Source organism: Bombus huntii, unplaced genomic scaffold (genome assembly GCF_024542735.1).
Source record: "Bombus huntii isolate Logan2020A unplaced genomic scaffold, iyBomHunt1.1 ctg00000080.1, whole genome shotgun sequence".
Lineage (NCBI taxonomy): Eukaryota > Metazoa > Arthropoda > Insecta > Hymenoptera > Apidae > Bombus > Bombus huntii.
Window position 1 is genome coordinate 325,232 of NW_026099336.1, and position 72,089 is coordinate 397,320.

The following is a 72,089-nucleotide window of genomic DNA, read 5'->3' on the forward strand; positions in this document are numbered from 1 at the left end:
TCCTGATTGCTGGGACTAGTTTGGTTGGCTTCTTTATTTTCTTCGTGGCTTTCCATAGGGAGCAGTTGAAGTTCTCGTGTGCAGAGAGTGTCTCTATGAATTTTGTGAATTCGTTATTGTTGTGCTCTTTTATTTTGTTTTTTATTTCCTTTGCAAGTTTGTTTAGGTGTTTTTTGTTTTCTAGTGTTCTATGTTTTTGCAATTTTGCTTTCGCTTTTCTTTTTTCTCTAATGTTTTCAAGTATGTCTGGCGGAATTATTTTTATTTGTCTGGTGGTTGGATCAGGTATAGTGGTTGCCCATGCTGCTTCTTGGATAGTTTCTGTCAATGTTGTTACTGCCTGTTCGATGTGTTCGGGTGTTTTCAATTGGATGTTGCAGTTGGTTTTACTCTCGATTATTTCTTTAAAAGTTTGCCATTTGGAGGTTTTGTTGCATAGTGTCTCTGGATTGCTATAAAGTATTGGCTTGTTTCTGTATGCAATTATTATGGGTGTATGATCGGAGCTAAACTCGAGGCTGGGTGTTATTTTTAGTTTATTTGCGTTTAGTCCCTTTGTAACTGCAAACTCGAGTAGGTCAGATATTTTGCTGAGGTCTGTCGGCCAGTCTGTTTGTCTTCCTGTGGGTAATATATTGAGATTCTTGTTTCTAGTGTATTTTTTCAGGGTTCTACCTCGAGATGTAGTAGTTCTTGATCCCCATAGCGTGTGCTTTACATTGTAGTCTCCCGCTGCGATATACTTGTCATCTAAGTGTTGGAAGTACTCTTCCCACATTTGTGATGTAATTTTGTGTCGTGATGGTACATATATTGCTGGCAAATGGGAGTGGTTGCTGCTAGTTTGTACTGTACCGGTGGTTGCTTGGGTATATTCCTTTCTAAATTGGATGTGTAAGTGATGTTTGATATCGTTTCTTATTATTACCTGAGGGGTGTTCGGTATCATATATGGTGTAGTAAAGTATTTTCATGTAGCTTTTTGGAGTGAAGTGTGTTTCTGAAACAAGTAATATGTCTATATTGTTGTTATATAGGAATGTTTTAATTTCTGGGGCCCATTGTTGTAGGCCGTTTGAGTTCCAGGCTGCTATTTTCAGCGTGCCCGTTTTTATTTTTTGCTTAGCATGTTTGTAAGAAGTTGTAACATGACTGTTATTTGTTGCGTTTGCTGTCTGAGAACTGCGTTTTGTTCGCTTATCATTTTTGTTAGCATTTCGATGTTTTTGATGGATTGTTTGAGCAGTTCCTTGATTTGTGTAGTGTCGTTGCTGTTATTATTCTGATTTTGGTTGTCTAAGGGTGGCGATTGGTTGACTACTTGCGCGTAGCTTCGGCTACCAACGGTGTTGATGTTACTGTGGTTATTGTTCATTACGTGCTGTAGATTTGGTGTTGTTTCAGTTTCTGTGCTATCCTGTTGCGCGTGAATGTTATTGTGTGTTCTGTTTCGAAGCGGCGGAGACAGTTTACATTGCAGTTGTTTTCTAACTACACAGCCTTTGTAACTGGCTGGGTGGTTTCCATTGCAGTTGTAGCATTTTACTTCATTTATTTTTCCTATGTATGGACAGTTTATTGTTAGGTACTTTTGACACACACCGAATTTCTGTTGCAGTAAATTTTTGTGTGTCCATATTGCTGGCACCGTATGCATTGCGGTATGTTTTTTTTATGTCTAGGTGGCTCCACTGTTACTATTGTGCTTAGAACTTTTTTAATTTCAAACATTTCTTTGTTATTATTTTTAGGTTCGAGTTCTATTAGAAATAGCGGTAATGGTTGTTTAGTATCATATCTCGTTATGTTGTTTATTGCTCTTACCTGGTGTCCGATTTTGGCTAGTTCCTCGCATATGTTGTTTGTATTTGTTTTTGGGTGTAATCCTCTGATTACTGCTTTGTAACTTTTATCAGTTTTGAGCTGGTAAATGTGATATACGGCGTTTTTTCTTTTCGTGCTTTTGTCACTTTTCTAAAAGTTTCTGGGGTGTTAGTTTGTACTTTTACCTGGTCTAGTTTTAATTCTTTTATACTGTAATTTTCTTTTCCTGCCGTGTTGTTCAGTAGTTCAATGAGGGGGTCTACTATTTGGGCTTCTATGTAAGTTGATGGTGGTTTGGCGATGTGGGTTATTGGTTTTTCGGCTGAGTGTGTTTTTTTCTCTTCTGGCAGTGCGCTGAAGGAGTTTCGGAGAGTGATTTCTTGTAGCCGTTGTTGCTTTTCTGCTTCTATAGCTTTCCTAATGTTTGTGTTTGGTGTTATTTTACGTTTTTTGTTGTAAATTGCGACCTTCCATCTTTCATCCTGGTGGGTTACTTCGTTGTTGATTTTATTCTCGTCATTATTTTGTAATGTTTCCATTTCTATTTCATTCATAGCTGAGCACTCCTGTTCTTCGTTTAGTGACTGACTTGGATTTGTTATATTTGTAACTTTGTTTATGAAATATGTTTTGCCTTTGCTTGTTATTTTTATTGGCGGTATTTGTTGTTGCATTTTGGATTTTCCACCATTTGGCGTTGGGTGTTGTCGTTCTTCTCTTACTTTTCCTCACTTGCCGCACTTTCACTGAAGCACTGTTTCACACGCCCGTTTAGCTCGGCTGCTCGGGCAGAACTGTGTGTACAAATTGCAGAGGAATTATTAGGTTGTCCGAAAAGTTTCTTTAGTTTTTTAAGGTGATAATATATGAACAACAACTTCTGTTTTATATTATTTTATTGAATTGGGTATGATCCATTTTGTTATATTTCTATTATTATGTTCATGCATAATTCAATAAACTAATATAAAACAAAAAAACATTTGATTGATTCCTTCAAGAATGATATGATAATTTCTTTAATAATGATGCGACAATTTGCTTAAAAATTCTTTAAAATTCAAGATGAAAGTCTTACTTGTTGACGATTACACCGCGATATTGCGTCTGCAAGAACGCCCATCAATATAACGATAAAATGAAATTCTTATACTTCATTATTGTCCTTACTCTCTTGATTTCCCTCTCTCCAGATAACTGCTTCTCTTACGAAAATTAAAGTTGGAATTAAACCTTTTGTTGGATGGACATCAGATATTTAACTGATTGTTACAACGAAATGAAACGTAATTAAGTTAGAAGAATTTTCGACGATTTCTAAGCTATCATGTGAATATCACAAGCAAGTCCATCGGAAATTATTTAAAAAGCAATAAATAAAAAAAGATCTAGTGCGTCGTCTTTTGTGCGTCCATGTACTTTACTTTTTCCTGGTCTCGTTATTCTTTTGCTGCACTTGTGTATATTGGAATTTTGGGAAAATACCTTAATACTTTAATTTAGATTTTACCATAGCCGCAATTAAGCAATTGTCGTTATTGAATCCGATTGTAATTGTTCGAGAGTCGTGATAATGAGCTTGGGCTCGAGGCGACAGTCAATAGCCGAACGTAGCCGCGGTCACGGGATGAACGCTTTGTCTAACAAAGGCATGGAATAATTCTATAGCTCTCTTTAAAAAGGAAATAGTTGTAACACTCGACAGTAAACATTCCAACGGTCTCTGTCCCGTAGCTCGCCACACGCAGACCCTATTCTTCGAGTAAGATGATTGCCAGATGTCGATGCGTCTCCGCAGTACATGTTCAGCTAGCTCGAGGGCCCGTTATAAATCTTAAGGTTTAGTTAACTAAAGTCCTTCAAACAGACAAACAGTCTTTGTCCCAACTACGGGAAGATAGGGGAGACATATTTTTCAACGAGCGCGGTCTCCCACTAGCAACTTTCCCTCGAGGGCGGCTAGCATCTTTTTCTAACCGCCGATATGGAGATTGACCAATTAGCAGCAACGTCAATTTCCCTTACTTTCTGAACGAAGGCTTTTCTCGACGAATCCGATGATCTCGTATCCTTAGACACACCCCATCATAATTTTTCCTCCGTGGCATCGTTGGGACGGAAAGGCATTCTCGTTCGCGATCTCACTGATGAAAGGAGTAACCCTTTACGACCAGTGAATATCACGCATCCGACTTAGATTTTGTGAGTACGTTCATCTATCATCCCGTCGACCGCGGATTCGTTATTGAACCTAGGATCATTGTCATTAGTTTCTCGAGTATCTAACTACCACGGTTACTTGTCCGGTTCTATAATAATCGTATTTGCACTAGTCAATGTCTTCTCTATTGCATAACGACAACGTGTAACCCAAACGAAGATTCGTTTCACGCCCCTAACCCTAATTCTAATGTCCGCTCCGACATATATAATAATTTTAATTAAATTAAAATTATTAATATTAATAAATATAAATATAATAATAATAAAAAAGAAATTTTAAATATAAAATTTATTTCTAATAAATCACAAATATATCTTATAATTTTTCCTATAAATTTTTCTAATAAACCTTTTTCAAAATAAAATTCATAATAAATTATTTTATTTATTAATTGATTAATTATAAACTTATAAAAAAATTCTATTATAAAATATCTTTTAATAAATATTTTTCTTTTTTTAAAAAAATTAACATTCAATATTAATACTGATAATATTAATCCTAATAAAATCATTTTAAATACAAAATATTTATAAATATAAATTAAATATTTAAATGATAAAAAAAAATTAAAAATAAATTTTCTTAAAATTAATATTATTATTAAAATTATTGATATAACTCTAATTATAATACAATCTTCTCTTAAATATATTAAATTTATTATATAATTATTTCTTATTATTATAAATATTGGACGAAAAGAATATGATACAATAAAAATAGTTCCAAAAATTAAATTTACTATACTAAAAGTTCTTTTAATTCTTAAAAAATAATATTCAACAATTAAATCTTTAGAATAAAATCCCACTAAAAATGGAAAACCACATAATATTATTAATGAAAATATTATTAATAATCCTTTTATAGGATATAAAAAAAAATATACCAGAATAAAAACGAAAATTTTGAATACCATTTATATAATGAATCAATCTTCCAACACATATAAATATTATAGATTTAAAAAACGCATGAATAAATAAATGTAAAAATGTCAAATCTGTTATTCCTAAAGAATAAATTCTCATTATAAAACCTAATTGTCTTAATGTTGATAAAGCACTAATTTTTTTAAAATCTATTTCAAAATTAGCTATAATTTCTGAAATTAATATTGTTACTCTTGAAATTATCAAAATAAATCTTTTATATTTTAAATCAATTATTATTTCATAATTAATTTCATACCTATATCATTTATTAATTTACCTACACCAATTAATATTAATTACTTATGAAATTTTGGATCAATACTTGGAATATTTTTAATAATTCAAATTATCTCAGGATTATTTTTATCAATACATTACTGTCCAAATATCAATATTGCATTTAATAGAATTTCAAATATTATAAAAGATATAAACTCAGGATGATTAATTCGATTAATTCATATAAACGGAGCATCATTTTATTTTTTCATTATATATTTACATATTGCACGAAATATATTTTATTATTCATTTAAATTATTTCAAGTTTAATCAATTGGAGTTTCAATTTTATTTTTATCAATAGCAACAGCATTTCTTGGATATGTATTACCATGAGGTCAAATATCTTTTTGAGGAGCAATAGTTATTACTAATTTAATTTCAGCTATCCCATATATTGGACAATTTACAGTTGAATGAATCTGAGGTGGATTTTCAATTAATAATGATACATTAAACCGATTTTATTCATTTCATTTTATTTTACCATTTATTATTTTAATAATAGTATTTATACATTTAATTATCCTTCATGTTACAGGATCATCAAACCCAATACACTCAAAATTAAATATTTATAAAATTAATTTTCATCCATATTTTTCAATTAAAGATTTAATTACAATCATTTTAACATTTATTTTATTTATATTAATTAACTTACAAATACATTACATCTTAGGTGATCCAGATAATTTTAAAATAGCAAATCCAATAATTACACCAATTCATATTAAACCTGAATGATATTTTTTATTTGCATATTCAATTCTACGAACAATTCCAAATAAACTAGGAGGAGTAATTATACTTTTTATATCAATTTTTATTTTATATTTAATTCCATTAATTAATTTAAATAATTTAAAAAATAATAAATTTTATTTTATAAATAAAATTTTTTATTGATGATTTATTAATATTTTTATTATACTTACTTGGTTAGGAAAACAAATATTTGAATACCCATATACTAATTTAAATATATTACTTACATCATTATATTTTATATATTTAATTTTCTCATTTTTTATAAATAATATTTGAGATACATAGAGAAAATTAATTTTAACTTATTAACTACGAAAATAGGAATGGGGAAGTATGAAAGAAAGTAGGAAACTAAGAAGTATGTTTTCATGCGGTCATAAAATTTCCTCGGGTATAAAGCCAGGTATAATTCCTTAGGAAATTTTGAAAACATTTGGGGGAGGGGGTGCAAATCCTTGGAGGCGGAGCAAAAGACACTTTTGCAATGTCCGTCTGTTGCGATTCTGTCCTGCTTCTGTCGTCCTGTTTCTTAAAAACTCTATAATTTTCACTGCTTTAATACTTTTCTTGAACTATCAATATTATATAGCAGTGTACTATATCCAATTAATAATAATAGTAGGATACATTGAATTAATAATAAATTTAAATCAAGAATCTCAATATTAATATCAGCAATTTTTTTAGGATTTTATTTTAATTTTATACAAATTTTTGAATATTATAATTCATTTTTCTGTATTAATGATAGAATTTTTGGATCTATTTTTTTTTTATCTACCGGATTTCATGGTATTCACGTTCTTATTGGAACATTATTTCTATTATATTCTTTAATCCGAATAATAAAAAATCATTTTTCAATAATTCATCGTATTAATTTTGAATTTGCTATTTGATGTTGACATTTTGTTGATCTAATTTGATTATTCATTTATATATTTTATTACATCATCATAAATTAAATTAAATTTTAAATATATAGTATAATAAAATTACATTTAATTTCCAATTAAAAAATTTAATATTAAATTAATATACTTAATTAATATAATTTATTATTTATTAATTTTTATAATTTTAATAATTATTTTTTATTAAATAAATTTTTATCAATATACAAAAAATTTAATATAGAACAAAATTTACCTTATGAATGTGGATTTAATCCAATTACAAAAATAAATATTCCATTTTCATTACCATTTTATTTAATTTCATTAACATTTCTAATTTTTGATGTAGAAATTGTTTTACTAATCCCTTTAATTTCATATATTAAAACATTAAATTTTCTATATTTATTTATTTTAATAATTTTTTTATTTTTTATGCTAATTTTTTCTTTATTAATAGAATGATCATGTAATTATTTAAATTGAATGTTTTAATTATATAAGGATTTATAAAAATAAATCAATCTTTAAGTCGAAATTAAAAGTAAATTTTACTTCTCATATAAATTAAATTTATAAATTAAATAAAATAAATTTTAAATTGAAGCCAAATTAGAGGCATTTTATTGTTAATAAAATAATTGAATTTAACATACCAATTTATTAATACATATATATGTCGGGTTTTCATTAGAATTAGGGTTAGGGGCGTGAAACGAATCTTCGTTTGGGTTACACGTTGTCGTTATGCAATAGAGAAGACATTGACTAGTGCAAATACGATTATTATAGAACCGGACAAGTAACCGTGGTAGTTAGATACTCGAGAAACTAATGACAATGATCCTAGGTTCAATAACGAATCCGCGGTCGACGGGATGATAGATGAACGTACTCACAAAATCTAAGTCGGACGCGTGATATTCACTGGTCGTAAAGGGTTACTCCTTTCATCAGTGAGATCGCGAACGAGAATGCCTTTCCGTCCCAACGATGCCACGGAGGAAAAATTATGATGGGGTGTGTCTAAGGATACGAGATCATCGGATTCGTCGAGAAAAGCCTTCGTTCAGAAAGTAAGGGAAATTGGCGTTGCTGCTAATTGGTCAATCTCCATATCGGTGGTTAGAAAAAGATGCTAGCCGCCCTCGAGGGAAAGTTGCTAGTGGGAGACGCCGCTCGTTGAAAAATATGTCTCCCCTATCTTCCCGTAGTTGGGACAAAGACTGTTTGTCTGTTTGAAGGACTTTAGTTAACTAAACCTTAAGATTTATAACGGGCCCTCGAGCTAGCTGAACATGTACTGCGGAGACGCATCGACATCTGGCAATCATCTTACTCGAAGAATAGGGTCTGCGTGTGGCGAGCTACGGGACAGAGACCGTTGGAATGTTTACTGTCGAGTGTTACAACTATTTCCTTTTTAAAGAGAGCTATAGAATTATTCCATGCCTTTGTTAGACAAAGCGTTCATCCCGTGACCGCGGCTACGTTCGGCTATTGACTGTCGCCTCGGGCCCAAGCTCATTATCACAGCTCTCGAACAATTACAATCGGATTGAATAACTACAATTGTTCAATTACAGCTATAGTAGACTCTAGGTTACAATGTTGCGGGATTATCCAAAATTTCAAAGGCTCCGGTGTTCTTTCATCTCCGACATATAAATAAGCGTAGCGACATAGAAGAGAGAGAGATAATTCCTTAGTTCAGAGTTCCTCAGTTCCCCAGTTCTTGTTAGTCTTGTTAATCGACGTGTTTGCATTTGTCAATTTGTAAATTATTGCAAATCTATCAAATTAAAATCTTGTAATTAATAAGAGTGAAAACGTATTGCGAACGATTCGAGTAACTTCGAGTATTTGAAATTTCAACGACAATTTCCAATTAGAATATGAATAAACATTTTTTGTGAAGAATATTTGTCTAATAATATAATAGGATTAAGCGAACATTTATTTTCACCAACTTTAATCCTCTCCCGTGCCAGTACTCCTGCGCATAGCAGATCACCCGAAACGTGGAGTTTAATTGTCAATCGCATTAAATAACAGACAACACTACAATTTAATCTGAATTCAAAAATTAACGGCAACACAACCAAAACGAACCAAACAAAAACGTAACAATATTGATTTCTGATCCGGAGTCTAATAGTAAATTTGTCTTAGTTTTTAAATCTGGGGAGACTATTCTAGCGGTGGGAGTACTTGGAGTTTCGTTCATTTTTATTGAAACAATCCGGAGAGTCCAAATCTGAGTCCGATCCTTGGTGATTTTCTTTTGTCAATTCTTCTCGTATTTTCTTCTCTTTTTGATCCAGCAGGAAGGTTTTCCCACAGTATTTGGTGGTGGTTCCGTTGGTTTTACAGCCGGCTTTACATTCGCTCTGGTTTTTGTTGTAGATCGTGTAGTTGATTTTACGGGGATCGCTGCTCGTGTTTGTTTTACTGGCGTAGGTGCCGGCTTTCTTGCTACTGCCTGTACTCTCGGGCGATTCGGAATATCGTTCCTTCGTGGCTCGCCCCATTCTCCCGAAGGACGTGCCCGGTTTCCCGATTGTTCCGATGCATAGGGTACGATTATCCTAGCGTCTACTCTGGCTTTGAATGTATAACAATCTTTTATCAAATGCCCAGGTTTTTTTGCAATAATTGCATGTTAGCGCATTTTGTCTCGGAGCGTTTGGGCCATTTTGCGGCGGCGATATAGGTCTTCGATCCTGGCGGTTGTTTCCGATGTTTTTACTATTGCTCGGGGGACGAACGTTGTTACGATTGTAATTGTTCGGAGGTGTCGGACGTTGGTATTGCGTTCTGTCGTTTGCTCGTTTTAATTCTCGCGTTGCTTTAACAGCTTGGCGATACGAGTTCTTCAAAGAATGGTATCCCGCTATTTTTACTCGCAAATATACCTCGTTTGGGAGTCCCTTAACGAAGGCCTCCCTTGTGTCCCAATCTATTGTGTCTTGAACATCCTGAGATATAATACCGTAATCACATCTTTCTCCGTCCATTATTGCTAACCTAAGGTTTCTGACGCGATCTATATAGTCTAGTATGTCTTCCCCCGGTCGTTCCAATATTGTTCCTAATTCTCCCTTATATTCGTTAAGGGATTTCCCTGGGCCGAACATATCCTTTAATTTGTTCCCGAAATCGTCCAAACTGTTTAGCTGACTGTCCTCTACGGCGAGGTACCCGTACCCGCGAAGCTTATTCATTAATAATTTTACCAATTGAGGCTCCTGATGCCGCGGAATCATGTTTCGTGCGCGCTCGTATGCTCTTAAAAATTGAAATACTGAGGGTCGATGTCTGTCGAATATTGGTACTGACTCGATCGCGTCTTTTAACTTAATTGGTTGGGGGCTACCGTCTGTCGGTATTGTCACCTGAGGAATTATCGGCAGTGATACGGGTGTCTCGATTTCCTTTTTTGTTTTGAGTGAACGCATGTCGTCTTGTAATTCATTGGTTTTTGTACTCATGTCGGCTCATTACTCGAAAATTTGCATCACATGCTCTTAGTTTTTCTGACAATGTCAAGAGCATGTCTTCGTTCAATGATTCTAATGGAGTTGCCATATTCTCTATTATATTTTGTCAATAACCGTAAGAACTTTAATCCTCTGTGGAGCGCATCCCACCGCTGCCACGAAAAAAATATTTTAATTGTTATTGTTACGTTTTCAATTGAGTTGTTGTTTTAGTTTTTCTTTTTTTTTTTATTCTTACTTTCTTGGGCCCGTTACTATAGTAATTTACAATTATATGTATATGTATGTATGTATATGTATGTATATGTATAAATATGTATATGTATATGTATTTATCCGTGTAAGTTGTCGATAATGATATTGTAGTCATCTAGGGGGACAACGGGGCAAGTTATCTTTCCAAAAGCCAGAAAACTTTTTTCGGTTTCGGTAAGATCCATGTAAGCGTTTATACACTCAGTACTGGATGTCGCGGGTTGTATCTGTGACATATCTATATCGCACATTCGGCAATGCTTTGCTGTAGTTCGCTCCGGTACTCCACACAGCAAGTGTGTTGGCGTATCTTCGTGTAATTCTTGATCCTCCGGATCCAATCAGTCTTGACAAATAAAAACATATTGGAACTAGTAAGCAGAGCGGATTAGATGGACGCAACAACTGAATAACAATTCCTCGTAAGCATCCGGGTAGTCCGTAGGTAAGATTCCATCCGGAAGGTATAACAATTGGTTCTTCTGATTGTTAAATTCAACGCCCATTCTGTGTAACAGAACAAAGATATTTTATTATTAACATGTCTCGCTTTATTATGAAGTTTTTGTTGATTCATTTTGTCAGTGCGTCACAATGGGATTTTCCTTTCGGGGTATTGCCTTTATCTTTCAGTGTTTCATATATTCCTTCTAATTCGTCAATCATGGACGGGTTGATAGCTGATTACGATCCAGTTTTCCTTTCTCGTGACTGTTCGTTAACAGATTTTAACATTTTTGCTACTGTGTATTGTATTAATTGTCATTTATTATTTCTTCTTAATCCGTTCACCATGAGTAGTTAAGGGTTTAATAATTTATTATAAGGTTTTAATCCATGGTTTGTTTCTCGTGGCTGGTTACAACCCCTCTTCTTCTTGCGCTGAAATACTACTTGCAGTGAATAAAAAATGAACGAAAAAGGATAAACTAAATAAAAGAAAACAAAACAAGATATGCACTGGAACAGTCCGCATGGGAACCTCTGACGAAGATACCTCCGTATGCATCATTAAACGTTAATATTGAAATGACCAAAACCTATGTTCATAACAGTAAATCAAATCAAACACCGGAGGCAACAATCACATGGAAATAGTAATCAAAATCTACGTAATGATAATATACCAAATCAACAATCAAGATGCACAACCCGTCATCCGGAAGCCGACGCTACTCACCGCGTGTCAATGCAAGGGAGAAAGACAACAAACAAAACATATCTTATTAAATAAAATATAAGAATATAGACAAAATCACTCCAATAAAATAACACCCGCTGGGAACACATTTAGGCATATATACACACATGAATAAATAAGGCACTGTTACCAAGTAAAGTCAAAATCTACACACGGAGCATCAGGATACATTTCACGAAACCTATCTAAACACCATGAGAGTACTTCAGGACAAGTACCCCCCCCCCCCCTTGATCTGAGGAATGGTGGCGTAGGAAAGCCTCCAACACTTGATCAGGAATCTCCTCTGAGAAACGAACCTTCGCGCTGGCATCCGTATCAACCACCGCATGGGGGGCGCGGCGGGCCCAGCGCGCTCTGCCAACGCCACACGGAATCCCAGGCGATCACCCATCCAAGTACTATCCGTGCCCGGCGCTGCTTAACTTTCGTGATCTAACGGGAACGAGTGCACTCAGCGCGGCCAGGGCATTGCCTACTTTCACTTGAACTGGAATGCATTTAACTATGTGTACTGCTTCTCCTGCGACCAAAGCCATGTGTCCTGGAGTTTTGGTTATTGCATACGCAAATTCATCAGGTAATATAGTTGCTAGACTGAATGCATTCTCTATTATTTTCTTTTCCGAGATGCATCTTAGTGTCAATATATCCTGATAGAGTGCCGTTATTTGTCTTCTGACAGTTTTTCTACGTAAATGAATTTTGAGTTAACGTATGCGAATATATCCAAATTTTTGATTGCTGTTTTACGTTTGGGTATAAATGTATTTCCTTTAGTCGTTTTTAGGAAAAAGAGCTTGGGGTGTTCTGTGGATAACAGGGTGTATCCGCACAAAGGCTGTTCTCCAGTCTTGGTTAGCACAAAGGTTATTTCTTGAGTCGTAAAGGCAAAACCCGGTAGCGTCGGGTTGCTATTGGTTTTTATTTCTTGAATTTTTGTGGCGATTCCTTCGTACAAGACGTCATATTGCTCGAACTTACATAGGAATAGTGGATGTGGCTGCCAATAGGTGTATCCATCTTCTGAATCCAAACAAGTTCCTTTATTAATAGCGCATTCATTGAACTATTCATTAGACTTATTCATTAGACTAGCACTATTCATTAAACTTATTTAACGAATAGTAAGTTTAATGAATAGTATGATTTACGAATAATAAGTTTAATGAATGCTATTAACAACGTTTTTGTGTTTAAACGAATCCACGGTCAACGGAATAACTCTTTACTAAGCGTAGACTAATCTTAGACGCAAAAATACGATTGTTGAAAATGCTCGATGTGTTACTCTCCAAGACAATCGCACGAATGCCAGCCTCGTGGAGATTTTTCTCGCTGTACGATTGCATTTGCTTTCTATACTAGTTTGGAAGCATCGAGAAAGTTCCAAACACCGTTGCTAGGCAGTTTCTACCTCGAGTTTGATTATTAACACAATGTATGTCCCATTATATCGGGACCTCTGAGGCAACATCACACGTGGCTAGGCCCGCTCCCGAGGCCGCATGCCGCCACTACCACATTTCTCGGAAAACCCATACAACCACTCCAGACCTCCGTTAGGCAAAACGTCCATCCCGTGACCGTGGCTACGTTCGGCGACCAATTGTCACCTCGAACCCAATCTCGCTATCACAAATCTTGAACAATTACAGCTAGGATAAAATCTAGGCTAGAGTAGAGGATGTTCCCAAAATTTCCAAGAAAAGGCTTCGGCTTTCCTTTCATCTTCGATATATATAAAAAAAGATAGGCGAATGAACAATACTTTATTCAAAAGGCAAAGTTACACTTCAATAGCAAAATACAGACTGACTTACTTACTAAAGAACTGGGATCTTTGCCTCCTCACTATGATTCATATATCTCACGGGTGGGAGTTCGGTTACTGTCTATTCTCACCGCTATCGCATGACCAGGTGACTTCGTATAAGTTGATGGAAATTTTATTGTATAAATCCAACAGAGTGTCGGTTCAAAGTGTTACAACAGAATAATGTGTTGAGCGCTAATTTAGGAGGGTTTTTATATGGAGGTTTTAGTCTCTTTGGAGGGGCTGTTTTGTTATTATTTCGATAGCTATGGCATGCAGGATTTTTCGTCTACTTTATTACTGTTTCTGAGCGGGTGGCCTTTCTTGAGCGTGTGACACTTCCACCGGCATGTCGGTTGACGTCCACGGTTCGGCTAGCGAAAAAAGGAATAAATCGTAAAACTAAAGGATCGTTCAAAATTGACACTTTATACGTTCGTTCAAGTTTGTATAACGAGATTGCGATATTAATTACACTATGTTACGTAGATATTAGTCTATATTCACTATTTACTGAAACTGTAGTAAGACTGACTAAACTTCGATTTTGATGTTTTTTGCGTATGTCGTGCAAATCTATATTTTGAAAAATCTTTTCCTATCCATACAAGGAATGAACTTGCTTAATTTCCGAGATATTCGCGAAAAACTGCCGGTATCGCTTGAATGAGTTCTGCCTATAGTTGTGCGTCCGTGCAACCTATGCGTAGGTTGCTACCGGATACAGTATTTTGTTCATAGTATATGTAGGTATGATAGGGGGAGATTGAAAGATTACGGGAGATTAAAAGATTACGGGAGATTGAAAGATTACGGGAGATTGAAAGATTACGGGAGATTGAAATATTATTTAACTGCCAGGTAAAGAGAGACGTCCGCTTGAACTCGCTGACTAAGCCCTCTTGTCTTCATGTAGGCATTCTCTGCAAACACACACATACATTCCTTTATGCAAAAACTGCCTAGGTCGAGTTCACCGTCAAGCCACAAAAACGCGTGTGCTCGGCAGAAACAGAATAAGCCGATGAACCACCAATCAACGAAATAAACTTGATCATTACAATAGACAATATAGAGGAAATTTATGTCGATTTTTCCCTAACAATAAATAATGTCAATGTTTGCGTACATTTATTGTACAATTATATTATTTATATAAATGTTCTTATGCTGTACAATTACATATATGTCGAGTCAAAGTCCGAATCTGGGCCCGAGTCGTCCTCTTGGCGGAGGCTTGGGACAGGTAAGGATTCCTCACTGAAGCTATTCATTTTTTTACACTGAAGTTATTTTTATTGACACACACAAAAATGTTACAGAGTTGACACAGCTCACAATGATCACACACTCGCGACATCCGTGACGTCGTTCGTGGAAAAATAGGTCTCTCCTGTCTTCCTGTAACTGGGACAAAGACTGTTTATCTGTTGAAGGATTTTAGGTAACTAGATATTAGTGTTTATAACGGTCCTCGGGCTAGCCGATCACGTACTGCGGAGACGCGTCGGCATCTGGTAAACATCCTGCCCGGAGAATAGGATCTGCGTGTGGCGAGCTACGGGACAGAAACCGTTGGAATGTTTACTGCCACGTGCCGCTACAAATCTTTCTTTTAAGGAGAGCTATAGGGTTACCCAATGCCTTTGTTAGACAAAGCGTTCATCCCTTGACCGCGGCTACGTTCGGCGACTAATTGTCGCCTTGAGCCCAAGCTCATCATCACAAATCTCGAACAATTACAATCGGACTGGGTGACTACAATTGTTTAATTACAGCTATGCTAGATTCTAGATTACGGTGTTAAGGAATTTTTCCGAAATACCAAGGGGAAGGCTCCGATGACCTTTCATCTCCGACATATACTTTAGCCTGCCACGTGATTCTAACAACCTCGATTGAATTTATGTGCAAGTGCAAGTGCATTTTACGCAGTTTATCAATAGTTAGCGACTATCTCCACTCGAATAACTCTACCAGTGCTATACAACTCTCAGGGTGCATGCCGTGATCGCCCACTCCTTATAATAATATCAAACAATCCCATTATTTACATCTACAAATTTAAAGCCGTCGCAACAGAATACCCATCCACTAGGTAAACAAAACAAAATAATACACCCGCCAAGCACGAACGCTCTGTAGATTATCATCTGTTCCATTCGTGCTTTATAGACTAAACACTCATTCGTTAGATATTTAATTATTAAATTCAAATTATAAACTGAATTTCAGCCACTGTCTAATAAATACTGCTCGCAAACCATCTATCATTTCTTAAATCAAATATAAGAATTGTTTATTTTATAAATTATGTTGTGTGTCTAAACACAGCCCACTTAAACATTGTATCGACCGCGTGACATTGATTGTCAACAAGTCCTATAAACTAAGATCTTTCAAATTTCTTTTGTTTTTGATAGACACAACCGCTAGCCGATGAGTTATTCCGGTATATTTGGCTTGTTCTTTGTTATTATACAATTACTGCCATTTTTTACGACTGACCTCCTTTCTCGTAGTGACGCGACACTATGCTATATTTAATCAAAACTCATAATTTTAGCGATAAAATACTTCCTATCAATACAATATTATTTAATACAATAATATAAAATTTAAATATCCTGGTTTAGGGCTGTTAAAGGATATAGGTTTGGGTTTATTAATTAATCGATTCACGCAGATTCGATTTTCTCCAATATATTTGATCGCCTCGTACAACACGTCTTAACACACAGAATACACTCGGTCAATTAACACGTGGTCGACTTCTAAGACAAAAGAGCGTCGTTAGAAGTCGTACCAACTTAGCTTGTAGTAACTAGCGATCATGCCAACCTAACATTTTTCAACACTCCCCTTTGATCGTAGTTCCTACAAGCCCCATAACTTTGGTGAAATACTGAGTCTTAACCCTATTTAAGCCTTTGGTAAGGATGTCAGCGTCATTCTCAGGACTAGGTATATACGTATAATCTAATATCCCCTATATATAATACGTATAATCTAATATAAAAGTAACGCACTTGGACGTGCTTAGAACCTTTGACCATGAAATAGCTCCGATATTATCACAGAAGATCTTGCAAGGGCGAGGGCAATATGACAATTGGCCCAACTCCCTTAACAGTAAGGAAATCCACACTGTTTCCCTTGCTGCTTCCTGCATCGTCACGAACTCCGCTTCGCACGTCGATTGAGCTATAATCGGTTGTTTTTTGGATAGTCAGGATATCGCATCACCAGCGAGTATGAACACATACCCGCTCCTGGATTTCCTGTCTACCGTACAACCCGCAAAATCCGAGTCGCAAAACACCTTCAGAGGTTGCCCGGTCCTTTGGTATACTAACTTCAAGTCTTTGGTCTTTAGTAAATATCTGAATACCCGCTTCGCTGCTTTCCAATCGGATACAGTTGATTCGCGCATCTTTGGCTTAGTTTCCCTATTGCACACGCAACATCAGGACGACTTACAGTAGCTACATACATTATGTGCCCCACAGCTTGTTCATATAATTTACTGTCGAGAGGCTCATCACGTTCAATATCAAAACCAGTCTCACATTCTCTAGCTAGCGGTGTCGACACTCCCACCACCCCAACCTCACGAGTAATGTCAAACAGATCCAGCATTTGACCTATCCGTACAGATTGATCGAATACTACAGTGGTGCTGTTTGGCATGCTCAGGCGGATGGATAGAAATTGAGTGTCTACACCTAGCATTCTTACGTCTAATTTGTCCTTAATCCTAGTTTTGAATATTTCAATCCACTCCTTCGTCCCAAACACAAGAATGTCATCCACATACACAGCTACAATCAAATCTTTGGACGCATTCACATACACACATGGATCGCTCACACATGGGTTCAGACTCATACCCTTTAAAATACTATTGATGTGCCTAAACCACATTCTCCCAGCTTGTTTCAGTCCATACAGGCTCTTTTTAAGTTTACACACAAATTGAGTTCTGTCCTTCCCTGGCTTGGGAAATTCTGGTTGCTCCATGTATATATCCTCATCCAGAGAACTGTTGAGATACGCACATTCCACATCGATGTGCTCATAAACCCACCCATTCTCCGCAGATAGAGCAAGCAGAATTCTTAGAGTTCTGCGTTTCACTATTGGACTGAAGGTTTCTGAGTAATCTACTCCAGATCTCTGCCAGAATCCCCGAGCTACCAGTCTAGCCTTATACCTATCAGGGTCTCTCTTTATCACAAGCACCCACTTACAGTCTATAACGTTTTTATTTAAGTGTCTTTGCACAATGTCCCACACATCTTTTTTTTTTAGATTGTCTAATTCTTCCCTTATTGCGTCAGACCGCTTTTGAGCAGCTGGCCCCCTCAGGGCTTCGTACACATTCACAGGTACACACATGTTTTGAGTTTTACAAACGGTCGCAGTATGAGCACAATTATCACATGTTTTCGGTTTGTGCCGTCTTGCCGACCTCCTGGGCACAATCGGTACACTCACAGCCTCCACTGGATTATTCTCACTCGTTAAATTATCCATAAAGTAGTCAGTCTCCCCTTCGTCGTTTTCGCCATCACTCTGTGTTTCGACGTCAGTCTGGCCAACTCCCCTTCCAAGTTCAAAGGCTTCTACATCCCATATCCATTCCGAGGACTTATCCTTTATATGGTTCGTTTCCGCCTTAGCGCTCTTGTAGGGGAACGTGTTCTCCTCGAACCTGACATGACAGGATATTATCACCTTCTTGGTCTTCGGCAGGTAAACTCTATAACCTTTGACCTGTTTGTCATATCCTACAAATATTCCCTCATCCACCCTGCTCTCGAATTTTCCTCCGCTTGGACTTTTCAGATACCAGACTCTGCATCCAAGCACACTCAGTCTGTTAATCTCCCCTTGGAGGTCACATCCCTTACCCTTCCATAATTCCAGTGGGATCTTGTCTCCGATAGCAGTGAATGGAAATAGGTTCCTTATGTGACATGCCGTGTTCACAGCCTCCCCGCACAGATAGTCAGGGAGTCCTGATTGGATGAGTAAACATCTAGACATTTCGACCTATTTGCTCGTTCGGAAACCCCATTTTGTTCAGGGTTTCTAGGAACGGTCTTTCTGTGTAAGATGCCTTTCTCCTTCAGATATTTCTCAAAGTTTTCCCCCGTGTACTCAACCCCGTTATCAGTTTGGAGGGCACTTATTTTGGATTGGTGCAAAGCCTCCACTTCCACCTGGTACTCGTTGAAACATTTGAGTACTTCATTCTTCCTACTGATGATTCTGACGTGCATGAAACGAGAAAAGTCATCAATAAGGGTCTCAAAATAATTACCTCCGCCCAGCCACTTGCATTGAGTTCTGCCACTAATATCGCTGTGAGCAATCTCTAAAGGGCGTTGACACATGTGGTGAGCTGTCCTCGGAAATGGTACTTTGGTCATCTTTCCTTTCACGCAGACTCTGCATGGTTCCTCAGGTTTCCTCGAGTCCTCTTTCACACTACTTACAGGGATTTTCCTCATCGCATTCCCATGTAGATGACCTAATCTCTCATGCCATGATACGATACTTTTGTATGCCTTGGCTTCAATGACCTCAATGTCGTCGTCATCTTTCCCAGGTCTTTCCTGATCATTCTCCACGGAAACGTTTGCTACATGCCTTTCAAATGGTATTGTCTCTAGGTAATACACATTGTCTCCTGCCTTTGAATTGAATATTACATCCCTATCATCATGTGTACCGATGGCCTCATCCCTCGTACATACTGCCAATTGCCTGATTGAGATTAGATTCACATTTAATTCAGGTACCCACAGGACGTTCGACAAGTATAGGTTCCACCCGCCACAGGCCTTAGTCATCTTCACGACGATCGTTCCTTTTCCCTTGACTTCCAGGTACACCTTACCAATCCTGATCTGTCCAGTTGCAGGCACGAAATCCACGAACCGATGCCTGTCCGGAGTCATATGATTTGAGGCCCCCGAGTCAAGGTAGCTGATCCTGTCCCTTTCCATGTGGCTGATAGATGATAGAGTTAGCGTGGAGATAAGTCCCTTGGACTTCGGTTTGTCTTCTGATTCTCTCTCCCTTTTGTCTCCTTGGTTTTGGTCCTCCTTATCTCCCTTTCCCTCTTGGCAGTGGTACGACATATGGCCTCATTTTCCACATTTGTAGCACTTCTTATCCTTTTGGTCTTTTTGCATTGGTTTCGCGCCATCTTTGCTTTGTTGAGGCTTGGACCTCCATTGTTTCCAGGTCGCCATTGCGTTGTTCTTCTCGGATGAATCCATGGCTGCTTCGATCTGTTTTTCTTCAAGTAGAAGATCGGACTTCACGATCCTCATGGTTAGACTCTTATCGATTCTTATTGTTCTAATATACATTGCACAATTTGGATCCGCCACGAGGCCGGCCAAAACGAAACATGCCATCATATGGTCTTCAATTTTTAATCCTACGTTGGAGAGCTTGTCGCATAGGTCGTATATCCTTCCGCAGTATGTGGAGATATCCATGTTGGGGGTCTTCTCTATAGTTCCCAGTTCCCGTATGCATAAAACAGTGTCCATCGACGTAGACCTCCGGTGGACGTCCTCTAGCACCTTCCAGGAATCCCTTGCTGTTTTCAAAGTCCTAATTTCCCCAAGATATTCGGGGCGAATATGCCGGGAAGGTACGCACGTGCCATGTTGTCCATCCTCATGCACTCTGGGTTCAACCTTTCTGCTGCCGTAAATCCTGGCTCTATTGCTTTCCAGCAACCCAGGAAAATTAACGAGGCTTCCGTCATTGTCTTCTAATATTCGTAATTCCCCTTTCTTAGGGCCGGCTTCATATCGCTGTCCACATCACCTATTCTCTCCTGGTCGACCATGGCGTGGTCTCTTCTTGGATTATCTCAGAAAACACAAAAACTCAAAAGTAATGCCTTTTATTACCGCAGTTTACTGCCCTGGGCCCATAACCTGTTAAAGGATATAGGTTTGGGTTTATTAATTAATCGATTCACGCAGATTCGACTTTCTCCAATATATTTTGTAATAATATATCGCCTCGTAAGACACGTCTTAACACACAGAATACACTCGGTCAATTAACACGTGGTCGATTTCTAAGAGAAAAGAGCGTCGTTAGAAGTCGTACCAACTTAGCTTGTAGTAACTAGCGATCATGCCAACCTAACATTTCTCTACAAGGACGACATATCCAGTGAATTAACGGCGCCTGAACAATTGCATCTCCTTAAAATTAACGGGTAAATCTATAACATAAGTAACAAAATTATTATCTAATTTCAATCTAGTACCCAAAAACTGTTCAACATAAATTCACTATGCTCAAAGTGCATTCCCTTACAAATGATATCGATGTTTATGATATTTATTTGCTATATTATTGTTGATATTATTTGTTATAGGGCCAGACCACCGACCTGGGCCAGGACTATCCTGATTCGCCTTCAACATGGCCACAACCAACATAATATTAACTACGATAAAAAACCAAAATTAATAATTTGACTCTAACTATCGCCGCTATAATACGACTGACCTGTATACATATTAAATAATTTATAATAAATAACTTGTTTATAAATACACCTTGTCATATTTATCTACACTATCCTTTATCTTACGACCTACACCCACCTTGACCTACACATTATCGGTATTCCTTTATATTGTTCACAAACCGTTATAGCGCAATATTTCCAAATTCTATCATGTTTAATTCGGAAATATTATAATGGAACTTTCGGGCAGCCGACTATATCAGCCCAACTGTCTCGGGGTTCAAAGTAATTTCCTGTGCTCCCAGGTTTTTTCTTGTAACGCGGCTTGGCAAGTAGATAGTTGTCACTGTACGACACTATATAAAATAAATTAGAACCTACTCTAATGTAGCTACAGCTACAAACTCACATCGAAATACTCGAGGAGCGGCCAAATAGATAGAAATAAACTGAAAATACGGGTAAATGCAACCTCACTATATTCACATTAAGGAAAGGTACCACATCTCTTATTATTCTCAACTACCACATCATACAGCAAATCAAAACAGTTAGATAATCAAGTCTTTGCCCGGACCATCTACATCCAGACAAATTTGTTTGGAAACAACACATAAATAAAGAAATCGAGCAAATCAGACTCAAAAGGAAGAAAATGTACTGACTCATTGTAGACATTCTACCAGTGAACAATTACCAAAAAATAAACTATCGCTACATAAAACAAGTTTACTATGAATGTTCGTAAAAACCAGAAATTCGTTCGAAGAATAGAAAAGCACTGATCTGGTATATGGTCAGTTATGACCATAGAATAGGTGCTAATGGGTCGATGTAGATTAGCGGTGAATTCGCATATAGTACAGATATACACATTTATATTATACAGAGTGTTTTTTCAAATTATTCTTTCGGATAACCATTCCGATGAAAACAGTTCTTCTTGTACAAAAGCAACAAAGCTTTTTCGTAAGGTGAAAATGCGTCGTTCAAAAGACAATTTTTTTCAAACGATGAAATTAAATGCAAATTTATCTTCATGCTTCATGGTGAATTTCACATTGTTAGATTTGTAACCAATCAGGCCAAAGAAAATGCTGATGCTCTGATTGTAAACACAGTCAATCGATTTTCTAATGAAAATAAATCCGTTATCATTGTCGAATAAGATATTAATTTGTTAATGTCATTATGACGATCGATCAGTTCGTCGAAAACGACAGGACCGAGGAAAAACTGAAGCAAGAAAGAGAAAAGGATAATCCGAACTTATTTAGTGATTAAGCTCAATTAAGCGGTTCAATGTAACAGAATCCTTTATTTTGTTCTTTATTTTTCAAAATACTTCTAATTTCACAAATAAATTTGAAAGACGTATAAAATAATTATATTTAAAATAATATAAATTGATAGTCTCGTGATTATCGCATTCTCAATTTAGTTTTCGATATATTTATCCGCGAATCGACGAACTTTAGTGCAAATAAAATTATTATCATGTAACTACTGTGGGGGAAAGGGGCCGCACCTTCGACAAGCTTGAGAAGTGTTTATCCAGCGAATACCACACGCATGTAAATACACCGTAAATAAGCCGCAATAATTACAAAAGATGAGGTTAGAAAGGAGTTAAGAGTGAAAAATTTGAGTGCACTCGTAGGTTACACGCGAAATGATTAGCATAAAATAATAATTGTTCTATTTCGAAAAATAATATCAATTATCAATTCGTTCAGTATTTGTATAATTAACTTGTTTTTATTTCAAGCAAGCTATTAAAAAGACTAACCCTAACGCAATACATTGATGACATTTACATTTAATTGGTTTACAATAGACATTTCTTACAACCTATACAGTTATGCACGGGACATTGAGTTAGCCCAATTCTCGTTTATATATACTATAAACAGAAGATAAGAGATAGATTTGTAGTGGACTTGGGCAACCAATACTGACCCATACGCTGCCTCAGCACACAACTATAGGCTGACTACACTATAGTACTATCGACAGTTATTTGCGAATATCTCGGATACTAATATATTCAATATAATAATATATTCGGATAATATATTCAAAACCCATCGAAATCGAAGAGGAAGTAATTTTTTTCCACAAGTCCACTCATTATCATATGTTTATCGATGGTTTAATTCAGTACCTATATATATTCCTCTATACATATGATAATAATAAATCTCTGAGATAGAAATACTCGTAGAGTTGCAAGCATTATAGATGTCCGACGTCCAATTAAAAAAAGTTTCACGCATCTCAATAAAAAATCAATAGATAACAACGTACTGCTCCCAATCTACATAGTCCAAGTATTCTCTCATAGCAATATTAGTAACTTACCAAAAATTAGCCGTCTGAATTACTTTAGGGTAAAATGGGGAAAAACCAGAAAAAATTACATGACGCAATGCCACAAATGCCAACTGTTATGTCATATCTCACAAAACTGTAACCTTAATTATCGGTGCGTAAAATATATTGAGTCGCATTGACCAGGCAAGTGCAAAATAAAAAAAGAAGACGCGGAAACAAAGACAAAATCAAACCTGCGACCCCTCCTATCCAACATAAGCTAAGTATTCGAAATAGTCATAAACAACCCCCTAGTCTCCTTCCGCACAAAAAACAACGTAATCCAACACAATCAAATCGGCTTCCGACACAAACATTCCACACTGTACGCAATAAATAAACTAACGTCAGACATCTGGTGGGCTCCCAATGCAAAGCAACGAGTAGCCGCCTGCCTTGAAAAAGCATTCGATATAGTAAAAATTTTCGGCCTTATATACAAAATATGTATTTCTTTGGGCAATAAACGTTATAATTAAAATTAAAAAAGCACTCGTTTTCGTTTGATCACGAAAGTTAAGCAACGCTAGGCACGAATGGTACTTAGATGGTTCACCGTTTGGGAACTCCGTGTGGTATTGGTTTGTTCATTTTTACAATTTTTCTTTTGCTTTCCTTAATAATCTATTTTTAATAATCTATAATATAAGCATCGAAAAAAAAATATTTTAGTACTACGCGACTATTGCCATACATTGTATCATTCTCATTTTTACATACATCTGTTTTTTTAATATTCTTTTTTTCTTGAATATTAAGAGCAATTAACAAAACTACTTACTTCAGCCAACTCTCATACCACGTTGAGTGCACTCGTTCTCGTCCGATCTCACATCATCGTCATTAGCATCTCGAGTATCTAATTACTACGGCTACTTGTCAAATTCTGTAATAATCATATTTGCACTAGTAAATATCTTCTCTATTACATAACAACAATGATTAATCCAAATGAAGATTCGTTACACTCACCTAACCCTAATCATAATGTGAATCCGACATATATATGCTCGAAATAATATATATATTAAATATAGATACAAGCATGCAAATAAATTAAAATAAACGTTCCAGCAAGTGTTTTAAGGAGACTGTGATTTGCCAAAGTTGATCTATCTTCGAATAAAAGGAGTTAGCATGATTTAGCTCACGATTAAAGCAATATGTGTTGACCGGTGTAGAATAAATTGTTGGTTCTAAGACATCTTAAAGGGACATTAAGAGAAAATTGCTGGTTGACATTAGAAGAAGAAATAATACCGTCTACTATTTTATTTACAAATAAGATGTCAAACATTATTTTCTTAATTTTATATAAAATATAAAAAAAGGATTTATATGTTTATGATACCAAACATACTTTTACATGAATATAACGAAAACTAAGACCGAGCATTCGTATCTATAAGAAAATGTTGTTCAGAATCATGATCTCACGATATATTTCAAGGGCATCGAAATCGATGAGCAAGTAGCTCTTCGACAGGTTCACCTGCTCTAATAATGACATTTCATTAAATTTTTAAGACGTCGTATTAAGAAAACGAAAATTTGTTATGCCTATGAAGCGGAGATACACGTTCGCATAACACCGAAGTTATCTTTTTCAAAAAGCACTTTTTAGTTATGACTGATCAGAGAATATTTTCAATCGGAGAAAGGTTCATGCAAATTGAGCATTGAGCATGAGTCTGTACCATTCAGATTTCTATATAACATAACAATACTAAAAAATATGAAAGCAGAAGAACCGATTAAACACCGTATGAATTTGGACATTATTTTAGAAAATGAAAATCATCGAAATGTAGATAGAAGCGATATGCTTAATGAAATAAAAATATTTTGTGACATATACAGTAAAAATTTGTTGTATATAACAGCAATGCAATGTTCGAATATGATACATAAAATTAAGGATTTATTTTCCAATTTTATGTTACTTTAAGAATATTACTAATTATTCCAATCGCTTCTGCAGGGCGTGCTTTCTCTAGATTAAAATTAATTAAAAATTATATACATACTACTATGTCTCAGGGAAGACTATCTAATTGATTATTTAATTTGAATAAGTTATGTGAAAATTGAAATTACGAAGATATAATTATTGATTTTGCACGAAACAAAGCGAGAATAATAAACTTTATGAAATAATTGTACCTCACTAAGTTTCAAAATAATAAACATTTCAGATACGGGTATTTTTGTTAATATGTACTCAATCATCGAGTCATTATTTTGTTATTATTATTACTAAAAACTTTATAATTAGAATAGGAATAAATTTTCGTCAAAGAAAGTTATGAGCTACAGAGGTACATGTCTTTTCTGTTTCTAATTTGTAATGCTATACATGTGTATAATAATATTATTTTGTCAGAGCGAGACTTTTAAATATAATGTATGTAAATATGTAATTTTAAAAATAAGATTTTGTTTACAAAAACTGTTTGTTATAGGACTAGAAACATTCTCGAGGACGTAAGGTTCTAAACAAACGTTCTCCTTTCTTATTGAATGTCAGAGATAGGGATACCTGACACGAAATATCAAGGTCTAATATCGACAGTCAATAAGGAATAACGAATAAAATTTTATTAGCTATTAGATTTTCATACCTTATTCATTTTTCTTCCTTTAGGAAAGACATTTCTTCTTCCGTTTTTATTCAAAATTATTATTTGCAATTGATTTTAGAGAAAAACTTTCCATTAGTCTATTTGCAATAAAAAGATCCTTCCCTTATGAATCTTATGAATCGATTTGCAACTGACAACTAAATTGTAATGAAAGAACATAATGAACGATAAATCCAAATTCGTAATCTAGAATATTGTATTACTGTTACGTGTTTTGAATGTAGGTACACACACATGTAATATATTTTGGATATGCACACATTTATATATTTTATTTTATATACATTTACATATTTTAACATACTATTTACACATAAAATTTCGCATTATAATAATCGTTATATATAGTAATCGATATTAAAATAATTATTAAATATTTGTTTAATTAATCCTAAAATAGAAGTAGAATTATGAAAATGTTAACAAAAGAATTACGTTTAGATTTCATAAGCATATCGCAAAGTGACCGATTTAACCAGCGATCGTACAGAGGTCCCACATGTAGTCCTGAAGTATAACCAATCAGCAAACAACGCTACCTCGTCGTCGACATTATATCATGCTAGCGCATCATCATAGAGTTCAGTACTGTTTAATCTGTTGAGATAAATGTCATGTTGGTATGATCACTAGTTCCTACATGCGAAGTTGGTACGACTTCTAACGACGCCCTTTTGTTTTGGCTTCTGCCACGTGTTAATTATCTGAGAGTATCCGGTGTGTTCATATGGCTGTACATGGTGGTGAAATACAGAATATAAAAACTGAATCTGTGTGAATCAATTAAATATCGAACTCCAAAACCTATTTAATAACAGGGGTAGTGCAGTAACCGAAATGGAAATTATTCTACATGCAAAAGTAAGTCGTAATAACAAATACAGTTTTCTTCTTTTATATTTTTTGTATTTTTACTGCATTTTTGATTTTCATATACATAACCGTCTTTCATTAAAAGAAGAATTTAATTTCTGAAGGATTTTTCATACAAATTTGAATAATAACTGCTATTTTTGTTGTCTTATTTCAACCTTTGTCCTTGTTTGGGCTACTGTATCGCTTATTTCTTTTTAATGTTTGCATTGTTCATAGGCTGTACTAATTTTGTGTAAGTAATTTAGAAATATATGAGGTCTTGCAAATCAAATAATTTGATGTAGGAAATTCTTGATTTTCATAAAATAGTTCTGAACTGCTATGACTGCGTGGAAACGAAGAAGTTCGGAAATGAAATATAGAGTAAGTAAACTTCTTCGCAATCGTATGTTGAGAGAATACGGTACATGTTTCATTTCTCCTTTCGTATGATCTTCTTGTAGACTAATCATGTTTCTTCTAATAATCTTTTATTTCACGTATCTGATTGGCCACAATTTTTTAAGAATAAATTTTTATAAATTTCTTTTTTGTTAAAGTTATTTTTTCTTTTTTAATTTATCTTTTATTACAGACTGTCACATTTCAATAAGAAAAGTTCTATTTATTTAATATTATTTATGTTTATTTCTACATAGAATTATTTATGGCATATTTATACTTAGGCTAAGTCTTTAAATTTGTTGGTTACTGCAAAACAAACATAACAAAGTATTTAAGTTGTTCTTAGATTATTATAATTTGTGAATTTGTCTGAATTGCTATTCTTCTATGATAAAATGATCTTAGCTTAATGCTGCTTTTGCTTTTTAATAAAATTTGTCAGTCCTTGTAACTATTTTTCTTTGTCAGAAAAAAAATCACCATCCTATTGTTGTTTTTTAATGAATTTTGTTGTAAATTCTTAATATTATCCAATATATTTTTCTTACACATATTATACATTTTGTTTTCATCTGTTTTGTATTTTATGCTATTTTCTGCATTCACTGATCGTTCCTGTCTCCCAGCTACTCTAACTTTGATTATCCTTTTAGTTATTAATAGCAGTTTCATATGCAAGAAACTTTAATTATTTTTTTCTATATTTTTAGCATATTTATATACTTCACTATAAGTAGATTATTCTATTCTTTCTTTCTTTTATCCAGCAAGTATTTGTGTTATTTCTTCTATTATTGTTCAGTTTAAATTTATTATTATTTCTGTACCATCGGCTTCATAACTCTATTTGAGTTTATTATGTGTGTATTACTTTTTGCAATGTTTTCATGTCTAATTATGAGTTCTCCCATGTTTGCCAGTTTTAACATGTAGTTTATGCCTCATTTTATTATTTTGTGTTCCAAGACTATTCCTATTGCTTTTAATCACATAATCTGGCATTACATGGTATTTCAGTATGTATAATATTCTTTTTAGGAAATGTGTTTGTGTTTTATCTATTCTTGTTGAGTAGTGGAGAACCCATATTCTTATACCATATACCTACACTGTGTATGGTTGACTTTGTCTTTATGTCAGATTACCATTAAAGCATTAATTTCTGTCCATAACATGAATGTTTTCGCTATAATATAAGTTGGGTTATATATATTTTTCCACTCGTACAAAATACCAAAAGTTGCCTTTGCCAAATCAATTTATATATTGATCACTACTTGTGAAACAATTGATCACTAAACTCAAAACTATTATTTTTCGTTCTCATATTCATTTTCATATTCATGAAATAACATTAGAGGATACAAACAATGACCAGAAAAGAGTGATGCCCTCAAACAAAGTTTAATCTATTTATGTTCAATTTCATTTTGGGTTCTTCTACTTTATCTCTTATTTACAACCTTTTTATAATAATAGTTTTTCCTCTCTTTTCTTCTTTTAATTTGTCTGACTCTTCTATTACCTCACTTTTTTTTGTTAGTTTGCTTCTTTCTTTTGCCCATTTTGCTTTGTTCATCTGCTCATTTTCTTTTCTTTTCTCCTACCTTTTTCTATATTCTGGTATCTTTCTATTATAATATAAAATCTCTCTTAATTAATGATAAATTTTTCTTACCTTCTTTAATTTGTCTTTCATATTCTTTGTTCCCTTCAACATTATATGTACTTTCTGTAGGATTTAAGGTTTGATTTAAAATCATTTCTTCATTTCCTTTTTTGTATAACTTATTTTCCTTGCTCCTACTTGTTATTTGTTTTTTGTCTTCTACTGCTATTTTACACTTTGTAATTTATTTTAGTGACCTTTCTCTTGTGTTTCTTTCTTATTGTTATGGTTACCGCTGCCCTCTCGAGCTTCTTTTATTTTGCTATAGTTTCCTAACGTCTGTCTTACTTTTTCTTGATTTTTTACTAAATTCACTGTCAGAATTTGTATTTTCTTGTTTTCCTTTTATTACACTCTATATTGTTTCCTTAATGTCAATGGCATGAATTTTGCAATTTGGCCAATTGTGGAAATTTACAACTAAACATGAAAAGCAATTAAATAACTCCGGAAATCAATGTATCTGAAATTTTCTTTCAAACCTTACTTTTCATACCATATTCAAGTGTAATTGTGAAATCAATTTTAATTTTTATATCCTTATTTTGCATTATACATCATATATATATATATAATTCTTTGTATCATAATAATATAAAGAAATGACATTTTGATAAATAAACTAAGGAAAATGACTACTATTTTTGATATTTATATATGAATATATATTATTTTGTCATGAAATTCAATGCACACCTCAATTTAAACAAAAAAAGAAAAGGATGTAGAATTTGTTACAAAAGCGGAAATTTTTCACATTTATGCTCCAGGCATGAAACCCATGATATTTTCTCTTCACTTTTTAATTATATTTCCAATTATTTCGATTTTTCTAAATGCCCTTTCACGCATTTTTGCACACGCTATCTTTCCCTTGTTACTATTTCTGTTAGAATGTTAAATTATCTGTTAAAATATTACATTGCCTGTTAAAATTTAAAAAATTGAAAAAAAGTCTGTTAAAATTCATTTTTTAGGAAATTTGAAGAGTTCTCGTTGCCAGAAATTTAAGGTGAATGGATTTTGTGATATTCAGGCAAACTGACTCCCGAGTAAGATAAAACTTCATAAATTCTTTCCTATGGTGCTTTGGTAAGTTCGTTTCTTTATTCGCTTTTAATTATGGAATGCATTATACCATTTAAAGAAGGTGATAAACTCCATGTATGCGTTATGTTTTCTATGCGTTATTTAAAATTACAAATGAAAAGAATACGTTTCATTTTTGTTTTGTTATATACATATTTGTATTAATGGGATCATAATTCTTGGGATCATACGATACCAATATTCTGTTTTGAGTGAACCCAAAAAGAAAACAGTTTACCTCACGACGTTTATGAGGTTGAAATTCTGAAGGTAGGTCTCTTTTATCTTTTCTTGTGGTTCTTACAGCTGAGACCTTTGGATTTTAACTCGTAAACAAGTTCGCTTAATGTGCGATTTATAAATATTTACATAGAACTGTCCAGTCAATAAAGTTGTTTTCTTCCTGAAAGGATAAACTGGCACGGTCGAATTACGATTAAATTCTTAGCTCGCGTGCTAACGTCGAAATATCTGCACACGCGAGGTTTTTGAATAATTTCTATCGAATTCATTTTCTTTGAAGATTCTCCACCGGTACAACATTTTGGGACCAACATTTATATTTGATAAAATATTACCAACGCTACCGTATAACATGGCTAAGCGCAAAGCAAAGATAACTTTTATATTATCATTGTTTGAATTGTATGTATTGGGAGAAAGATTATTTATTTCCATTATTACCTTCTTCCCTAACCAATGCCTCATTTTCTTTCATAAATACAAATTTAATAGATCGGCAATAAAATATTGACGAGGGTTCAGATTTTGACCACAGCACTTAATTATATTCATCTAAAAAGCAAATACAAACAAAAGCAATTACAAACAAAAGTTCTGTTTCAGATGAACTTTGTGTAAAGTGACTTGGAATCCAGCTTTAACTGGTTTAAAACATGCATGGATTATACTCTTCGCTATTCCTAGGACATTTACAAATTATTGTGTTTGTCCTTCTCAAGTTAGAAATTCCACTTTTTGTGAAAACGCTATTGTAATTATCCGAAAACAGTTTATTTAACATTATTTGGCGTCCTTTAGCCTTGTGCCTATTCGTTTCTATACATGACCAACATATTCTTTCTTTTAAACAACAATGTCTTCGTATGGATTAATGTCTTTATGTGTTTCGCTATCTCCATCTCCAATACATGTACTATACTTGGCATGATGTTTCTTTCCTGATCTCATAAACATTTCTGTGATGACATAAGTTTCCACTTTATCAGCACTGATATGGTTTATAGTGCAATTATCTTTGTCACCTTCATACTAATCATTGTACTGTTCTGTGCCCGTTTTATTCTCCCATGCAACGCTGCAAGATTGGGAAACCTAGATTTTACAATTATATCAAGCACATTCTTACTGTGTTTCCCGAGGAGTGTAGCAAACCCGAACGAAAAATTCAATTCTCTCATTTTCCTGGCGTTCTCTCTTCCGAAACGCTAACTTTTATTCTGTCTTTTTCGGTAGCTCTCGAAATTGGACGATTAGATACCCGTAAGACAACAGAATTTAAATTTTCCGGACAGCCATAGTATCTATTGATAGCCGATCCCTGAAAAATATCCATTAGCCCACAAAATAAATTTATCTTTTCCATTCCGTTCTCTAAAAGTCGCCAACACAATCCTGCGATTTATTTCAGATGACTTTTGGTATGGATTGGCATTGCCAATTAGTGGAGATGAGTTGAAAAATTTCATCCAGTACTCACACTTACTTGCAATTTTGGAACCTAAGCCGCGGTTTCTGGTTCTAGAAGATTGAATTTTCTTTTGCAATTCTTGCAAATAACACTAGTCGCTATCATCGAAAATACAGCAACAAAGTTCAAGATATATTAACTAAGATCACTTGCAAACACTTCATTGTTATCTCTATTTTACAATTTTTTAGTTGATACGCTTGTTATTCGGTTCAGCAACGTGTATCATTCGAGTTAACAGTTGATGTACACGCAGAACGCCATATTAGACCTGATGCAATTTTCGTGAACCCATCTGCTGCTATATACGTACTGCAGCTAGTTCTCATTACGAACGCTATCGCTATAAGGTTCATTTCATATCAAGCATTCTGTGCAAAGCAACAGTAATGTGTAATGTTGCCAATATTGAATCGCTTCTTTAAGAGGAAGGCATTCGAGATAGATTGCTTTCATCTTTGATTCTGTTTGGTTTCAGTTTTCTTGAGAAGTACGCAACCGGGTGCAACATACCGTTATCTTGGGGTTGTTTTAAAACGGCTCCTAAACCATCACCATTTGCATCTGTATAAATGAATATTTCTTTGTTTTGCTCATATGTTGCTAGGGCCGGACTTGAACAGACATATTCCTTGATCCTCTGAAATGATTTCTCACATTCTTCATTGCAGATGAATTTGACATTTTTCCTTAATAAGTTATGAAGTGGTTCCAGGAGTTTGCAGGCATCTTCCATAAATTTATAATAAAAATTAATTTTCCCCATTAATTGTCTTACATTCTTTTTTGTTCTTTGGGCGTTCCAGTTCGCCCAAGTCAAGAAATGTTTTTTCGGCTTTCAGCCCTTTTTTTCTCTTTTCCAAATCGCTTTCTTCCTTCCTTTAAATTTTTTAATCCTTTTTTCTCTTTTTCTCTTTTTCTAGCTATCTGCACGATAGGCTAATCATGTCCACACATAGTTTGTTTCTACAATGTTTAATATAAAGAGAATGTCCCGCGAATGTGTACGAGAACATATGCCCAGCGAAGTGCACTGGTACCGATTCTCTAAACTGATAGATTCAAACGGACTTGAAGTGACTTGACGACTAGGCAGATAGAAAGGAGCACGGTGTTATCGTTCGACGCTCTCTTAAAGTAGGCCGCGGGACGACCATGCAATTTCAAAAACTCGTCGTTCTGTCGATCACCCAATGCAATCCATGTCTTCATGACTTCAGCAGTGAGTGTTGGAGTAAGACGCCTTATCAGTGCATCGGTTGGCAAAACAGTTAAAAGACGCTTTATGAGAGATCCAAACATTCTGTTGATGGTGTGCATGAATATATAGGCTCCAAGACAGACGACAACGATACGAACTACAATAAGCTAAGTCTATGAAGGGAAGCTAAACGCCACGATTAAATTTTACAGATAACTCACACTTCATGGACATAACCGGAATAAGTTGCGATACGACGTAAGAGATCATATAATTAATCTAATGAGCAGTGCTAGTTAGTTAAACCATCAGTCCTCAACATTTATGCAAATTTCATGTACCCATGTTCTCGTTCGACCTGGCTTTTACATTGTTCCGAGATGATTGTTACAGTGTTCCCTCTTTTCTTTGTTTTTTTCTTTACTCTTTCCTTTGCTTGGCAGATAGATTTGATTATTATTTGATTATATAAATATAAATGCTGAAGGCTTTGCATCCTTAGACATCACTGATAGCGTTCCTACGTCCTTAGAAGTGAATAGTAGCGTTTCTACCTCTTATGATAATAGGGCTTACTACACAATGTTGATCGCCTGTTGGTCTGTTGGATCCTCTTGTATTATTCTTTTATTTTATTATTGCTTAGTTCGTGCCTTTCGGCTTTGAATGAACTTTCGGTTTTACATCTCTTACATCTCTTTTCCACTCTATTCTATTGCACTACCTTGCTAATTTTACCTCTAAAAACTAAAAGTAGAAACTACAAATTAGCAACTAACGACTAAAAAACTATTGCAACTTTGGTCTTTAGCCTCCTTGCTGTGCATCCTTTCTGTCGTTTGCCCTTCTCTTCTCTATTATTGCCTTCAGTTCTGTTAAACCTTCTCCAGTCTCATTTAGCGTTTTTCCTATGTCCTTTGGTCCTCCCGTTATTTCACATTCTTCTATTACATGCCTCAGGTCTTCTTTCCTTCTACATAGTCTGCATCTTTATCTCCCTCTTCTTTCTAGTATTCCCTTGCTTTGATCTCGTTTCCGCATCTGAATCTTGCCAGTATTTTTCTGTCCTTCCACTTCATCCTCCCTTCTAAGTCTTTCCCTAACCCTTTCTGTAGTGTATATTATACTTGGATTCCTTTATCCTTTTCTCCCTCTCTTCTGCTTCTTCCTTTCTTCTTTCTTCTATAATTTGGTCTGCTGTCATCTTTTCTTATTCCTCTCCTGTTTCTATCTGTATCCTTCCCATTCTCACATCTTCTAGTCCCTTCTTTCTCTTTCTTGTTCTTTTCCCTTCATGGCCATGAGGTGGGATGTCGTGATAGGTGCGGAAGAAATACTCAGATGTATTCAACAATCAATATTTATTAACAGTAATATTTTTCATATATTCGTCGAAACATTCATACCAAGCTCTTGAACTTTCACGCAATCCATATAACGCTTTTGATAATTTACATACTTTCCCGCTTTTATCGTCGTAACCTATAGGTTGTTTTACAAATACTTCCGATTTTATAGTTCCGTTTAAGAAAGCTGTTTCTACATCCATTTGCATAATCGTCAAACCATATTGACAACAATAAGATAGTAATAACTTCAACGTTTGCATTTTTGCTACTGGAGAGTATAAATCTTCCAGTACTTCTTTTTGTTGGAAGCCTCGAACAACTAGTCGCGCTTTCTTACGATTATCAGATTTATTCGTATATATCCATTTCAAGTCTAATACTTTTTTGTCTTTTGGTTTTTCTACTAATTGCCAGGTCTTATTTTTCATTAAACTATTCATTTCTCGATCCATTGCTTTTTTACATGAACCGCTGTCATCTCCACTTAAAGCTTCTTCATAGGTTTCATAGGACTGTGTGCACTAACTATATTCACATAAATGAAATATGAGCTCGTTTGACCATATCTTTGAGGTTTCTTTCTTTCCCGTCCTGACCTTCTCAAATTACTTTCTGTGTCCTCAAGTTTTTCTTCTGATTCGTTACTTAAATTTCTCTCCTTTTTTATTGCAACCTGCTCGACCTTTTCGTTTACATCCGAATGTTCGTCAAAAACCTTTTCTGTCTCATTGCCTGGTCCATCTTCTCCTCGAAATCCTACTAAATTATCATCTTCACTTATAAATTCTACGTGTCTTGCAATTACAATTTTATTATTAACTAGTATCCTATATCCATTGTTTTCATAACCTACAAGTATCCCAGTGTCTGCTTTTTTGTCCCATTTCGAATTTCTTTTAACTTCGGGTATTCTTACGAAAACTCTACTTCCGTACAATCTTAAATTATTTATATTCGGTTTTCTTTTTAAAAATATTTCAAATGGTGTTTTATTTTCATATGTGTTTGTAACGGTTCTATTTTTTAAGTACGCCGCGGCTCTAACTATTTCCGGCCAATATTTAATATTCAGCTTTGAATCATGTAATAAGCATCTAGCGGAATTCATGATTGTTCTATTGTAGCGCTCAGCTGTTCCATTTAACTCGTGAACATAAGGTGGGCATGGTTCTACGACAATTCCCTTTTCCCTAGTTAGATTGTACATGCTTTTGTTCATATATTCTTTTCCATTATCGTATCTTAATCTCTTTATCTTTTTACCAGTAAGATTTTCGACTTTGTTTATGTAATCAAGGAAGCAATTGTAAACTTCACCTTTTGATTTCAAAGTATAAATCAATGCACACTTACTGTAGTCATCTATAAATGTCAAGAAATATTTGGATCCATCAAACCCGGTATTATTACGAGGTCCATTTAAATCGGTATGTACTAATTCTAAAATCTCGCGTGCTCTTCTACGGTTATTTTGGAAGGGTACATTTCTACATTTTTAGCATGAGATTCTTGCCTTTCAATGTAACTACTTATCTTATATAAACCATGATCTTTGAATGCTATCCCTATCAACTTTCTGTATTTGTTATATATCTTTAAAGTATTTCCTGCTGAGACTATCTTATTTTCATTCGTTACTCTCGCATAGCTAATTAAGTTATTATCCATTTCTTTCACGTAAAATACATTAGACATTGTAATTTTAATCCTCCTTTTGTTTACTTCAAAGTAAGTTAAAATTTTTCCGACTTTTGTTTCTTTTAGAATTCTACCGTCTCCTAACTTCACATTTATCGGGTTTTTTAAATTTTCGTACTCAACAAAATAAGAGTCATTATTTATAATGTGATCTGAACATCCACTATCCAATATCCAATCTATTTTTCGCGTATCGCTAGTACATACCATAATTTCATTTTTATTATTTTCGCGCTCTACTCTCGTTAGGAAAGATCCAATTTCTTTGTCGTCGTAGCCCTCGTTGTGTGAATAATTTGCGTCGTGTTGACTTGCCTCGTAGTAGCGTTGTTGCCGGCCTCTGCTTTGTCCTCGTTGGCCAAATCCTCGTTGGCCGTATCCTCGTCTTCTTTGGCCAAAACTTCGTCCGCCGCGACCCCTATTCTACTGCGGCTGATACGCACCTCCTTGCTGTTGTGTTCTTCCATTGTTTGCGCCATTGTTTCCGCCTCTATACGTGTTTGTGCAATTTTTTGCCATGTGACCGTACTTTCCACAGCCATAGCACTTTATGTCCTTTTTTTCGGCTGTAAATACATTTGACTTTGTTCTATCACTTTCTTTCTTGCTACGCGTTTCCCACATTATAATTTTATTTTTCAAAAATTCACAAGTCCGATCACTTTCTTTCACTGAGTCGATTAAGTCACCAACATAGCTCAATGATTCTGCTAGTGCTTTCAGCATGTAGTCGAGTTTTTCACGTTCGTTTGCATTTGCACCGGCACTCTTCAATTCATTGATAGTTTTTTCAAATTCCGTGAAAAATGAATTTGATTCTTCAAAGTCTTTCAACCTCATCATGCCTAGTCTACTTCTTATACAAATTTGCACTGCTGTTGATTCCTTCATATACATCTCATCAAACTTTTGCATTATTTTTAAAGCAGTGTCTTGATCACCAACAAATTCTAATTGCTCATTCGTTATACTACTATAGATGTAGTTCATCGCCCATTGATTCTTTTCATCCCACTTATCTTGCGCATCCGTGTCCATTTTCTCTCGTGTAGCCGGTTCATAACATTTTTTACACTTTAGATACATTAATATTCTTTTCTTCCACATTCTGTAATCGCGTCCATCGAATATTTGAACCTTAATTTCGTCGTCCCTTGGCATCTTGATTCGTTTTCTATATTCACACCTTTTTTTTTTCAAAAAATAATTCTCTTTATTATCCAAAATCTTTTTATTTGTTCTACTAATAGCCTTTTTATCTCTTCAGAACTTATTTCCAATTTTTTATTCCTTTTTATAAATCGACTTTTATACATTCACTCCCGGTTACACGTGGTTCCATAACCTTAAATCTCGGCAACCACGATCTTCTACCATGTTGAGAATTGTGGATCTTTGAAGCCGAAATAATGTTATAGGAACATTAAATGTATATTGACAGTTATTACTAAAATAATGATATATTTATTACATGAACGATTCTATATATATTTATCGATACACACTTGCACGCGTCTCAGAACCTTCTACACCCGACTCTTCATCGACGACTCTTAACCGACTGACTGTTTACATTCCTTTGTTTCGAGACGCTGCGCACACACACATACTTCCACACACTGATATATACATATAAGTATTTCTACTACTTAACTCAGTCCAGCACAGAAAATTACACATATCTCAACAGCCTTATATTTTGATCTATATCCCGTCTTAGCCGCCCATCGAGGATTGATGAGAAAATGCGGCCTAGAATTGGGCCGATCGTAATTGGTCGCCAGTTCTCGACCATATTTCCATCTTTATTAGCCTTTGGTATTAAGGCTGTCCTATTTTCCTTCCACGCGGTCGGAAAATAGGAACTATACCATAATATATTTGTCGGAGATGAAAGAACACCGGAGCCTTTGGAATTTTGGATAATCCCACAACATTGTAACCTAGAGTCTACTATAGCTGTAATTGAACAATTGTAGTTATTCAATCCGATTGTAATTGTTCGAGAGTTGTGATAATGAGCTTGGGCTCGAGGCGACAGTCAGTCGCCGAACGTAGCCGCGGTCACAGGATGAACGCTTTGTCTAACAAAGGCATGGAATAATTCTATAGCTCTCCTTAAGAAGGAAATAGTTGTAACACTCGACAGTAAACGTTCCAACGGTCCCTGCCCCGTAGCTCGCCACACGCAGACCCTGTTCTTCAAGTAAGATGATCGAGTAAGATCGATCGTATATATATATGTAACTATGCACTAAATTTGAAACGTATGCGATGTATTGAAAGTTTTAAAAGTTTCTTTCAAGTTTCAGATATTTAATCTAAATTAGAGATATATTAGTAAAACATGAAATGAAATATATATATTTACATTATAATTTTTAAACATATTCGTATTTTTAAACATCATTAAGTAAATTTCTAAATAATTAAGAATATACTGCTTCTTATTAAATAGGTACGAAATGTTTTTATTAGCGAGAAGCTATTAAAAGTGATGGTTGACAAATTGTATCGATATACCACAAGTTGACGAAGTATACCAGTAATAATTTAACAAAGCAAATTCTTCACTGCGATCTTCGAGAGAAATTCCTTGGAATTGGAATTGTTGTAACGAACGCAGCTGCATTTATAACATGCGACATAAGTAAACTCTTTTATATACTAAGCTATTTGATTAATGCTAAGTATGTAAGAAATCTAAAAAGCTTTTAAAATCGTATATTTATCATTGTACTATTGATTTTCCTACCATTTCGAAATGTACAACTTTGAGAGTAATTACTATATCTTCGTTCTTAAATAATGGAGCAGCTAGCGAAAAAAATGAAGGAAAGGCGGAGAAACGATGCAGAATATTCATAACGTGCATGTGATTCATCTGCATGTTTCAGTTTTGTTGTATATTTCACAATCGAACATTTTCTTTTCTCTTCTATCGTACTCTTGTATCTTGTGACGTGACTGTTTCTCGTGGGAGATAAGAGCAAGACGAAATGCGGTTTCTAGCATTTCGCAAACAAAAAAGGACGAAACTGTTCGCTTTTCTTCTGTTTTCTTGTTTTTAAATAGAGATGAAAGATAAAAAGACATATCTACAGAATTTATTCTATTTCCATTACACTATTTTCATCTGAATCAATTGGCTTGCTGAATAAATTCTTCTTGTTTACAGGCATAGCTAATAGAGATTTGGATAGTCTAATATGGCTTATTTTCATTCTTTTTCTTAGCTCTAATACTTTCTTTAAATCTTTCTCGCCAAACCTTATAAATTTAAAATTATTCGCACACTGTAATTCATTATTCCAATTCAATAACATTTCACACTGAGTTGCATTTAAAATATCAGAAATTTCTGAAAAATAAAGGAGGGTTTGTACATCAGGATATATTGAAAATAAATTTGGCTGTAATTCTTTACCTATTCCACGTGTATGATATTCTCCTAGTTCTTTCTACTCTAATTATATGTTCCCTCCTAGCATCTCTGTCATGCTGTAGCATGTTGCTACCTATAGACCTTTTAATAGTAATTTCTTCCATTTCTTCATCATTTCTTGCTACATACCTTTGGATCAAATATAGAACTATAACTAATCACATCTTTAATGTACAATCTCTGTATCATCATGTGTATACATTTTTGTTTTACCTCCGTTTCTAACAAACTTGCAGTTATCTCTGGAGTATAGGGTCACACGCCTGGAATCATATTGTTTCTGATCCACGATATTTTCTCTCCTATTGAATTCTGTTTTATCAAGCAGGACATTTCTGCCTTCTGTCTATTTGATATTCTGAAACAAAACACATTGTCCATTTCCTTCTTTATTACACAAAAGTATTATATAATCATATAAAATAAATGAAATGTACATAACAAAATCACATAATTTAATAGTAATTGTATTTACTTTTTGGCTTTTTTCGTAATAGCGATAGACTTTCTGCTATTTGGGTGTATCATTTTCTTTGGCTTCAGGAATTCTTTTCTCATTGCAGTGGCCTATAAAAGACAACAAAATAAATTAGTTAAAATATTACCATGGCTATGAATTATTTCGATTATCCTAATCATCAAAACTCCAACTCAGGCTATCCGTTTACTCAATGTATAATCATGCACAGGCGAATCGTCGACAGTATCACACGCTTAGAAGCACTAATAGAGTAGACAAAACATCCTACATGCCACAGCTATCGAAACAATAACCAGATAGCAACGGATAGGCGCCTCTGATATACACCCGACGATAACCGCTTCAGAGGGACTAAAACCTCAGTACAAGAAGTCTCCCAAATCAGCGTTCTATACCTCTTTGTTATAACACCCTGAACCGTCACTCTGTTGGATTCATACAATAAATTTTACCACTATATCTAAAGTTTAATTCTTTAACTTATTTGTGAAACGTTCGAACTGCGACTCGAGGAGATCACCGGTGATTTGTCAATTTCGTGATTTGTTGTGTCTCGTATATGATAACAGCAACGACGGCGACGCCTATCGATAGTAAAAGTAATATCGAAGTATACCTTCCTACCATGACATTTCCGGGCTAACAAACTTCAAAATTGGTTTCTTTTGTTTCAAGATATTTTTAGCTATTTTTTTTTTTAATCTTATAATGATAACCTATTTTAAAATGTGCAATGTTTGATAAATGTACATTAGTAAAATTTCATACGAAGAAAGTTTTTGGGAATCCGTATTATATTCAGCGAGCAGAAAACGAAGACTTGACGGAAGTTGACAACAATGGAGATAAAAGTCTTTATCGTAATATTGTTTTTATTGATTTTAACGTCAGATGGAACGGGTTTCGACAGAAAACGATCCACCAAATTTCAAAGAGGTAACGAGCAAACTTCAAGTAAAAACGAGCAGAAGTCAACACCCGATTATTATTATTACTGCGACTCAACAGAGTTTGGAGTAGTATTATACAAAAGATTCCGTATTTGCGTTCTTGTTCGCCGTGCGACATGATAGAAATTGATTTCTCTTCCGCTTGTATCAGATGCGGGATGTTGGTTGTTCCTTTTTCACCGGTCTCGATTATCCTATTTCTCTTTATTCGCCTATTTTTTAAACACAAATATAGATTTTTTACGATTATTTATATTGTTCATGACATCATTTGACGAATTCTTCGAGAACTTCGCAAGGGAACCAAGACATAAATGATATTTAAAATGTTTATAGCAGTTCTGAAGTAAAGAGAAGCGATATTAGTTTGAAATGATGGATCATTTCAATGACTTTATTATTTATTGCCTTAATAGCTATCTACATATTATTTTAGTTGCGTTTTTCTTTTGGATCGGAAATGACTATCCTGTGTTTCGTCAATAATTTGTCTTGCTTCTCTTGGTGCATTTCTAAAAGTAGTATTGACATAAATGAATTTTTTACTGCAAGAGTTAACATCACTTTTTTTGACTTCTCTTTTAGGTTACAAGAGTACAAAGCTATATATAGGCCAAAACATGTATGTATCTTGCGATAAAAGATAAATTTTTATTCAAAACCTACGAGACTGCACGCAGATATTTCAAATTGCAGCGAATATTATCACGAATACTTCGCGTTAAACATGTTATATCTTTTAACATTTTCAGAGACGCGTAAACATCTGCAAGCTATTTATCACTTTATTCGATTGCATATTGTAGCGGCATATGAGTCATAGGACGATGCGAATCGAGAGTAACTCATGTTGTTGTTTTGCCTCGGGGCATTGATACCGTCTCGAGGTACGAAACTTGATAATAAACAAACTCCGGACAGAACAATATCGCCGCTACGCGCAACCGTCAACCGAAGTCGAATTTAAATTCGTTAGAGGGAGATCGTTAGAAGAGTACTGCCGATAGTTTTAAATACATTTGACTACACCAAATATCAACTCGTCTCATCACTATATACACCAACGCGTTTAATCAACCTCCACATAATCGAGAAATGATTTCAAATTTGACCCACGTTTCTATCGACTTCGCTTTCTTCTTTATTTTGGAAGAAATGCACATTCACTATTTATCAGCTAAGCGAACTCGAAACGAATGAAAATTCCCAACCACCACGTAGACCAAAGCCTATCAGCCTTTTCCGAACCTGTAGGTTACAACGAGATTCTTAATTAATTAATTCGTTTCTTACAGGCTACAGAGTCTGAGAATAAAGAATTTTTTTGACCGTTTTGTTACGACCTATGTTAAAACCACATCATAGGAATAAGATAATAATACAGATCGTAATCATTATATATCGGTACATACTATCAATTTGATTGTGCAATTAAATAACATAATATCAAAAGTAATCAAATGTTGGGATACTTTTGCGCGATAGTGTATATGTGTAAAATAATATGATTCTATAAATTCATTCACAATAAATCAAAAACAATGTTGTGTTGCTTATTCTAGTAAACAATCCAACCATTTAACTGTAAGATATTTGGAAAGTTCATGCAACAAGCATACAATATGCCACCCGGAAGGTACCAACTACGTTCCTCTATGAAATTAGTACAAATGTTTCAAGACTTATATATTATTAACATTTCACGCAACGTTTTTATAAGATACGTTAATCCGTAGAAATGACCCGTCGCAGTAAATTTATACATAGATCAGAGTTAGAAAATACAAAAGAACGATATTTTCTCTGAGTATACGAAGTTAAAATGGTGTTGGACGCAAATTAATTGGTTGGAAAGAGGCGCCTTGAAGCGTACTAAAAGAGGTAGCTTACCTCGTTGAAATACCATGGAACGAAACCCTGTTGGGCAATGGGCATTCTGCTGTAGCCTGGAATTCCTTTTGCTCCCGTATTCTTCTTCTGTTTTCCGTGGTTTTTGTTACAACACTCGCGACGTTTTCATTCAAACGAACACACAACGCATAAACGGAGAAAAACAAACGTTGAAGGTTGCGTCGCGTCACGCGAATCACTGACGCTACACTTATACGTTGGAAACAGGAACGAAACCGACGCAGGTGCAACACGGGGCCCGTGAAATGTAAACTATCGAACTACGTATAATAGCACACGAAAGTATTTCTATTGTTTGTATATATATATATGTGTGTGTGTTTGTATATTTGTGTGTATATATATATATATATATATATATATATATATATATATTTGTGTGTGTGTATATGTGTGTGTGTGTGTGTGTGTGTGTGTGTGTGTGTGTGTGTGTGTGTGTGTGTGTGTGTGTTCATATATATATTATAAATTGGTTATATATGTCGGGTCACGATTCGAATTTTGGGCGCGCGACGACTCTTCGTGTGGACTAGCCATCGTTTCACAAAGCCGAGATTTTATTTACACGTATATACAGGTCTATCACTAAGCTTAACAAATAATAAGTACAACTAATAATAAGTCTAACAAACACTAAGCCTAATGAATAATACGATCTACGAATAATTAAATTAAATAATACTATTAGCAATGTTTGAGTTCAAACGAATCCACGGTCACCGGGATAACTCCTTACTAAGCGAAACTAACTTAGACGCAAATGCGATCGTCGAAAATGCTCGATGTATCACTGCGCCAAATACGATAAGGATAGGTTCGACAAAAACAAAGCTAAAATAGTTAGGTTCAACCTTGGCGATTTCGTGTTACGTAAAAACGAGGAAAGAAACCAGACGAAGTTAGATCCGAAATTCAGGGGTCCATTCGTAATAGCCGAGATTTTGGAAGGAGATAGATATACCCTAAAAACCTTAGACGGCAAACGATCATATAAGGACAGACACGACAGACTGAGAAAAATGCCAGAAGGTTGCGTCCCTGCTGAGTTAGACGTCTGCGGTGATGACAACGGCGGTGATAATAACGATGCAAGTACACTGACCTCAGAGGATCATTAACACTGCGTTGTGGTCATAGTAATACACCGAGTGGTTTTATGTGCTTTTGTTGTAACCCGTTGAGTGGGTTGATGTGTTTTTGTTGTAACCCGTTGAGTGGGTTGATGTGTTTTTGTTGTAACCCGTTGAGTGGGTTGATGTGTTTTTGTTGTAACCCGTTGAGTGGGTTGATGTGCTTTTTGTTGTAACCCGTTGAGTGGGGTTACGTGCTTTTGTTGTAATCCGTTGAGTGGGGTTACGTGCTTTTGTTGTAACCCGTTGAGTGGGCTTACGTGCTTTCTGGGTGTAATGCACCCAACGTGGCAATATGATCCAACAAACTGAGGTTCACCGGTGTACGAAATCGAAAATGATCTGTTGTGTCATTACGGTCTGGCTGGCGACTCACAGAACGCACCTAACACTTTGAATACAAATTATAACATTACAAATTCCTATTCTCTTTTATTTTTCTGTTGTCAAACCTCCGAACGAAACTTTGTTATTGCACTGGACCCTTGACTTACTTGGACATTTAGTTAAATCGCAAATAATGTCAGTTGTATCGAATCTAATGTAAGAAATACGATATTTTAGTTACACACGAGGACGTGTGATAGTCAGGATGGCCGTGTCAGAGATGAAAGAACACCGGAGCCTTTGGAATTTTGGATAATCCCGCAACATTGTAACCTAGAGTCTACTATAGCTGTAATTGAACAATTGTAGTTATTCAACCCGATTGTAATTATTCGAGAATTGTGATAATGAGCTTGGGTTCGAGGCGACAGTCAGTCGCCGAACGTAGCCGCGGTCACGGGATGAACGCTTTGCCTAACAAAGGTATGAAGTAATTCTATAGCTCTCCTTAAAAGAAATATTTGTGGCGACACGCGACAGTAAACATTCCAACGGTTTCTGTCCCGTGGCTCGCCACGTGCAGACCCTATTCTTCGAGTAAGATGATTGCCAGATGTCGATGCGTCTCCGCAGTACATGTTCGGCTAGCCCGAGGGCCCGTTATAAATCTTAAGGTTTAGTTAACTAAAGTCCTTCAAACAGACAAACAGTCTTTGTCCCAACTACGGGAAGATAGGGGAGACATATTTTTCAACGAGCGGCGTCTCCCACTAGCAACTTTCCCTCGAGGGCGGCTAGCATCCTTTTCTAACCACCGATATGGAGATTAACCAATTAGCAGCAACACTTTCTGAACGAAGGCTTTTCTCGACGAATCCGATGATCTCGTATCCTTAGACACACCCCGTTATAGTTTTCCTGTGTGGCATCATCGGGACGGGAAAGGCTTTCTCGCTCGCGATCTCATCGATCCAAGAGTAACGCCTTCGCGATATATATATATATATATATATATATATATATATATATATATATATATATATGTCGGGTTTACATTAGAATTAGGGTTAGGGGCGTGAAACGAATCTTCGTTTGGGTTACACGTTGTCGTTATGCAATAGAGAAGACATTGACTAGTGCAAATACGATTATTATAGAACCGGACAAGTAACCGCGGTAGTTAGGTGCTCGAGATACTAATGACAATGATCCTAGGTTCAATAACGAATCCGCGGTCAACGGGATGACAACAGAACGTACTCACAAAGTCTAAGTCTGAGAGAATAATCACTGATCGCGAAGGCGTTACTCTTGGATCGATGAGATCGCGGGCGAGAATGCCTTTTCCGTCCCGATGATGCCACACAGGAAAACTATAACGGGGTGTGTCTAAGGATACGAGATCATCGGATTCGTCGAGAAAAGCCTTCGTTCAGAAAGTGTTGCTGCTAATTGGTTAATCTCCATATCGGTGGTTAGAAAAGGATGCTAGCCGCCCTCGAGGGAAAGTTGCTAGTGGGAGACGCCGCTCGTTGAAAAATATGTCTCCCCTATCTTCCCGTAGTTGGGACAAAGACTGTTTGTCTGTTTGAAGGACTTTAGTTAACTAAACCTTAAGATTTATAACGGGCCCTCGGGCTAGCCGAACATGTACTGCGGAGACGCATCGACATCTGGCAATCATCTTACTCGAAGAATAGGGTCTGCACGTGGCGAGCCACGGGACAGAAACCGTTGGAATGTTTACTGTCGCGTGTCGCCACAAATATTTCTTTTAAGGAGAGCTATAGAATTACTTCATACCTTTGTTAGGCAAAGCGTTCATCCCGTGACCGCGGCTACGTTCGGCGACTGACTGTCGCCTCGAGCCCAAGCTCATTATCACAATTCTCGAATAATTACAATCGGGTTGAATAACTACAATTGTTCAATTACAGCTATAGTAGACTCTAGGTTACAATGTTGCGGGGTTATCCAAAATTCCAAAGGCTCCGGTGTTCTTTCATCTCCGACACGGCCATCCTGACTATCACACGTCCTCGTGTGTAACTAAAATATCGTATTTCTTACATTAGATTCGATACAACTGACATTATTTGCGATTTAGCTAAATGTCCAAGTAAGTCAAGGGTCCAGTGCAATAACAAAGTTTCGTTCGGAGGTTTGACAACGGAAAAATAAAAGAGAATAGGAATTTGTAATGTTATAATTTGTATTCAAAGTGTTAGGTGCGTTCTGTGAGTCGCCAGTCAGACCGTAATGACACAACAGATCATTTTCGATTTCGTACACCGGTGAACCTCAGTTTGTTGGATCATATTGCCACGTTGGGTGCATTACACCCAGAAAGCACGTAAGCCCACTCAACGGGTTACAACAAAAGCACGTAACCCCACTCAACGGGTTACAACAAAAAGTACATCAACCCACTCAACGGGTTACAACAAAAACACATCAACCCTCTCAACGGGTTACAACAAAAACACATCAACCCTCTCAACGGGTTACAACAAAAACACATCAACCCTCTCAACGGGTTACAACAAAAACGCATCAACCCTCTCAACGGGTTACAACAAAAACACATCAACCCTCTCAACGGGTTACAACAAAAACACATCAACCCTCTCAACGGGTTACAACAAAAACACATCAACCCTCTCAACGGGTTACAACAAAAACACATCAACCCTCTCAACGGGTTACAACAAAAGCACATAAAACCACTCGGTGTACTACTATGACCACAACGCAGTGTTAATGATCCTCTGAGGTCAGTGTACTTGCATCGTTATTATCACCGCCGTTGTCATCACCGCAGACGTCTAACTCAGCAGGGACGCAACCTTCTGGCATTTTTCTCAGTCTGTCGTGTCTGTCCTTATATGATCGTTTGCCGTCTAAGGTTTTTAGGGTATATCTATCTCCTTCCAAAATCTCGGCTATTACGAATGGACCCCTGAATTTCGGATCTAACTTCGTCTGGTTTCTTTCCTCGTTTTTACGTAACACGAAATCGCCAAGGTTGAACCTAACTATTTTAGCTTTGTTTTTGTCGAACCTATCCTTATCGTATTTGGCGCTTGCTTCTATATTCTTTATCGCCTGCTGTCTTACATGGGAGATATTTACCTCTCTTTCTTCGATACTGTCGGGTAGGGATAAGCCGTAGGGTCTCGCTGTTTTACCGATTAGTAGTTCCAACGGGCTTGACTTAGTCACGCGGTTGGTGGTACAATTTAAGGCCAGTTGTGTTTCCCCGATCGCGTCTTGCCAGGACCGCCCGGTGGTTTCTATTGTTGTGAACATGTTTTTTAGCGTACTCATAATACGCTCTACCTGCCCGTTGGCCCTACTAGCTCCGGTCGCAATTAAATGGAGTTTAATGTATTTATCTTGACAAAAGTCTGGAAATTCTTTGCCCGTAAAACATCTTCCCTGATCCGCTATTATCCGGCAGGGACTGTCGAATAAAAATATAGTACTTAAGTGCTTTAACGGTACTAAGGAAATCTACTTTACAAGTATGATGCAGATATGCGAATTTAGTGAAGACGTCGACCAAAACAATGACATACTCTTTCGAACCACTTTTACCGCTTAGTTTGCCCGTTATGTCCACGTGAACTGTATGCCAAAGTATGCTGGTCTTAGGTATAGGATGTAATTCAGCTTGTATTTTACCTGAACTGGCCTTCGAAACTTGACAAGCGTGACAGTTCTCTACGAATTGGCGAACATACTCCGCCATTCCTTCGAACCAGTAACACTCGCACAGTTTCTCAAGCGTTTTATCCCAACCTAAGTGCATAATTGACTGTTGCACATGGTTAATAACAGATCATCTAAAACCTCTGGGGACAATGGACAAGCAGAGAGTTCTGCCTTTTCTCTGTATTTTACGATGAAGGGTACCGAACCGTAACTCATACGTATTCGCGACGTCTTCCGCGAGCTCTTCGTTCTGTAATTTATTGACGATCCTAGAAATTTGGGAGTCGCGACGTTATTCCACTAATAGCTAGTCTTCGGAGATTTCGGTCAGATTGATTTCCTTCTCTATGACTTCGTTGATCGTAAGGTGATCCAAGTCTACGGGATTTCGCGAGACAAAATTTACGTGGGCTATTCGTTTACCTTCCCGGTACAGAATGTCAAAAGTAAAAGTTTGTAAGTAAGCCCACCACCTGTAAACCCTGTCATTTAAATTTACCTTACCACTGGATGCCTTCAAAGGATTACAATCGGAGACGACAAGAAATTCTCGTCCGTGGAGATAATGACGGAAATGCTTGACGGCGTTCACAACTGCTAACGTTTCTAGTTCGTAAGAATGATACCTAGATTCCGCAGGGTTACTTCTTATACTGTAATATTCTATTACTCTATTTTTACCTTCAATTTTTGTGCATTAAAATAACCTCATATCCATCCGAACTAGCGTCGATACGAAGTTCTATCGGGTAGTTCGGGTCAAATACCATTAATACCGGCGCGTAGGTCAGGGCGGAAATTACCTTTTGCCTTATTTTTCCATACCTATCTGTCCAAGTCATGTTTTTATTATCGGAAGTAAGCGCATACAAGGGTTTCATTACCCGTGAAAATTTAGGGACGAATTTTCGGAAATAAAAGGCTAAACCTATGAACTGCCTAAGCTGTGTGACGGTCGTTGACGCAGGTAAAGAACTCAAGGCGTGCATTATACCCGGGTTGGGACAAACTTCTAGGTCGTAAATTACATATTCCAAATAGAGTACCGATGCCTTTAGAAAAGAACATTTTGCAAAGTTAAAGGAGAGTCCGACTTTTACAAGGGTATCTAGTACGGTGTGCAATCCTGTTAGGGCTTGATCTATCGCGTCGGCAATAATTAGGACATCGTCCAAATAGGCGACAACGTACGAATGGCACGTCGGCTGTTATACGTGTTTTCAAAGGAATCTCAAGAATGATCTCTCGTTTTGTTTGTTCGCAACATCGAAGTCAGCAGCCGCTGCTGAATACAATGAAGGAAAGTGTAGTACAGATCACTTCGACCAAATGATTTCTTATGTCACCATAATTAAAAAGGGTCAAATGCTACAGAAGACTTGGCATGCCACTACTCCTGAGGATTTCCGTAGTAAACGCTTTGATGGTTTACACAAAATGGTAGCAAGGAAGAACATAAATATTAGAATATTTAGACAAGTATGAGTTGCAAAATTATTAGGGTTGTCCGAAAATATAAGAATCCCCATTTTCGACGGAGTCAGCATAGTATCGCCGTCCCGAAAATGACTTCCGGAAGAAACATTAAACGCGCACGCACTTATGTTATGCAAATAAAGGACATCGAATGGATCGAACAAAGGCACAAAAGAATTCGAAGAAAACAACAACTTATTATCCAAATTGATCATCGAGGGTAATCAAGGCTGTATACTTCCTAGAATTAGGATGAATAGGGGTTTGGAGAAACCCACCGGCCATGTCCAGAATAATAAAATATCTCGCTTTTGCAATCTCGCGACTTGATCCGCCATGAGGGGTAAACGATACCGATCCGCGACCGTGTATTTATTTAGTTCTCGAAAATCTACCTATCATCTATCTGAACCATTGTTCGTCTTCACGAGTAACGCAGGGCTCGCGAACGGTGAATTACTAGGCTTTATGATTTTTGGCTGTAATTAAATCGCTTGTTCTCTCACGTACTATTCCGCGCTCGCGAAGTTTATTAGGACTCCTTGTACGGCGATGTCAGGATCAATTAATTGTACTTCTAACTGGTCTGTATTTTTTTTGTACGAGTACGTAGGGAACCCGTAACGGATGAATCTCTGAATTTTCGAAAAGAAAGATTAATCTACCCTTATCACTACCACGTACCTCATTGTCAACTTCATTAACATCGATCTCGTTTTCGGCGGTTTTATTACAGGCATTAATTATTTTTGTTTTACACATAGCGAGGCTATTTTGTGTAATATTACGTCAAAATCTTGGCTTAAAATTTAACGAGTAATCGCGATATCGTATTGTTAAATAACTATCAGCGAGGACATGAAAAATTTATCTCTAACCACTAACACCTGCAACGGACAAGATTTGAGCGATACGTTTAGTACCAATATCTCTTGTTCCTCGCATTACTACTATATCAATCGTTCTTTTGCCAGAAATTCTCAAGACTACGGATTCTTTGATTAGCGAACACTCGGCTCCGAAATCGGGGTAAAATGGAAACGACTCACCCGGATGGCTTGATCTACCAGTTAGCGCCTCCACTACGTAGAAGTCAATTCGACACTCGGTATTGAAATTATATTCAGGGCACTGCTTTGTAAAGGATCTTCCTCCATAATCAGATTGGAAGCTGCGCACCAGGCAGCGGAGTCGAAAACTTGATAGATTCCACACTCGATTTTTTGTACTAGCAACGGAATTAACTCGCGCACGATGGTCGTAAGCTCTTGCACTGTTATAACCGGCACTGATCCCACTTCTGATGTCGGGTTTACATTAGAATTAGGGTTAGGGGCGTGAAACGAATCTTCGTTTGGGTTACACGTTGTCGTTATGCAATAGAGAAGACATTGACTAGTGCAAATACGATTATTATAGAACCGGACAAGTAACCGCGGTAGTTAGGTGCTCGAGATACTAATGACAATGATCCTAGGTTCAATAACGAATCCGCGGTCAACGGGATGACAACAGAACGTACTCACAAAGTCTAAGTCTGAGAGAATAATCACTGATCGCGAAGGCGTTACTCTTGGATCGATGAGATCGCGGGCGAGAATGCCTTTTCCGTCCCGATGATGCCACACAGGAAAACTATAACGGGGTGTGTCTAAGGATACGAGATCATCGGATTCGTCGAGAAAAGCCTTCGTTCAGAAAGTGTTGCTGCTAATTGGTTAATCTCCATATCGGTGGTTAGAAAAGGATGCTAGCCGCCCTCGAGGGAAAGTTGCTAGTGGGAGACGCCGCTCGTTGAAAAATATGTCTCCCCTATCTTCCCGTAGTTGGGACAAAGACTGTTTGTCTGTTTGAAGGACTTTAGTTAACTAAACCTTAAGATTTATAACGGGCCCTCGGGCTAGCCGAACATGTACTGCGGAGACGCATCGACATCTGGCAATCATCTTACTCGAAGAATAGGGTCTGCACGTGGCGAGCCACGGGACAGAAACCGTTGGAATGTTTACTGTCGCGTGTCGCCACAAATATTTCTTTTAAGGAGAGCTATAGAATTACTTCATACCTTTGTTAGGCAAAGCGTTCATCCCGTGACCGCGGCTACGTTCGGCGACTGACTGTCGCCTCGAGCCCAAGCTCATTATCACAATTCTCGAATAATTACAATCGGGTTGAATAACTACAATTGTTCAATTACAGCTATAGTAGACTCTAGGTTACAATGTTGCGGGGTTATCCAAAATTCCAAAGGCTCCGGTGTTCTTTCATCTCCGACTTATATATGTATAAGATTTATAAAATGAATGCTCGGTAAAATGTCTGTGATAAATAATAGCAATTAAAATGGAAAAATTTTTAATTGCATTGCTTCGACTATACATATACATATACTTAATGTGACTTACTTTGTATGAGAAAAATTCTGTTTGCCAATTCGATATCGAGAGCTGATAATGCTAACATACGATGAAACGATAACAGAAGAATCCGAATATTCAGAACTTTTCACGATATATGTTAAATAATATTATGAAATAAATTAAATAATTACCCCGCATTGCTTCCAGCGTACGTGTTCACGATTCTCGGCGAAACCGAATATGGCAGCAGGAAATCAACCAATCACAACTTCGGAAGAAAGTAAAGCGCGGGAAGAAATCGCGGCATCCAGCTTCCTGCGAATCTATTCTCGATCTCGATGTAAGCAGTAATCTTTCGATAATCGTTTTGCAAAATGGCGTGTCTTAAACGAAGTGTATAGTAAAATTCGTATTTGAGAGACGCATAAATAAACGATATCAGGCTATTTCCCGCGAGAAATTCACGTTCGGTTGCAACATAACATGTCACGTATGTATTTTCGTCGAAAACTGATTTCGAGGGACGTGTATATGTGCGTATCAAGTTACTTGGCGAAAGTTCAACGACAGACTGTGACTTTAAAACAGTATGTATGCCTATGTTTGTTGTCCGAGAATTGGAAGAATCTGTCATGTTTTGTTTACGTCGGCTGTAATGGAGTGGTGTTTTTGTCTTGTGGTAACTGAATGTCTCAAACAACAAACTCGAGATTTCAATCGATCTTCGAAAAGAAGTCATACCCATTGGCCTTGGGTGAGTTGTGATTTCATTAACTTTTTAATTCATAATTGATAACATAAGGTTATTGTAAGACCGATGAAAATATGGATAGCAACCAATTGCAATTGAATATCTGGCCTGTCTTGCACTATTGAAATTTTGCAAGTCACTAAAGTTACCAGCATTAATATGTTCCCTTGCACAAGTTTGACGATAAAACAAATGAAATTTTACTATTTGCAAGTTATTTGATTATTGTATTTAACGAAAAATTATAAAATCATAAAATAGAATTCTATATAACCTGTAAATCGTAACTTGTCAATCTACTAGTACATATATTATAAATTGGTAAACTTTTGTGTGTGGGGGAGGGGGTGCTAGATGTAACACTGATACGACATTTTGAAAAAATATTTAATTATAATCATGAAAGGCGTTATTGAAATATTGAGTTTTTATTAATGTTCCTTGCAACTTCGAGTTTGCGTACTATATTTAAAATGTACATAAGATATAAAGTATATTGACAAGTAACAGTCACAAAATTGTTTCAAATGAGGATAATCATCCTAATATCAACTTATCAATTGTGATCTGATAAACAAGAATTCAAAATACAGTTAAACTGTGTTCTACATACAATAATCTTTTTCGGAGGAGATTTAAATATATGAACATATTGTGATATTTTGTCCATAATAACATGAATAATATAAAGTTTCGTATTACATATACTCTATTTTTTAATATATTCTGCATATCTCATTTTATGACAACAGACAAGCAAACTATATTCCCATTATAAGCTTCGCTCTAATTTCGCATCGTTTCACCTGAATATATCGTGAAATTTCATCCCGTCAAAATTTTGCGTCAATCTTTTTTATCTTAAAGGATTAAAGACAGTTGCAAAACGCCACGGTGTTTCGGGGTTTGTTTAAATTTCCGCCAAATGAAAAAGAAGTTTCGCGAAAAATGGTAGTTACTAACGGCACGTCTGGTTACAATTTTCGTTTACAATTCTTTTGGCGAGTAAATATGACGTACTGGGTCGATACTAAGTAGTCGGTTGTCCCTGAAATTTGAACTGTTGAGAACGAGGTAATAACAGGGCGACTGGTTTGTTGCTGTGTAACGTATACACGTTTCTGAATAGTTTTCTACTTTAAATGAAATTAACTGCTACCCGACGGAGTTTCGACGTAGCGATAAACACGCCACTGAAAAAAGCGACGAATGGGAATGGAAAATACGTAAAGATTTTTTTGACAAAATAAAGAATCATTTTGTCAGATTTCAAGAAGAGTTTGGGTAAATTCAATTTATGCTCTTTGCTACTTGACTTATGTTTATAACACTAAAAGTTATCTTTACAAGCAGCGAAGTGATTTAGTTTCATCCGTAGTTCGGTTGCTTCCAATTTTTTCATTTTCACATTGTGTAAATTTCGACCAATTGCGGGGAGACGTAATCGCGAGGAGAGACGTCAACGGGGGTCGTAAATCCCCGTTACGATTATAACAATCGACACCACGAATTGATCGATCCCCTGATTTCCGTTGAGATAATAGGGGTGATTGAGTTTGTATAACACTGTGATTCACAGAATTATAAATTATATATTTCCAACACTTAGATTACACTGACGTAGAGAAATAAATAGTTAACAACTTGTCGCATGAAGATGCGATAGATATGTACGCTAGAGCAGGGCTCTTATAATGGAAATTAATGTATTAATGGACTTAGCACTATAATATATTTAGGAGAGAAGATGTGTGTTCGACAACACCGAGAACCGACAAAAGATTTGCGTGAAGTATGCGACTCTCGCGCTATGTGTAGACTGCCGCGTTAGGCGTTAGTTTTTAGACTGTCTGTCGCTCTTTTTCTAATACGGAAGAAAAGTTCGGTGTGGGTGTGCCCCTGTGCCTAAAGAACGCGGATTCGTTGTTCCCACTTTCGTTAGAAAAAGTGAGGGCCACGAAGCGCGGTGTCGATTGGTCATGACCTGCACTACTGCTCGAAGGGATGAGTATCGAGTCTCCTACCATCGTGGTGGATAGATGACTGTGTGCGTGAGAAAAACCTAGCTTGTTTTATTACAGGGCTATTCGGATTTTCCTAATGGGTGCATACCCGCTTTCTCCGTGTTTTAAGTGCGACTAATAAACCCAAGGACCTCTCTAAAAACCGACTGTGTTTCGAGAATATTTTTAAGCTTTAGAAATTCTTCAAGACAAACGGATTGAAGACACATGGCGAAACAATACAGGGAAGTGAAAGTTATGGTGGGTCCTTAGGTTTATTGAGGGTCGAAGTGACGTTACGCAGGTCGGTTGTTGTCCGGTCGCGCGGGCTGGCGTGCAGATGTTTTAGGCGGCGTAACACATTGCGTATTACAATATTGATGTTAAAATATTATTATAGAAAAACATGTTAGCAACTTAATTTTCTATTTGTTCGTTTCTCTGTTTTCCTTATTCTGTTTTTGGATTTGTGGTGGATGATTTAAATAATGACGTGACGAGTTGATACTTGATATTGTCAAATATATTTAAAATTATTCTAAATACAGAATTAATCGCACGGGAGACAAAGATTTTGTAACGAATCCTAGCGGCTGCCATTTGTCGTTCACGCGCTGTTGCCGATACCGAATGCGCTAATGTCACGTAAAATAACAAAATAAAAAAAGAAATTTGAGGTGTAAATAAAAAAAAGAAACTTTATTTTTTTTCTAACAACAATTCACTTTACAATCCACTTCCAAACTCTAGGCGTGACTTTCCAAGACTGAAGCTCTTATGATTTGACTTTCGATCGAATCCGATTACTTTCTTTTGTCATCCCTCAACATCCCCACCATGCATTTGCATTTGCTAGGCGTCCGCGACCGTTGCCACGTGCTCTTTCTTCTAGAACCTTCGGCGGAAGGACCGTTGGGATGTTGATGGTTCATTAGACACTTCAGCGATATTGCCGCCGATTGTCGCCGAGTGCCGCCACATCTTTATCTCCATCGTCAGTCCATCGGATTTGAAGTATGCCGGTCGTGACACTAACATTGTGGCGTCAGAGACGATGCGTTTTGACTCGCGAAAGGCGTTTTCGGTTTGCTTCGACCACTCGATTCGCCGCGAACAGCTCGTACGTATCTTTGTTCGCGGATCCGCGTAGTTTGTTGCACGAGTATACGTTTATATTGACACCGGTGTTCACAAGAAAAGAGATCCTTGGTGCCCTGTCCGTCACGAAAATGCGATGGGATACTAAAGCCATCGCCACATGCCGCGTTTACGGACGGCTGGTCTCGTTTCACTGGGTCCAGTTGCAAGGGGCCCGGCACTTCCTTGCGCGGTCTCGAAAGGTCTCGTGGTAATAGCAGAGACCAGACTTCTGCGGTCTGTCCTTCGAACTTGATATCAATCTTGCCTTCCGTATGTAGAATAACGATGTGAGGTGGATAGTGGGTGAAGGTGCCCACAAGAAATACTCTTGATGTTCAACAAAAAAGTTAATTAAATTATTAACAATCAACAGTCAACAATTTATGATCAACAATTAACGACTAACGATTAACTGTCAACAACAATTAACGATTAACGATGAACGATCAAAAACAATTAACGATTAACGATGAACAACGATTAACGATTAACTATCAAGAGTCAATAATCACGTATCTCTAATTGTGTTTGCTTCGCTATGACGCTTAACCTTTCGCACTCCGCAGCTCGGGGCAGAATGAATCTTTGATTCGAAACCAAATGGATTCTTTTCTTTGTTGCCCCTCGATATCTCCACTACGCACGCGTTTATTAGATGTCCGCAACGGTTGCCGCGTATGCATTCTTCCGAATATTCGGCGAAAGAACTGTAGGGATATCAATGGTACATTAGGCGTGTCGGCCTTACGCTTTGAAGGTATAGCGCTTTGTGTCGCGAAGCCGTTGGAAAGTTCCATGGTCGAGTGCCACCACAGATGCATGACGATTAGATACAAACGCTTCAAGTATTACAATTAATAGCTGATACAATTGCAACAAAACAGATGTCCTTTATGCAAGACTACTGAAATTACACAGCTACAATAAAATAAGGAATACGTCTGTACTATGGGAAACATAAATAAATATACACATAGTAGCTTATACAACATGTATGTGGAGGACGATTAAACGCGTTGTTGATTAATGACCAGACGAGTTGATACTTAGTGTAGTCAAATGTATTTAAAATTATTTGCAGTACAGAATTAGTCGTCGTTCGCTTAGTGTTGCTCGATATGTGTATACAAGGTAATGCTTACGTTCGTTCGATATTAATTCGCTATAAGAATGTTCGATACTAACTGTCTTAACGATCGTGTTCTTTTATTTATACTCGGGGGAGTATCGAAAACTTTAAATTCAACCTCGGTTGACGATTGCACGTAGCGGCAACATTGTTTTGCCCGGAATTTGTTTATCGTTACGCTTTGCTTGTCACGTAAAAGTAATGGGAAAATAATAATAAAAAAATGTTGGGTTCTTGAACCAGAGTTCGAGATACCTCTATTCTATAATAGGATTACAAGTGTGCGATTAAACTGTTACCGAAAGACTAAAGCCTCGATCAAGAACCAGCCCTTCTAGATGTTCGTTTATCTTATGCCTACGTGCCGAATTCATAATCCTTTATTTTGGGAGTCGGTGTCGTGTGCAAGGCGGTTCAGGTTTCCTGAGTCGGTTGGAGATATTTGTTGACGTTACATTCCCCCAGTGTTAGAGTGCGGCTGGTCCTCCAGACTCTTATTTTCGGTGTAGTGCCTCCTTTTGTATGCCCTTTTGGAATCTTACATGCCTTGCTTCGAGGATGACTGAATTGGTGTCTTCAGGTAATTCTCGTAATGGTTGTATTTCAGGTGTGGAATATGTGTTTAAAGGTGCGCTCTATTGGTCTAGAGATATTGCTTATACCTGTGTCTTTTTTTTTCTTTGGTTTTACAACATAATACGCGAATACATAATTTGGAAGGTAGGCATTTCCTTATAATATCGAATAATCCTATTTTGTTAAATATACATATGTTCCTAGTAATGCTAGATCAATATAACTAATAATTTATAAGACACTTAGTTCCTATTTCTTAAGACTTCTAATTCTATGTTCATAATTAAGAGAGTTTACTTCGTTGGAAATTTGATTGAGGTGCATTCTATACGATTATACATTATTAATGATTTTTGGAGCGTTTTCAATTTTTGTTAGGATTTCTTCTAGACTGTCAGTTAAGGGTAAAGCTATAGTTTTGAAATTTGTTTTGTAAGTTATATTGGTTTTTAAGTTATTGTTTTCATCAAAAAATTTATCTATATTTTTATTCATTAATTCTAAATTATCGTTATCCAGAATTACAAATAGACTTCTAGAAATGGATCCAACAAAATTCAATGAGCCTCTTCGGTAACAAGTGTGTGTCATAAATTTAATATGCATGATTACATTGTCTAAATTTCTTTTGCGAGCGCGTGTAATCATTTCATTGGAATACGGGCATTCACTTTTAAAATGTTCTGTTAACATTAGTCTAAATCTTTTAATTTCGCTGAGTTTTGCATATATATCCTTAATGTCTAAACCTATAATTACGTTTACGGATTCGCTATATAAGTATGCATGAGCTAATTTTTCTTGATATATAGAACTACCATTAAGGGGTATAACGTTTAGCTTAGCTAACTATGAAGAAGGTGAAGATCGTCCTGGAAAGTAAGGTTTAATACGGTTACCATGTATTTTCCTAATCGAGTGATTTACTATTATTTCATAATAAGGGGTTTTTCACTTTTTCAATGGTGTATGGCCCTGGCCATTCAGTATCTATCTTGTGTTCTTTATGATCGTTATGAATTAATACTAAATGTCCTTCTTTAAAAATAGATTGAGGTTTGGCAATTTTAGAGAAGTTTCTAATAAATTTTCTATAGTATCCAGCTAGCCCAAGGAATGATTTTACATCTGTAGGATTTTTTGGTAGTTTGAAATTCTTTACTGCTTCTATCTTTTTAGGGTTAGGTTTTACTCCATCTGCTGTCACTACATGTCCTAGATATTCTAATTCGGGCTTTAAGATTTCACATTTATCTGGTTGTATTCTTAGACCTACTTTCCCGAGTCTTTGGAATATAATGACTAAGTTTTTAGTATGTTCTTCTATCGATTGCCCGAATATAATGATATCATCGAGATAAACGAAACAATGATTATTAATCAAACCTCTTAACGTGGTATCCATCATTCTTTGAAAGGTAGCAGGTGCGTTCTTGAGCCCGAATGGCATTCTATTATAGTGGAAGTGTTCTTGTGGTGTGCTAAATGTAGTGTATTTCTTTGAATTTTCGTCCATGGGTATTTGATGGAACCCTGAGGATAAGTCTAAAGAGGAGAAATATTTCTTATTTCCTAGCTGTGATAGTATATCGTCAATGTCAGGTAGTGGATACGCGTCTTGGTCTGTTAGTTCGTTTAACTTCCTAAAGTCAATCACTACTCGCCACTTTTGTTTCCCTGATGCGTCGATTTTCTTTGGAACGACCCAGACAGGAGAGTTATAGGGAGAGTCGGAGGGTTCTATAATCTCTTTGTTTAACATTTCAGTCATCTGTTTATTTATTTCGGTTTTATGATGTTCGGGAGGACGGTAGGATTTTACGTTGATGATCTTGTTAGGTAGATGATACATTTACACTGTACACGTGAATGTGTGTGTAAGCGTCAGAGGGCGTCCAGGTCTCAGTAGAGACAAAAGACGATTGGAGGCTGTTAGGAGAATCTAGAGGAGGTGGTTGACAACAAGCGTGCGTGCAAGAAGGTTATCGAAGTCTTCAGAGTGTAATATATATATGTATAGCTGTTGTGTGCGAAATAAAGTAAACTATTTGTATTTTCGAATCCTCTCTATACCTTAACATGGTAGCAGAGCGTGGTTACTAGTTTTGCAAGCTATTTAGTGCGTGGTTTTTAGTCTTGCGAGTTTAGTAAGGGAAGAAACGTTCAAAGAATATAAAATAAAAGAAAAAATACTTCAAGCACGTAGGAACGCTTGAGTAAAGAATAGGAAATCAATTAAAATGGAGAGATCGGAAATTATGCTATCGATATTCGATGGTGAGGGTTACGGTATGTGGAAGAAAAGAATAACAATGTTTCTGAGATATAAAGAATGTGATATTGTTATAACTAGAGTGAAGACTGAAACAGACAATCCAGACTGGGATAAAAAGGATCTGAAGGCGATAAATATAATTTACAGTGCCTTCTCAAATAGACAATTAGAATATATTAGGGAAGAAAAAACAGCGTATGAAATAATGAAAAAGTTCGACGAAGTGTACTTGAAAGAATCGACGGCACTAGATCGTGTGCAGAAGGAGATTGGAGAAGATAAGTCTTGATAAATACAGTGATTCAGCATCGTTTTTTAGCGATCTTGAAAAATTAATAAATGAATTAAAAGGTGCAGGCGCAAAAGTGAGTGAGAGGGAAAAGCTGAATTACATGATAAATACGTGTTACGTCGCGTAACTCTACCTAGCCCAGGCCACACACCGCGGGCAAGATGGCAACCAGATGTCTTCGGATACTCACTGCGTACCCTCAATAGTCTCAAGTATCTTCCATAAATCTTAGGAATTTCCTAGTCGAGGTCCTTCAAACTGAACAAACGTCTGTTTCCAAAGCATTTCTAAAGACCTTTGTCTACTACGGCTTGACAAGGGAAAGTTGGTTTTTCTCACGTATGATGCAACTTTCCTCCCACGAACCACTTTCTCTCGAGGGCGGTTAAGACCCTTCGTTTAACCAATTAACAACGAAGACTATTTCCCTCACTCCCTTAGTCAAAATCGTCACCAACAAATCCGATGGTCCCGTGCGCTAGACACACCCATCCTTAGCTTTCTTCCGCCACAGCATCGTCTCCGAACATCACTGACTTTACATCCTTCGAACAGTCAACATCCTTCGACCGGGTTTACACCCGAAGATCAGTCAGTCTCAATCAAGCATCTCGTCAAGCGGTCAGCAATTCGAATACAATGAGTCGACAAATCCATCAGTATACGCGATAATCCGTCTAGAGACTCAGGTCGCACTCATTCGTAGTCATCTCATAACAAATATTCATTTTGTGTTACACCGAAGTTGTTGGTTTGTGAAAATATATAATAACCTGTTAGCAACAGCGTTATCCTTCATTTAACTACCCTTATTATCCTAAACGAAATAAGGGATCGAGCGATTCGCGGCGTCGATTAGCAAATCGTAACGGGAATTTACGACTCCCGTTGACGCGCTTCTTCGAGATCGCGTCTCCCAGCGAACGTGCGAAAACAATACGTTACCCGAAGAGTATAGCTACATAGCGGATATAATAGATGCAGTGAAAGAAGAGAAACAAACGGTAGCGTGCGTGAAGAATAAAATAGAAATAGCGGAAAAGAAAGATAAGTCTAATCGAGGAGAAATGAAAACTAATGCCTTTGCTGCAAAAAAGGAAGGATGCTTCAAATGTGGAAGAGTGGGATATTTTGCATGAGAGTGTCAAAATGGCGTCCAAGCGGGAAGCAGTAACAGTTATCGGCGTGGGTCAACACGTGGTCGCAGCAGAGGAAGAGGAAACAAAGGCAATACGAACAGGGGGCGTGGAAACTTCCATCATCAATCAGCAGCCGGCACGAGCGAATATGGCAACTCAGGAGCAGGCATATGGATGGCAACAGCGCACGCAGCACACAGCAGCGAGATGAACGAGATAAGTGGTAACGAAATAACATACTTATTTGTTAGGGAAGTGATACATTTACACTGTACATGAGAGTGTGTGTGTAAGGGTTAGAGGGCGTCAAGGTCTTAGTGGAGACAAAAGACTGTTGCCAGATGTTAGAAGAATCTAGGATAGTCGGTTGGCGACCAGCGTGCGTGCAAGACGTTCTTCAGAGAGTAATATAGATGTATAACTGTTGTGTGGGAAATATAGTCAATTATTTGTATTCCCAAATCCTCGAATTTCCTTAACATGGTAGCAGAGCGTGGTTACTAGTTTTGCAAGATATTTAGTGCGTGGTTACGATCTTGCGAGTGAGTTTTCAGTAAAGAAAAAAAAACTTTCAGAGAAAAAAAATATACTTCGAGCACGTAGGAACGCTTGAGTAAGAAAAGAAAAAAAAAAGAAGAATCAATTAAAATGGAGAGATCGGAAATCATGATACCTATATTCGATGGTGAGGATTATGGAATGTGGAAGCAAAGAATCACGATGTTTCTCAAATATAAGGAATGCGAGGTTGTTACAACTAGAATGAAGAACGAAAGAGACGATGAAGACTGGGACAAAAAGGATTTGAAGGCGATAAATATAATTTATAGTGCAATATCGAACAGACAATTGGAGTATGTTAGGGAAGGAAAAACGGCGTATGATATAATAAAAAGGTTCGATGAAATGTACTTGAAAGAGTCGACGGCACTGCAGATCGTATGCAGAAGGAGATTGGAAAACATAAGACTGGAGAACTACAGTGATTCAGCATCATTCTTTAACGATTTCGAAAAATTAATAAATGAATTAAAAAGTGCGGACGCACAAGTAAGTGAGAGGGAAAAGCTGAATTACATGCTGAATACGTTACCCGAAGAATACAGCTACATAGCGGACATAATAGACGCATTGAAAGAAGAGGATCAAACGGTAGCGTATGTAAAAAATAAAATAGAGATAGCAGAGAAGAAAAATAAATCCAATCGAGGAGAAAGGCAAACCAACGCCTTTTCTGCAAAAAAGGAAGGATGCTTCAGATGTGGAAGATTAGGACACTTTGCGAGAGAGTGTCAAAATGGCGTACAAGCGGGAAGCAGTAACGGCTATTGGCATGGGCCAACACCTGGTCGAAACAGAGGCAGAGAGAACAAAGGCAATACGAGCAGAGGACGTGGAAACTTTCATCATCAATCAAGAACCGGCACGGGCGAGCATGGAAACTCAAGAGCAGGCATATGGACAGCAACGGCGCACGCAGCAAACAGCAGTGAGACGAATGAAATAAGTAAGAACGAAATAGTGTGGCTATTAGATAGCGGTTGTACCAATCACATAATTAATAATATAAATTATTTCGATAAATCTATCGACCTAAAAGAACCGGTAAATATATATTTAGGCGATAATAGACCGATAAAAGCGACAAAAGTTGGGAATGTTATAAGTTATTTTGAAGCATTCGGAAAACAAAATAAAATAAATATGAGGAAAGTATTTTACGCGAAAGAAATGTCCGCAAATTTGATTAGTTTAGGTAAACCAGCAGACGATAAGAATACGGTTATTTCCAAAGGAAATATTGCGAAAGTAATAGATGAGGATAATATACTTACAGCTCAGTTCAAAGAGAATGGGACATATAGAATAAAAAGTATATTGAAAGGGAAGAAGCACTTAGTAAACAGCGCCGAACGTAGTGGTATGAGTAAAAAGGAAAGATGGCATAGGATGCTAGGACACGTAAATTTTAAATATTTAGAGATTTTGGGTAAAGAGCAGCTAGTGACTGGCATACCGAATGAATTTGAAAAGGAACTTTTGAAATGTAGGGTGTGTATAGAAAGCAAAATGCATAACTTAACTTTCAAAAATAATCGAACTAAGGCTAGGGAAATAATGGAAATTATTCATACGGACGTATGTGGTCCCTTTAAGACTACCGGATTCAATGGAGAAAAATATTTCATTTCATTTATCGATGATTATAGTAAAATAGCTAGGATCTATTGTATAAAATCAAAAGATGAGGTCTTTGATTCTTTCGTACAGTTCGTAAATGAAGCCGAAAATTTAACGGGCAAGAGGTTAAAAATATTAAGATGCGATAATGGTAAAGAATATTTAAATAATCGAATTTATAAATTTGCTAGGGATAAAGGTATAAGAATAAATAATTGCCCAACATACGTACATGAATTAAACGGGACAGCGGAAAGGTATAATAGAACAGTGATGGACATGGCGCGTTGCTTGTTAGCGGAAGCGAAAGTACATAAAAGGTACTGGCCGGAAATAGTTTGTACAGCGGCATACTTGAAAAATCGAATATTAGCGAATACTATAGAAAGAAAGACACCTTTTGAAATATTCTTCGGGAGAAAACCAAGTGTTAAAAATCTACATCTATATGGAAGTAAAGTTTTTGTAAGAAGGCCAGAACAAAAAAGAGTTTCCAAATGGGATAAGAAGGCAGATATGGGAATTCTGTTAGGATATAGTGAAGTAGGTTAGAGAGTCCTATTAGGTGTAAAAATAACAGTAGCGACATGTAGAGGTCGTAGAAACAGACAAAAAATGTATCGGTTTTGAGGAGAATTCATTCGATGCAGTTAGCGATGATAGTAAAGATAATTATTTATTGGACAGCATGAATAAGGAAGAGTTAGAAAGTAGAGAAGATGAAAATGATAATAGTTCTGAAAGCGTAAAGATTCCTAGGAGATCTACACGTAATAAGAAAACTCCAGTAAGGTATCCAGAAAAGGAAAACAGTAGTGAGATTCACGCAAATTATTGTAGAGTAGATATCTTTTGCACATTTGAGGAGGCGATTTGTTGTGAAAATAGTGAAGTTTGGAAACAGGCTATGGATAAGGAAATAGAATGTCTCTATAAGAATAAAACTTGGAAATTGGTAGAAAGGGTAAAAGGCAAAGAAGTATTAGATGTAAAATGGGTTTACACGAAAAAATCAGAGGACAGGTATAAGGCTAGATTAGTGGTAAGGGGATTTCAACAAAGAAACGTAGCCGATGACATATATTCTCCAGTGGCGAGTAATCAGACCTTTAAGATATTGCTATCATATTGTTGTCAAAATGGAGTAATAATTGAGCAAATGGATGTAGAAACTGCCTTTTTAAATGGTGAAGTAACCTCGGAGGTATATGTAAATCAACCAAAGGGATATGCGGACGGAACGAATAGAGTTTGTAAATTATCGAAAGCGCTTTATGGGTTAAAAGAAAGTCCGAGGGATTGGTATGAGTGTTTTGATAGGTATGTGACGACATTGGATTTTAAGAAGAATAACATAGAGTTGTGCCTATATACTCATGGAGAGGGGGAAAATGTTGTTTATTTGCTAATATATGTAGACGATTTGTTAATCTGTAGTAAAAACAAAAAAAGGATACAAAATGTAAAGAAGCTATTACCTGATAAATTTAAAATGAAAGATTTAAGTGAAGTAAAAGAATATTTTGGAATAAATATAGAGTATGATTATATAAAAAATGAAATGAAACTAAGCCAAACGAAATACATTGAATCATTAGCGAACAAATATAAATTACAAAACAGCAAATTGTACTGTACACCAACGGAAACAAATTTAAAAATTGAAAACGCTGAGATAAATAGAAATGACATTGGATACAAGAATTTAATTGGCGCATTGCTGTATATTAGTACAAATACCAGACCCAATATAAGTTATAGTGTGAATTATCTTAAGTAGATTTCAAGATTGTTGTAGCGAGACACATTTTAAATATGCTTTGCGAATATTGAAATATTTGTACCGAAATATTGAAATATTTAATATTAAAGATTTAAGGTTACATTAGAAAAGGAATGAAAAATGTGAAACGATAGATTGTTATGTGGACGCTGATTGGGCAGGAGATCATTTAGATAGAAAATCTACTTCTGGATATGTAATTAAATTGTATGGAAATGTAATCGGTTGGAAATCTAAAAAACAAAGGTGTGTGACAAAAGCCTGGACGTATGCAGAGTATGTAGCTCTATCGGAAGCGGTGAGTGAATTAATGTCTATTAGAGAAATTATGAAGGTCTTCAATGTAAATCTAGACAATAACCCTGTAAAAATTTATGACGATAACTCTGGAGTGATAAGTATAGCAAAGTACGGAAATTTCACAAAAAATTCTAAACACATTGAAGTTCATTACCACTACGTTCACGAATGCTTAAAGGAAAATAAGATAAATATAATTTAAGTAGGTACAGACGAAAATACTACATAGGTTCTCTAAGAGGTTTTTCTATGTGCGATAGTCGAATCAAAGATTTGAATTTTTCGATTTGATCTACAGTGTTTATATTTTCAATAATGTTAGAAATTTGGACTGAAAACTTACCACCATTGATAAAGCATACTGGCGTTGGCTTTCCGTCGAAGTATACAATTTTTTGAACGATTTCTCCCGATGCGAGGGGTGGTTCTTGCTGCAGCAGAAGAGTATTATTATCTAATTTTAATGTTTTATTGGAGAGTTCGAATCGATATTGATTTAAACCGGGTAAGCCTAATATGCCGTCTTCTATGATAGGGAAATTATCATCTACTAAGGAAAATTCTATCTCTTTGTTGAATAAATTTAGTTTAATTTTGGAATTGGATTCGTATTTGGAATGTTCCATGGAGAATTTCTATGTGTCTGGTATTATTGTCCTTCCTGGGTAGCATCCTCGTTTAAGCAAGTTGATTCCTGCTCCCGAGTCAACGAAAAATCGCAATCCTCGTCGTCCTGGTAATTGTAGTCGTATTGTGGATAATCTTCCTGAGGTAGCATTGTTAATTCTGATTGTTCTTGAATGTGGTTTATTCCTGGAGGGGCTTTTGTTTGAGGCGGTATTCGAAAATTTTGGCATTGATTGGCAAGGTGTCCCAATCGATCGCATTTGAAACATTTCGTTTGTGGCCTTTCGTTTAATGGTCGATTTTCAAGCTTTGTAAAATTATTCATTCTTGGTAGAATGTTTTGTGTGGGTGGAGTTTTGTTATTCATGTTACTTGTAATCGTGAAGCGGTTACCTACTGGACGAGACGTCTGGTTACGATAAGATGGTGGAGTGGTTGTTTGTCGTGTCATCCGTCTGCGAGCGTTGTCTTCGCGAAAGTATTTTTCCACGTCCATTGCCTTTTTTTCTGCATCGATGATGTTTGGGGGGGGGGATTAGCCAATAGCACGTGTCCTATTTCTGAACGAAGGCCTCTTACATAGTCAATCACAGAAACCATGTATAGTCGATCGTTCATCGCTCATCGAGTTAGTTCGTCTTTATATTCATTGGTAATGCTGTATTGAAGTTTGTTGAAAACACGTCGAAATCTAATGTTATAATTTTGCACGCTTTCGGTTATTCCTTGCTTTATCACTCTTAACTGATCTTGGTGTTCTCTTACTGATGCTTGAGTAGCTACGTTACGTCTTAATCCTTCGTACAGAGTTTCGAATTCGTTAATATGGATATTGCGGATTGTCATTGCGGCTTTTCCTACAATTTTCTCTATTTTGATCATTTTTAATAATAACGTTTGTTCGCTACACATCATTCTCATTTCTTTTATTTCACGAATAAAATCTTCTACACTTATATCGTTTTCTCCGTTTAGTATCGGAGATACTAAACAGCTTTTAGATTTCCAGAGTTTCCAGCTGTTGAATTGGATGGTTGGACATATGTTGGTGGCTTTTGTGGCATAGGTGGAGGTGGATTAGTATCGTGTTTTAATACTGATATATTATCGTCATCGTCAGTCATCATAGAACCGAATTCAGTTGATTTTACGTTTATTTGTGGTAGTTTAACACGAGAGAGGTTTCTACTTAATATTTCCATTTCGTTAGCGCGTTTTCTATTTTCTTCGTTCGCTAATTTTAAAGCATTCTTTATTTCGTTAAATTGTTGTCGAAATTCTTCGTTCTGTCTCTGTATTAAGTCTAAAATTGCTCTGGTAGAGGAATCGAGTGTTCCCGTTTTATTTTGAACTCCACTTGTAGAGGGTAAACTTGTCTCGGCTTTTGTGTCTTTCTTGTTCATATTGTCTCTTCGCTAGAGTTACTAGAGAAACTAACTTTTCGCGTTCTATATTGTTTAAAAGAATTCCGACTTTTCTCACCTTGATACGTAAGTTCGTAGAATGAGGTTCCCTTGCGGTGTTTTCCTCTGTGGCGCGTTCAAATGCGTTTGAGTGTCAAACTCGTTCTGTTGATTTGTTCTATGCTGACAGTGGCCCCGTTAATTTGGTCCACCGTGGTAAATTATTGACAGCAAAGTTCATAACACAAGTAGTTCGAATCCTTCGATCTTCAATAATGTCCGTAGACCGAAATCGTAACTTCGTTTACACTGAAGCGAATGGATCCTGGCAGGATCGCCAAAATGTCACGTAAAAATAATGGGAAAATAATAATAAAAAAATGTTGGGTTCTTGAACCAGAGTTCGAGGTACCTTTATTTTATAATAGGATTACAAGTGTGCGATTTGACCGTTACCGAAAGACTGAAAGACTCGATCAAGACACAGCCCTTCTAGATGTTCGTTTATCTTATGCCTATGTGCCGAATTCATATTCCTTTGTTTTGGGAGTCGGTGTCGTGTGCAAGGCTGTTCAGGTTTCCTGAGTCTGTTGGAGATATTTGTTGACGTTACATGTACGTCAAGACTGTGTAAGTGTCACGAGGCAAAACAATAATATGAGTCGCTCTCGATTTGCATCGTTCTCTAACTCATGCGCCGCTACATACTTATATAGCTATTATTTCTTACAACCTAGCGTATGCAGTTGTGTATGGGGCCTTAAGTTCACTGTTTATAGATACTGCTAGGAATTAATCGAACGAATTCAACGCAGTCGCGTTTACAGAGTTCCGTATTATCGGAAATGCCGAATTCGCGTGGTTTCGCTTTGACGTTCGTCCACGTTGACGATTGTTCAAAGAACAACCGAGAGGCCTCCGCGTCGCAGCTACGAAAGACATCGAAGCCGCGACACCCTTCAGTGACTTCCCTATCTTTTCCTAAAACCAAGGATGACGCAACTCAGGCAATCGTTACAAGCGTTCGAACTTCACATTTTCTTACCATACTATCAACAAAAAATGAAAGCTGGTTTTCAATGAGTCATTATATAATTATATGTCGGAGATGAAAGAACACCGGAGCCTTTGGAATTTTAGATAATCCCGCAACATTCTAACCTAGAGTCTACTATAGCTGTAATTGAACAATTGTAGTTATTCAATCCGATTGTAATTGTTCTAGATTAGTGACGGTGAGCTTTGGCTCGAGGTGACAGTCTGTCGCCCAACGTAGCCGCGGTCAAGGGATAAACGCTTTGCCTAACAAAGGTATGGAGTAATTCTATAGCTCTCCTTAAAAGAAATATTCGTGGCGACACGCGACAGTAAACATTCCAACGGTTTCTGTCCCGTGGCTCGCCACACGCAGACCCTATTCTTCGAGTAAGATGATTGCCAGATGTCGATGCGTCTCCGCAGTACATGTTCGGCTAGCTGGAGGGCCCGTTATAAATCTTAAGGTTTAGTTAACTAAAGTCCTTCAAACAGACAAACAGTCTTTGTCCCAACTACGGGAAGATAGGGGAGACATATTTTTCAACGAGCGGCGTCTCCCACTAGCAACTTTCCCTCGAGGGCGGCTAACATCTTTTTCTAACCACCGATATGGAGATTGACCAATTAGCAGCAACGTCAATTTCCCTTACTTCCTAAACGAAGGCTTTCCTCGACGAATCCGATGATCTCGTGTCCTTAGACACACCCCATTATAGTTTTCCTCTGTGACATCGTCGGGACGGGACGGGCATTCTTTTACGCGCTCCCGTCGACCAAAGAGTAACGTCTTTACGCTCAGCAATTATTTTTACGAGTCAGACTTAGATTCAGCGAGAACGCCCATCTGTCATCCCGTTGGCCGCGGATTCGTTATTGAACCGGAGACCACTGTCACTAGTGTCGCGGACGTCTCACCGCCGTGGTAGATTGTCAAAACCTGTGTTATTCATACCTGTGTCAATAAATCGTATCTTCGTTACACCGCAACGATGGCTACCTTCAATGAAGACTCCTCAAACACCGACAACCCTATCCCCAATGTCATTCCGACATATATATCCACCGAAAATGCGCTCTTGTAGACAAACGCTCGATTCGCGTCATAGCTTTTAAAGCTTGTCGCATCTCAATCCGTTGGAAAAAATTTTTCCTGTAGCATATTTTATTTTTACGAACCAACAAGGTCTTTGTTTATTTCCTTCTTTTTTTTTGCTCCAATTTCCCCATTGTTTTTTCAAGGATAGTATTTCAGAGCCACTAGTCAAGTTTATTGTAACAATAAACTTACGTTTCGGAAACATTTTGTGCTGTGAAACAGAATACACTAAAGTTTGAAGGTCACATCGATTTTCGAAAGTTTATAAATGGAGGTGTATGACAGTATCACCAGCTGTTGCTGTCCAAGTAACTCCAACATCGAAATACTACAACGATTCCAATCGAAAGCGCTAAGAGCCTTAATAGACGCACCTTGGTATGTTACCAACGAAACCATCCATCGCGACCTCAAGATACCTACAGTCAAAGAGGAAATAGCAAAATATAGCGACAGATATAGCAAAAGAGTCAAGAAACACCGAAACCCCCTAATCACTGGACTACTCGATACGACGGACCAGATTCGCAGGCTGAAGAGGCACTACTCGCTAGACCTAAACGTTAGATTCATTTAATTATCCAAATTAAGCATATGCACTTACTTATAATACTTATAAATTATACCTATCTATAATAAGTATTAACTTATTGTAAATAAACAGCCATGTCACTGCGCCACGCCGGAAAAATTACTGAAAATTCTCAACGCGAGAATTGATTGTAATTTCAACAAATAAATAAAAACAAAAAAAAAGCTGTTGCTGTCCCCAAGCGCCAAAATACGTTCTGACTACTATTTTATGTATCTCACAGAAGTATGTCTTCATTCATCATCTCCCATGCCATCCACCAACGTGTTCTTAACATGTTATCTCCTAGTAAAATATTGATGTTGAGTCAGATATCCAACTGAATAATCTTTTCGGTGTCTACTATAAGACATTTAAAACCAAGGCTCGTACACACGTGTGCTTATACGTCAGATGTAATACTTAACACGAAACCTGCTTATATTAATATTAAATTTATGCATAGTAGGATGTTCGACCTTTGTAAAAATGAAATTATAATACATACAGTTTCACCGTGGAAAAGTGAATCTTTCTAGCATGTCCACGCAAATGCAGCGGAGGGGAGGACTGTGCATGCACCAAACAACTTTACGTTCGTAATTTTTCACACAAATGTACAACTGTAGGGAAAAAATTATCTCTGATTTTTCGGATGTTAGGAATCGACAATATCGCATAACGGAATGCTGTGTTCTACGTATTCTATTTTTGTTACGAAAGTGGTACAAACGAAGTCCACGTAAGAATAGTACAACAAAATCGGTTGAGGTTAGGTTATCGTGCAGATATCGCGGCTTTTGCATTGGAAATCACGCAACTGCCAGTCTCGTCGTTCCTTGTAAACGAAAGAAAGGTATTGTAATCGGTCGGAATTAACATAAAACTCGTCGTTTCATGATAATACTGTGCATTCTGAATATGCTATGATTTGGTTTAAAATAATAAATAGTCCATTCTTGCATACTATTGCTCCAGCTTTACTTGTATTTTCGATATTGGTATAAATAGAAAGACAATTAATGTCGTTCGAGTCTATTTTCGGATCATTTATATTACGTTTAATCCATATAGTTATCATATGAGACATAGTATCGTAAAATTTGGAAGAATAAAACGTTCGTACAGGAAGTACATTTTATAAGAACTCCAACAAATCTGCGTGTGCACCTAAAATACAAACTGATAGTGATAGTGATTGTTCATAAGTTTATATACATTATCTAATGTCAATCGAAGGTATCAATTCTTTTTCTCCATAAGAGTACTTTTTCATTTATATGTGTTCAAAAATACATGTGTTCAACCGTGAAGCATATGTCACCTACAACGAAAAAGAGTTTTCCTATACTTAATATTTCCTTTATATACCTATGAAAGTCTATTCTTCGCGTAGTATGAAATTATGAATAAATCTGGAATATTGTTCAATCTGAAAAGAAAAATAACTTATTGACATCATTCATTGATACGAGATTCAGAATGTTTGTTTTGTCTTGCAGAAAAAGAAGGCAGCCCTCCCTTTCTTTTAATGTGAAATAGAAAGCGAAAATTTGAAAACAGATTTTTTGGAAATTTACTTGCAAATATCGTTTTCAATATCGTGATTTTCTTCCCAATGGTACTGTACTTTCAAATTTTCCAGTATCCCTCTAAAAACAAAAAGTCGAACCTCGTTATTGTTAACGTAGGCATTACAAGGAAGAGAAGTATTAGAAAGCAGCTCCTTTTTGTTATGGATTTCTTTATAATCATGTAAATAAGAAATTCCGGAAATTT

The 72,089-nt window shown here is 36.5% G+C and overlaps 1 protein-coding gene, 2 long non-coding RNA genes and 1 pseudogene across 5 annotated transcripts; 1 reads left to right on the forward strand and 3 right to left on the reverse strand.

Annotated features, from left to right (window-relative positions):
• Positions 1–12,249: 12,249 nt before the first annotated feature.
• On the reverse strand, positions 12,250–12,367 carry LOC126876527 (5S ribosomal RNA; annotated as a pseudogene).
• Positions 12,368–26,682: 14,315 nt separating this feature from the next.
• Positions 26,683–30,394, forward strand: LOC126876522 (uncharacterized). Of its 2 annotated transcripts, none has more exons than XR_007694249.1 (3): positions 26,683–27,096; positions 27,328–27,343; positions 30,142–30,394. It is a non-coding gene; the product is annotated as an uncharacterized LOC126876522 (long non-coding RNA). The 2 variants fall into 2 exon arrangements; XR_007694248.1 differs by lacking the exon at positions 30,142–30,394 and adding an exon at positions 28,534–28,786 and having other exon boundaries at positions 26,771–27,096; positions 27,328–27,474.
• An 8,912-nt stretch (positions 30,395–39,306) lies between these two features.
• LOC126876520 (uncharacterized) lies at positions 39,307–39,698 on the reverse strand. Its single transcript, XR_007694246.1, has 2 exons — positions 39,640–39,698; positions 39,307–39,573 (listed from the first exon to the last, which is right to left on the reverse strand). It is a non-coding gene; the product is annotated as an uncharacterized LOC126876520 (long non-coding RNA).
• A 23-nt stretch (positions 39,699–39,721) lies between these two features.
• LOC126876512 (translation machinery-associated protein 16 homolog) lies at positions 39,722–43,168 on the reverse strand. Of its 2 annotated transcripts, XR_007694245.1 has the most exons (4): positions 42,979–43,168; positions 40,133–40,224; positions 39,871–40,015; positions 39,722–39,786 (listed from the first exon to the last, which is right to left on the reverse strand). XR_007694245.1 is itself a non-coding variant. In XM_050639367.1 (3 exons), the coding sequence occupies exons 1-3, from the start codon at positions 43,021–43,023 to the stop codon at positions 39,913–39,915; spliced, it is 240 nt and encodes a 79-aa protein (XP_050495324.1). In that variant the 5' UTR covers positions 43,024–43,154; the 3' UTR covers positions 39,728–39,912. The 2 variants fall into 2 exon arrangements, 1 of the variants encoding a protein (XP_050495324.1); XM_050639367.1 differs by having other exon boundaries at positions 39,728–40,015; positions 42,979–43,154.
• Positions 43,169–72,089: the final 28,921 nt, after the last annotated feature.

What these genes read in the sequence shown, in the direction of transcription:
- LOC126876512 (XM_050639367.1), bottom strand. Translation starts at nt 43,023, where the DNA reads ATGCCCATTGCCCAACAGGGTTTCGTTCCATGGTATTTCAACGAG. An exon ending in TTCCATGGTATTTCAACGAG is followed by an intron (nt 40,225 to 42,978) that starts GTAAGCTACCTC and finishes TGTCTTTTATAG; the next exon opens with GCCACTGCAATGAGAAAAGA. An exon ending in ATTACGAAAAAAGCCAAAAA is followed by an intron (nt 40,016 to 40,132) that starts GTAAATACAATT and finishes GTTTTGTTTCAG; the next exon opens with AATATCAAATAGACAGAAGG.